The 72,089-nt window shown below is 47.0% G+C and overlaps 2 protein-coding genes and 1 pseudogene across 2 annotated transcripts; all 3 read right to left on the reverse strand.

The window, feature by feature from the left end:
- Nucleotides 1-5,362: 5,362 nt before the first annotated feature.
- LOC147990259 (uncharacterized) lies at nt 5,363-5,692 on the reverse strand. The gene has a single exon (XM_087537743.1). It carries the CDS (start codon nt 5,690-5,692, stop codon nt 5,363-5,365), a length of 330 nt encoding a protein of 109 aa, XP_087393869.1.
- Nucleotides 5,693-18,426: 12,734 nt separating this feature from the next.
- Nucleotides 18,427-35,520, reverse strand: LOC147990260 (uncharacterized; annotated as a pseudogene).
- A 24,348-nt stretch (nt 35,521-59,868) lies between these two features.
- On the reverse strand, nt 59,869-60,663 carry LOC125532743 (uncharacterized). Its single transcript, XM_087537749.1, has 2 exons — nt 60,161-60,663; nt 59,869-60,073 (listed from the first exon to the last, which is right to left on the reverse strand). Exons 1-2 carry the CDS (start codon nt 60,661-60,663, stop codon nt 59,869-59,871), a joined length of 708 nt encoding a protein of 235 aa, XP_087393875.1.
- Nucleotides 60,664-72,089: the final 11,426 nt, after the last annotated feature.

Genomic DNA, 72,089 nt, shown 5'->3' on the forward strand with positions numbered 1-72,089 from the left:
ATACATGCCGAATACTAACAGGTACATACCCTTCTTTTCGATAGAAGCAAGTGTTACCAGATGGGGCCTTCGCGGACTCCTTCATTGCGGCAACTGCGGCCCGCAGCTGGGCTTTGCACTCCTCTAGCTCTTGAGACAACTGGGTATTCTTCTCCGTAAGAGCTTGCACAAATAATGATCCTTAATTCAGTTGTGTCAACTATTTCAAGTCTCAGGGGCTACTGATATATATAATTATCAGATTTTCTTACCCATATATCCTTTACATACTGGTCCATGGATCTGGCAAGACCATTTTGAGCAGCTCGGATGTACACGTATCCTGAGTTGAAGGCATCGAACGCCTCTTCAGAGAAACCCGGGTCGCGGAGTACGGCCCAGCGGCGCCTGTGATTCATGGCACTCTCTACCTCGGAGTTCGTAGTGGACATCCTATCCGCATCCTCTGTAGGAGGAACATCCGGTGTTGTCCCCACGTTAGCATCTGCTCCTAAGTCCGGCTCTTGAGTCCGGCTGGTGGAGGCATGGCCGGCAGGCTCTCCGGGCACGGTCCGGCGAGCATTTTTTCTGCCAGGAACCATGGATGTTATTATATTTTAAAGACGACAAACCACGGAGCAGGGTTTTTTCATACCACTGCGATGGTGTCTCAGTCCTGACCGCCTTCCTTTGAAGCCTATCCGGTTTCGGTGCCCCTTGCTAGTGAGTCACTGCGGTTTCAGCGTGGCGTCCCGAGGGCCTTCCCTGTAGGACACCATATGTGTGTGATGGGCGAAGTGCAAAAAAGGGATCCTTATCGGAAGTTGGGACTCCGGTTTTACTTACATGCGATGCCGGGAGCAGGCCCAGATAATCGGCTATGATAGCCACCAAGGAACCATCGCAACTCAACTGATAGAATGTCCTGTCGATGAGTTCCACGAATATGTCCGGATCTTCTTCGATTCCGGGGTCGAGGGCCCGGTCAGGGTCCTCTGGTTGTGGAGACGGGCCATGGACCTCCCTCACAGCTTTTCGCAGTTCCTGCTATGAAATAGCAAGGTAAATACTTATAATGAAGAATGCGGGAAGATCTGGAGTAAAAGGTAGTAGCTCACCCAGTTTGGGGGGTTGTACATGGAGAATTCATCCCGTGGCTTAATACGGATGAACTCCTCTTCCTCTCCTTTGTATAAATCGGACAGTACTTTCCCTAGAGCGGCGGCGGAGTCCGGAACTTTACGGCCGCAGCGGGTGGCATCGTCTTCTCCATTGAAGTGCCACATGGGTTTCTCCCTATACTGAAGTGGCTGCACCCCCCGCATTATGCATATTGACATAACCTTGATTATTGTCAGTCCTGATTTGGCCAGCGTTTCTATCCTGCCCATTAGGTAAAGGACCTCTCTATTATCTTCCTCCTAGGGGCTCCGAGGACGCCAGCTGCGGCGTTTCTTCAAATGGGCATTATTGAACTCAGGAAGGCCCATCCGAATAGGGTCCGGAAGGGGGACGTCCTCCGTATAAAACCACTCCGAAGGCCAGTCTTCGGATGTCTTCTTTGGGGTACCAGACAGGTATCCGGTCCCGGCGATACGCCATATTTCGGCTCCGCCCACTTGATATATTGACTCCTTCTATGTACGGGGTACGAGGCAGAATAGCCTTTTCCATAGCTCGAAATGAGCTTCGCAGCCCAGAAATAGCTCGCAAAATGTAACGTAGCCGGCGATGTGTAATATGGAGGCGTGTGTAAAGTTATGCAGCTGGAGGCCGTAGAACTCCAGGATCCTACAGAGGAACAGATGGATTGGAAATCCGAGTCCCCTCAATAAGTAAGGGACAAGGCATACCCGTTCCCCCATGGAGGGGTTGGGGAAGCTCTCCGCTTGCTCCCCGCCATTATAAGTGGCTACTCCGGCTCGGACGGGGACCATATACGCAGGAGGGAGAAACCCATGGGTCTGTAACCCTACTAATTGGCTGTGAGGGATGGAACACTTCTCCCTATTGTCTGGCTTAGCGCTACAAGAGCGAGAGGAGGAGCTGCGATGGCCGGCAATGATGGGATGGGATTTTCCGGGCATGCTCCGATGGATACTCGTTGTGGGATGATGGTGTGATCTGATCTGAGGATCCCCGACTCTTTAAATAGGCGATTTACTCACAGGGTTAGGGTGGCAAATGTAAAAATGCCCCGACTTCTCACATTCGCTCGACACGTGGAAGATAGCCATTATTAAAGCGCAGAAGCCAAGGAGTGCAACATTTATGGGAAGTCGGACACTACTCGTACTCAGGATTTGGAGGAGAACCCGTCTTGCAATGCCAAAGACAATCTGCGCGTCGGACTCATCGTCATTGAAGCCTGGTTCAGGGGCTACTGAGGGAGTCCTGGATTAGGGGGTCCTCGGACAGCCGGACTATATGTTTTGGCCGGACTTTTGGACTATGAAGATACAAGATTGAAGACTTCGTCCCGTGTCCGGGTGGGACTCTCCTTTGCGTGGAAGGCAAGCTTGGCAATTCGGATATGTAGATCTCCTCCCTTGTAACCGACTCAGTGTAACCCTAGCCCCCTCCGGTGTCTATATAAACCGAAGGGTTTAGTCCGTAGGACGACGACAATCATAATCATAGGCTAGCTTCTAGGGTTTAGCCTCTACGATCTCGTGGTAGATCAACTCTTGTAATACTCATATCATCAAGATCAATCAAGTAGGACGTAGGGTATTACCTCCATCGAGAGGGCCCGAACCTGGGTAACATTGTATCCCCTGCCTCCTGTTACCATCCGCCTTAGATGCACAGTTCGGGACCCCCTACCCAAGATCCGCCGGTTTTGACACCGACACCAGTGACCGTACAAAGTCCATCCAACGGCCGTAGTGCTTCTTCAACCTCAGGTCTTCTTGCTCCAGTCGCCCAAAGCAGCGCCGGTCGTGCCGCATGCTCCTGCCTCCCGTGGCCGGCTGTGCTGCCGCGGAGGCCTAACCGCCCCCTACTATTCCCACTGATGGCCAGGCCCAGCGACGACGGCAGCCTCACACCGCAGCCGAACCAATGAACCCTCGTACTCCTCTCAGCGCGGAATTCCACTGCCGCGTCTTCCCCGGATCCGTGTCGTCCCCTTCCCAGGCCTCGGCGCTCGCCGTCGACCACCGCACTGGTGCTCTCGACGCGGTGTGGTCAACGTGGTCAAGGAACGACTTCCATCAGAAGAGTACTGTACGTGGAGAGGTTGATAGCTGGGTCCACAGCGGCCGCAAGGAAGTGCCTCCTTATTATGCGCACAATAATTATTCCTCCACCTGACAGCAGGGACCGACCGGACGGGCCACCATATTTGGCAAAAAAATGTTTCCCCCTGACAGCTGGGACCCACCAGCTACATCTTCGCACGCAAGGAAGTGCGTCCGGGCAAAAAAAAACGATTCGCCCCCTGACTGTTGGGACCCACCAGCTACATCTTCGTAGGCAAGGAAGTGCCTGACAGTCGGGACCCACCTGGTCGAAGCGTACATAGCGTTGTCATTCTGGGCACGAACGTGTATGTACATACTGGTCAATGTAGAGGCGCGCACGTGTTGTAGTAGAGGTGCGCACGTAGCATGTACACGTACATACAACGACCAGTGTGCAAGAAAGAAAATAGGGCCACGTACGTACATACGGGCAGGGTCTTGAACGCCTACTCACGCATACGTACGGCCAGGGATCGTGTAGATGGCTGGGTCAGAATGGAGAACCAGCATTGTCGTTGTGTTCATGGGGAGCCAACTGGCTGGGTCGGGACGGAATACGTCGTCGTGTTCATCAGGAGGGCTTGGATGGAACAGCCGATGGAAACGAGGCCTGGCGTACCGCAGAACGAAGGAAACGGCCTTGTGTCCAACCGGCCATGGTCGAAACGGGATCCTGTCATCAGGAGGGGTCTGGCGTACCGCAAAACGAAGGAAACGAACCTTCTATGGTCGAAACGGGGGTCCTGTTGATCGGGAGGGGTGTGGCGTACTGCAAAACGGAGGAAACGGACTTGTGTTGGAGCGCTACAGTCGAAACGGGGGTCATGTTTCATCGGGAGGGGTGTGGCGTACCGCAAAACGGGACTCCACGGGATACTGTTCATCTCCACCGTCGACCCCCTCCAGCCTCCACGGGCTACTGTTCATCCACCGTCGACCTCCTCCAGCCTCCACGTGCGACTGTTCATCCACGGGCTCCTATTCATCCAGCCTCCACCGCGCGCTACTCCACCGGCTACTGTTCAACCAGCCCTCTCCATGGGCTCCTGTTCAACCACCCCTCCATCGTCTACTGTTCATCCAGCCCTCCACGGGGTGGTCTTGTTCATCATGCCCTCCACGGGGTCCTGTTCATCCAGCCCCAACCGGCTCGATCGATCGGGGTCTTGTTCATCCAGAGGCAACACCACGGGGTCCTGTTCATCCACCCCCACCGGGAACTGTTCATCCAAAACCCCCAGCAACGCTCACTGTTCATCCAGAGGCAGCATCGATTGGCTTCAGTTAGCAGCAGTAGCGAAGGAATCGCTCAGTCGGGTTCAGTTAACAGCCATCGATCGACCGCTCGGGTTCAGTAACGCATAGCCTGCAGTGCAATCGCTCGGGTTCAGTTAGAGACCAACGCCTCGCTCAGGTTCAGTTAGAGCCCAACGCCTCGCACCCACGCGTGTGCGTGTACGAGAGAAACGCGCATCGCTCGGCCCCGACCACCCACTGTAACCGGGAACACCCCGATATTTTCCTCGCCCTCGCTTCTACCATGGTTTTTCCGTCATGGACGACCCAAAGAATGTCATGCAGCTGTGTCTCCGGCCCACCCAGGACGAAAAGCCCATTTTCTATCATGTTTTTTTGTCATAGAAGTAGGAGCCCACCATATCTATGATGATACCGGGTTTTGTCACAATTATCGTCATAGAAGTGTCATAAGTATGACAGAAAAAAATTTGTTCGGCCGAAAATGTCACAGATGTGTCTTTTTTGTAGTGCATGAAGCAGTAGGTCGGAGCAGAGTTGTCGTCATCGTTCTCTTCAGCGTTGGTGATGTCACCATTGTCTTCGGTGTTGAAGATGGACTTGGCGACGAATGCCGAAGCTAGAGACAGGCTTGCCATGCCTGAATCAGTTTCCTCCTCAGACTCCACCTCTGCCTCCTCGGAAGCAAACTCCTCCTCTAAATCCATTTTCTTCCCAATGAACGCACGTGCCTTTCTAGATGAGCTCCTCTTGTAAGATGAAGACTTTGAGGGTTTCTTCTTCTTGTCGTCAGAGTCATATTCCTTACTCTTCTTCTTTTTCTTTGCTTCCTTGTCCCATTGAGGACATTCAGATATGTAGTGGTCTGGCTTCTTGCATTTCTACCATGTTCTCTTCTTGTAGTCACGAGTGGAAGCCTCATCATTCTTGGAGCTGGATCTTGAAGACTTTCCAAAGCGATTCTTCTTGGAGAACTTTTGGAAATTTCTCACAAGCATTGCTAGCTCTTTGCCAATGTCTTCAGGATCATCAGAACTGCAGTTAGATTCTTCTTCAGGTGAGGAAATAGCTTTTGCCTTCAAAGCACGGGATCGACCATAATTGGGGTTGTAGATATCTCTCTTCTCGGATAGCTGGAACTCATGTGTGTTGAGCCTCTCAAGTATGCCAGACGGATCAAGATCTTTGAAGTCAGGGCATTCTTGGATCATCAATGCTAGAGTGTCAAATGAGTTGTGAAGTGATTTCAGTGGTGCCAAGAGCACGAAGTTCATTTGTGACGTCAGTGAGGTGGTCAAAAGTGAGATGTACATTCTCATCGTCATTCCTCTTGAATTGGTTGAAGAGGTTGAGAAGCACATCGATTCTGGAATCTCTTTGGGTTGAGACGCCTTCGTTGACCTTGGATAACTGGTCCCAGGCTAGCTTCACAAATTCCAGAGCACTCACATGGCCATACCGCCCTTTGGTCAGATGACCACAGATGTTGTTCTTGGTGATTGAGTCCAGTTGCATGAACCTCTTGACATCAGCAGCGGCGACGCCTTCACCGACTTTGGGAACAATAGTCCTGACAACATACCAGAGGCTGTTGGCAATGGCTTCAAGATGCATACGCATCTTACTCTTCAAGTAGGGGTAATCAGTGCCATCAAAGATGGGGCACACAGGGGAGACCTTGATTATCCCTGTAGTCGACATAGCTAAAACTCCAGGTGGTTAAACCGAATCATAAAGATCAAGGGAGCACCTTTCTCTGATACCAATTGAAAGTGCTACTTATCGACTAGAGGAGGGTGAATAGGCGATTTTAATGAAAGTCCTCGAAAGCTGCAAGATCCTCGAAGACACACAACTAAACAACACCTATACGATATGCAGCGAAAGATAAGCTACGGTAGACATCCATAGTCAAGTAAACAGTATAACGAAAGCATGAAGACTAATAGCAGCTAGGTAGAACAGATCGGAATTGGAAGATAGTATGAAGCCAAATACAAGAAAGAATTCACACTATGAAGTCAAACATATCAGGCAAGCAAGCAATTTCATGAAGACAAACTGAAATGTAAAGAAGGTAGGGGATAGAACCAGTTGCTTGGTGAAGACAAGGATTTGGTAGACCAGTTCCAGTTGCTGTGACAACTGTACGTCTAGTTAGGGAGGCTAAGATTGAACTTAGAAGACCACGTCTTCACCTTATTCCCCTTGATCTAAGGACACTTAGTCCTCGCCCAATCACTCAGGTATGTATTCAAGTTAGACTTCCAAACCTTCAGAGACTCTGTTCACCGACGATCCACAATGACTCTTGGATCCTCAGAACGTGACGCCTAACCGGCTGGAGGATACACAGTCCTCAAGTGTAATAAGTCTTCAGATTACGCGGACAGAAAGACTTCAGTGATGCCTAACAATCTTTGGCTCTGGGTGCCTTGGGCTTTGTCCTCTCAAGGTTTTCTCTCTCAAAGGCTTCGGAGGTGGGTTGCTCTCTGATGTCTACTACACAACCTTCTTCTTGTAGACGTTGTTGGGCCTCCAAGTGCAGAGGTTTGTAGGACAGTAGCAAATTTCCCTCAAGTGGATGACCTAAGGTTTATCAATCCGTAGGAGGCGTAGGATGAAGATGGTCTCTCTCAAGCAACCCTGCAACCAAATAACAAAGAGTCTCTTGTGTCCCCAACACACCCAATACAATGGTAAATTGTATAGGTGCACTAGTTCGGCGAAGAGATGGTGATACAAGTGCAATATGGATGGTAGATAAAGGTATTTGTAATCTGAAAATATAAAAACACCAAGGTAACTAATGATAAAAGTGAGCGTAAACGGTATTGCAATGATAGGAAATAAGGCCTAGGGTTCATACTTTCACTAGTGTAAGTCCTCTCAACAATACTAACATAATTGGATCATAAAATTATCCCTCAACATGCAACAAAGAGTCACTCCAAAGTCACTAATAGCGGAGAACGAACGAAGAGATTATGGTAGTGTACGAAACCACCTCAAAGTTCTTCTTTCCAATCAATCTGTTGGGCTATTCCTATAAGTGTCACAAACAACCCTAGAGTTCGTACTAGAATAACACCTTAAGATACAAATAAACCCAAACCCTAATGTCACCTAGATACTCCAATGTCACCTCAAGTATCCAAGGGCATGGTTATACGATATGCATCACACAATCTCAGATTCATCTGTTCAACCAACACAAAGGACCTCAAAGAGTGCCCCAAAGTTCTATCGGAGAATCACGACGAGAACGTGTGCCAACCCCTATGCATAGGTTCTTGGGGGGAACCCGCAAGTTGATCACCAAAACATACATCAAGTGAATCACGTGATATCCCATTGTCACCACAGATATCCACGGCAAGACATACATCAAGTGTTCTCAAATCTTTAAAGACTCAATCCGATAAGATTACTTCAAAGGGGAAACTCGATTCATTACAAGAGAGTAGAGGGGGAGAAAACATCATAGGATCCAACTATAATAGCAAAGCTCGCGATACATCAAGATCGTATCACCTCAAGAACACGAGAGAGAGAGAGAGAGAGAGATCAAACACATAGCTATTGGTACATACCCTCAGCCCCGAGGGAGACTACTCCCTCCTCATCATGGAGAGCACCGGGATGATGAAGAAGGCCACTAGAGAGGGATTGCCCCCTCCGGCAGGGTGCCGGAACGGGTCTAGATTGGTTTTCAGTGGGTACGGAGGCTTCTGGTGGCGGAACTCCCGATCTATTGTTGCTCCCGGATGTTTTTAGGGTATATGGAGATATATAGGCGGAAGAAGTACGTCGGTGGAGCTCCGAGGGGCCCATGAGGCAGGGGGCGCGCCACGGGGGCGCCCTCCACCCTCGTGACCTCCCCGGAAACTTCTTGGAGTAGGGTCCAAGTCTCCTGGATCACGTTCGGTGAGAAGATCACGTTCCCAAAGGTTTCATTCCATTTGGACTCCGTTTGATATTCTGTTTCCTCGAAATACTGAAATAGGCAAAAAAACAGCACTTCTGGGCTAGGCCTCCGGTTAATAGGTTAGTCCCAAAAATAATATAAAAGTGGAAAATAAAGCCCAATATAGTCCAAAACAGTAGATAAAGTAGCATGGAGCAATCAAAAATTATAGATACGTTGGAGACGTATCAGGCATCCCCAAGCTTAATTCCTGCTCGTCCTCGAGTAGGTAAATGATAAAAAGAGAATTTTTGATGCGGAGTGATACTTTGGCATAATTTCAATGTAAATCTTCTTAATCATGGTATGAATATTCAGATCCGAAAGGTTCAAGACAAAAGTTCATATTGACATAAAAAATGATAATACTTCAAGCATACTAATCAAACAATTATGTCATCTCAAAATAACATGGCCAAAGGAAGTTCATCCCTACAAAATCATATAGTTAGGCTATGCTTCATTTTCATCACACAAAGATGTTCCCAACTTCTATACCCCCGATGACAAGCCAAGCAATTGTTTCATACTCAAATAATCTCAAACTTTTTCAACCTTCACGCAATACATGAGCGCGAGCCATGGACATAGCACTATGGGTGGTATAGAATATGATGATGGGGATTGTGTGGAGAAGACAAAAAAGGAGAAAGTCTCACATCAACGAGGCTAATCAATGATCTATGGAGATGCCCATCAATTGATGTTAATGCAAGGAGTAGGGATTGCCATGCAACGGATGCACTAGAGCTAAGAATGCTCAACAAAAGAAAACTAGTGGGTGTGCATCCAACTTGCTTGCTCAAGAAGACCTAGGGAATTTTGAGGAAGCCCATCGTTGGAATATACAAGCCAAGTTCTATAATGAAAAATTCCCACTAGTATGAACAAGACAACTTATGAGACTCACTATATGAAAATCATGGTGCTACTTTGAAGCACAATATATGAGACTCACTACATGAAGAACAAGGTGCTACTTTGAAGTACAAGTGTGGAAAAAAGAGATAGTAGCATTGCCCTTTTTATTTTCTCTTTTTTTTGGGGCCCTTCTTTCTTTTTGGCCTTTCTCTTTTTTTTGATTGGGCAATGCTCTAATAATGATGATCATCACACTTCTATTGATTACAACATAATGATTACAACTCGATACTAGAACAAGATATGACTCTATATGAATGCCTCCGGCGGTGTACCGGGATGGTGCAATGAATCAAGAGTGACATGTATGAAGAATAATGCATGGTGGCTTTGCCACAAATACGATGTCAACTACAAGATCATGCAATGGCAATATGACAAAAGTAAAGCATGTCATGATGATGATGATGGAAGTTGCATGGCAATATATCTCGGAATGGCTATGGAAATGCCATGATAGGTAGGTATGGTGGCTGTTTTGAGGAAGATATGGGGAGGTTTATGTGTGAAAGAGCGTATCATATCACGGGGTTTGGATGCACCGGTGAAGTTTGCACCAACTCTCAATGTGAGAAAGGGCAATGCACGGTACCGAAGAGGCTAGCAAATTGCGGAAAGGTAAAAGTGCGTATAATCCATGGACTCAACATTAGTCAAAAGAACTCATATACTTATTGCAAAAATTTAGAAGTCATCAAAAATCAAGTACTACGCGCATGCTCCTAGGGGGATAGATTGGTAGGAAAAGACGATCGCTCGTCCCCGACCGCCACTCATAAGGATGCACAAGCCAGGTACACTTCATGCTTCAAATTTGTTACACAACTTTAACCATACGTGCATGCTACGGGACTTGCTAACTTCAACACAAGTATTTCTCAAATTCACAAGTACTCAACTAGCACGACTATGATATTATCACCTCCATATCTCAAAACAATTATCAAGCATCAAACTTATCTTAGTATTCAACCCACTAAAAAGAAAGTTTCACATATCTTGAATACCAATTATATTAACATTAAGCAAATTACCATGCTATTAACGACTCTCAAAATAATCTAAGTGAAGCATGAGAGATCAAGTTTCTTTAAAACAAACCACCACCGTGCTCTAAAAGATCTAAGTGAAGCACTAGAGCAAAAATTATCACGCTCAAAAAGATATAAGTGAAGCACATAGAGTAAACTATCAAGCTCAAAAGATATAAGTGAAGCACATAGAGTATTCTAACAAGTTTCAATTCATACATGGCTCTCTCAAAATGTGTGTACAGCAAGGATGATTGTGGTAGACTAACAAGCAAAGACACAAATAATACAAGACGCTCCAAGCAAAACACATATCATGTGGTGAATAAAAATATAGCTCCAAGTAAATTACCGATGGAAGTGGACAAAAGAGGGGATGCCTTCCGGGGCATCCCCAAGCTTTGACTTTTTGGTGTCCTTGGATTATCTTGGGGGTGCCATGGGCATCCCCAAGCTTAGGCTCTTGCCACTCCTTGTTCCATAATCCATCAAAAGAATTCACCCAAAACTTGAAAACTTCACAACACAAAAACTCAATAGAAATCTCGTGAGCTCCGTTAGAGAAAGAAAACAAAAGACTACTTTAAGGTACTGTAGTGAACTTGTTCTTTATTTGTATTGGTGTTAAACCTACTGTATTCCAACTTCTCTGTGGTTTATAAACTATTTTACTAGCCATAGATTCATCAAAATAAGCAAACAACACACGCAAAACAGAATCTGTCAAAAACAGAACAGTCTGTAGTAATCTGTTACTAACGCAAACTTCTGGAACCCAAAAAATTCTAACAAAATTAGACGACCTGGGAAATTTTTTTATTGATCAGAAGCAATTGGAATCACTATTTTATCACCTTCTGGTGATTTTTGAAAATTCGGGCACTGAGCGCAAAGATTCTGGAAATTACAGCAAGATCAAATAACTAACTTCCAAGAAGATCTAATAGGTTTAACTTGGCACAAACACTAATTAAAAGATAAAACCACATCTAAACAGAATCTAGATGGATTATTTATTCCTAAACAGAACCAAAAACAAAAAACACAAAATAAAATTGGGTTGCCTCCCAATAAGCACTATCGTTTAACACCCCTAGCTAGGCATGATGATTTCAATGATGCTCACATAAAAGATAAGAATTGTAACATAAAGAGAGCATAATGAAGAATATTACTAGCACATTTAAGTCTAACCCACTTCCTATTCATAGGTATTTTGTGAGAAAACAACTTGTGGGGACAAGAATCAACTTGCATAGGAAGGTAAAACAAGCATAACTTCAAAATTTTAAGCACATAGAGAGGAAACTTGATATTATTGCAATTCCTACAAGCATATGTTCCTCCCTCATAATAATTTTCAGTAGCATCATGAATGAATTCAACAATATAACCAGCACCTAAAGCATTCTTTTCATGATCTACAAGCATAGAAAATTTATTACTCTCCACATAGGCAAAATTCTTCTCATTCGGAATAGTGGGAGTATCATAGGAAAGTCGAATACTATAAATTGTTTCCATATTAAAAGAGTAATGTTCAGAGAAGGGGTAATCATAATCATGACAAGTTTTATAAATATAATCATCACTACTTTTTATAGCATAAGTTTCATCACAATAATCATCATAAGTAGCAACTTTGTTCTCATCATAATCACTTTGCATATCAAAACATGGAAGGCTAAAAATATCATCATTATTAAACATAGAATCCCCAAGCTTGGGACAGACATTAATTGCAGCAAATATATTCTCAAATATGTCATCCTCATCAAACATAGCTTCCCCAAGCTTGGGCCTTTTCGTATCATAAGCATAATCACTCTCATCATTAATAGCATGGATAGCACCAATAGTATAGCAATTATTATATTCTTCCAAGCATGTGCCAAAAAGATTTTCAAGATCATAAGAAGTATCATTATCTTCCCAATCATAATCATCACAACAAGAAATAGGCATAACGAGATCATCATCAAGTGTATCATCTTCATTTTCATGAGGCACAACAATAATAGGAGCAACTTTATTTGGGAGAGATACCTTTTTACCTCTCTTCCTTTTTCTTTTCTTCTTCTTTACCACATCGTGTGTGGGTTCAATCCTCCTTTTGGAGCTCCTTATTAATGAGATTGGTTGAATAGGAGGCTCCTCCTCATTGCCTGATTCATCATAAGAGATAATCAGAGGATATTGGGAAGTCTCTTCCCTTTCATTAGTATTCTCTTCATCTTCTATTTGTTTCCTTTTCTTTATGTAGTTGGCAATATAAGGATTTTCAATGCAATTCACCGCACAATACATATAAATATTCTCTAGATCAAAATCAAGAACTCTATCAAGATTAAACTTTGGAATACCCTCAGTTACATATTTCATTTCTTCATAACCCAAAAGAAGGCTAAGCTCTTTATGATGCTCAAGGGTAATCAAATTATGACAATGTTTGGACACGACTTGATCATGAAACAAATAGCATTGGAGCTTTAAATGACCATGTTCATTGCAGAGTTCACAAGGGGCACGAAAAATATTGAATCTTTCAGCACATTCATCTAGACTTTCTTGCAACAATTTAGTTTCTAAGTACTTATGCCTCTTACAATATCTATCTTCCCTATTCGGTGTGTACTTGCAAACCCAATCTACTCCACAAAAATTGACATGTTTATAGGAGGTATTTTCATCATAACTAGTGCAATCATCATTAGCATCATGGATATTCAAAGAATTCGTACTAACAACATTGCAATCATGCTCATCATTCAAAGATTTAGTGCCAAACATTTTGTAGATTTCTTCTTCTATCACTTGAGCACAATTATCCTTTCCATCATACTCACTAAAGATATTAAAAAGGTGAAGCGTATGAGACAAAATCAATTCCATTTTTTTGTAATTTTCTTTTATAAACTAAACTAGTGATAAAACAAGAAACTAAAAGACTCGATTGAAAGATCTAAAGATATACCTTCAAGCACTCACCTCCCCGGCAACGGCGCCAGAAAAGAGCTTGATGTCTACTACACAACCTTCTTCTTGTAGACATTGTTGGGCCTCAAGTGCAGAGGTTTGTAGGACAGTAGCAAATTTACCTCTAGTGGATGACCTAAGGTTTATCAATCCGTAGGAGGCGTAGGATGAAGATGGTCTCTCTCAAGCAACCCTGCAACCAAATAACAAAGAGTCTCTTGTGTCCCCAACACACCCAATACAATGGTAAATTGTATAGGTGCACTAGTTCGGCGAAGAGATGGTGATACAAGTGAAATATGGATGGTAGATAAATGTATTTGTAATCTGAAAATATAAAAACAGCAAGGTAACTAATGATAAAAGTGAGCATAAACGGTATTGCAATGATAGGAAATAAGGCCTAGGATTCATACTTTCACTAGTGTAAGTCCTCTCAACAATACTAACATAATTGGATCATAAAATTATCCCTCAACATGCAATAAAGAGTCACTCCAAAGTCACTAATAGCGGAGAACGAACGAAGAGATTATGGTAGGGTACGAAACCACCTCAAAGTTATTCTTTCCAATCAATCCGTTGGGCTATTCCTATAAGTGTCACAAACAACCCTAGAGTTCGTACTAAAATAACACCTTAAGATACAAATCAACCAAAAACCTAATGTCACCTAGATACTCCAATGTCACCTCAAGTATCCAAGGGCATGATTATACGATATGCATCACACAATCTCAGATTCATCTGTTCAACCAACACAAAGGACCTCAAAGAGTGCCCCAAAGTTCTACCGGAGAATCACGACGAGAACGTGTGCCAACCCCTATGCATAGGTTCATGGGCGGAACCCGCAAGTTGATCACCAAAACATACATCAAGTGAATCACGTGATATCCCATTGTCACCACAGATATCCACGGCAAGACATACATCAAGTGTTCTCAAATCTTTAAAGACTCAATCCGATAAGATTACTTCAAAGGGGAAACTCGATTCGTTACAAGAGAGTAGAGGGGGAGAAAACATCATAGGATCCAACTATAATAGCAAAGCTCGCGATACGTCAAGATCGTATCACCTCAAGAACACGAGAGAGAGAGAGAGATCAAACACATAGCTACTGGTACATACCCTCAGCCCCGAGGGAGACTACTCCCTCCTCATCATGGAGAGCACCGGGATGATGACGAAGGCCACCAGAGAGGGATTGCCCCCTCCGGCAGGGTGCCGGAACGGGTCTAGATTGGTTTTCGGTGGCTACGGAGGCTTCTGGTGGCGGAACTCCCGATCTATTGTTGCTCCCGGATGTTTTTAGGGTATATGGAGATATATAGGCGGAAGAAGTACGTCGGTGGAGCTCCGAGGGGCCCACGAGGTAGGGGGCCCGCCCAGGGGGGCGCCCTCCACCCTCGTGACCTCCCTGGAAACTTCTTGGAGTAGGGTCCAAGTCTCGTGGATCACGTTCGGTGAGAAGATCACGTTCCCGAAGGTTTCATTCCGTTTGGACTCCGTTTGATATTCTGTTTCCTCGAAATACTGAAATAGGCAAAAAACAGCAATTTTGGGCTGGGCCTCCGGTTAATAGGTTAGTCCCAAAAATAATATAAAAGTGGAAAATAAAGCCCAATATAGTCCAAAATAGTAGATAAAGTAGCATGGAGCAATCAAAAATTATAGATACGTTGGAGACGTATCACTCTCAAACGACAAAAGCAGTGCACTAACTCTGAGCAGCCACCAAGTTATGGTGTAGGGGTGGGCTATTTATAGTTAGGAGGCAACCTAACATGTTATGTCCAAAATGACCCTGGGTCACTAAGGAACTGACACGTGTCCAATGGTCGGATTTCAAACACACGTGGCAGCTTGACTTGGGCTACAAGCAAAGCTGACTCATCCAACTCTAGATAAGATTTACTCTCACTGTCTTCACTCGAAGACATAGGATTTCGGTTGAGCAACACGTCAGCCTTCTGACTTTGTTCACTTGGACCCCACTTAATAGTTCGGTGGTTCCTATGACTCAAGAAAGAAGAAAATGAAAATAAGAAAGAAACTATGTCTTCGCACTCCATTGTCTTAAAGTGAATGTCTTCACACGTCATTATCTTCGACGTAAATTTCTTCACAAACCACCATTGTCTTCAATGTCTTCATACATTTTTAGGGGTCATCTTTGGTAGGAAAACCGAATCAATGAGGGACTTATACCTGTGTTATCCTGCAATTCTCACAAACATATTAGTCACTCAATCACATTTGTCGTCAATACTCCAAAACCAACTTGGGGTGGCACTAGATGCACTTACAGGACGTCTCTACACTAGTAATTTGGCAGGCCCGAATTTGGATTTTGGGTCTACGTCGCTTACATGTTTGGGCTTTCATTTCCTTTTGACTTTTAGGGACCTTTGTTCCTTAGAATCAATTTCTATCAACTCGGGATGTCTTTCCATGGAATGGGCCACATGTCCAGGTGGTTGGCTTGACTTCAAATTTTTAGGATCGAGGGTCTCACGCACTTGAGTTCTGATTTCTTGAGGTTTTTCACGTCTTGTCTTTGGCTCTAGCTGGTAACATGGGTCTTGCATAGATCCATCATTCACACATTAGCAAGGAGGTGGGGATGACCCGGGGTCCAGCTATAGAAATTTCTATCTTTTGTTGTCTCACATGGTTAGTCAAATGATTTGATAAGGAGCATTCCATAAATAAACTTCAGCCAATTAAGGATAGGGTTGGACCCCCTTATACCACAGTTTAATTGCAAAAACACATAGAAACAGAACGTGTATTTGAAGACACCTCTCGGTCATTGTGGAGATATAACATGACCATGTTTGCACATACCATTCTGAGCAGAGCCTTACAGGTTGCAATCACCATTGTCACTTGCCATACATCAAATCCAACATTGACATTGGTCATCACTAGATTTATGATGCTACGTCGTCCTCATGGTGAACTACGGTATAGTGATTATGTAAGTGTAAGACAATTGATGCACTATTAGTAAAAAATACATCAGAGGCACGGTCAGTGGCACAAATACAAAGCTGTTGCAGAGAGAGATGATAGGAATGGCTTATTTCCCTACATAAGAGAGAGAGAGAGAGATAGAGAGAGAGAGCATATGTTATGATGCATGGTTTTATCGACCACTCAAGTTTGGAGAAGATGAAGAGAACATGAAAATCCATCAATGCATATCGATCCCTTGAGTGAGTGGAACTAGAAAAAATGAAGAGGAAGGGAAACCGTGGAGGAGATAAAGGATATTGTCGACAAGATGCCGCTCTTTGCAAAAAAGTGAAAAATAATAATGACATGGCTTCACCAAATTTGTGAAACAAGCACACTATAAGTGTATGCACAAGCAAAATGCTAACTCATAAATGTTTAGTTGGTAAGAAACTAGCATACACTTTATGTAGTTGATTCAACTGCATTTTAAAAACTTCATCATCTATTTCAACTATATTTTTCATGTGTTTCAACTACATATATCGTCCATTGAACAACAATGTTTCAACTACATCGCGTTTTTCAATTGCACTTTTTAAACTGCATCATCTATTCTAGCTACACAATATGAACTCCAATGTTTGGGACACAACAATATTTATTCAACCACACTTATTCAACTATGTCATCTCAACTTCAAGTGTGTCTCAACTAGTACAACAAAGTAAGGACCGCTTAATTAACCATGCCCGTATTTTTATTTTAGTTGATTTGTTGGCCATCCTTCTTCCTCCCCTAGTGGGTTCCTCTTCCAACTAACCCATTTGTCTCTTCACTACTAGAAAAATAGCTATAGCCAATATGGACACTAATGGTGCACTATACATGTGCTGCGCCATTACTAAATAGTAATGGCGCACCATGTGTAGGTGCGCCATTAGTAACCAAAACAGTAATGGTGCACCAGGTGAAAAGTGCGCAATTACTAAGTTTGACCAAGGTTTGACCCAGTCATACACATAGTAATGGCGCACTTTTTATAGGTGCGTCATTACTAAGTTCACATAGTAATGGTGCACCTTTACAAAGTGCGCCATAACTATGTGTATGACTGGGTCAAACCTTGGTCAAACTTAGTAATGGCGCAATTTGCATAGGTGCGCCATTACTATGTCAAACTTAGTAATGGCGCACCTATACAAAGTGCGCCATTACTAACTTTGACCAAGGTTTGACCAAGCCATTGCGCCATTACTATATGCACCCCCCCGGTGGACCGCCTTTTCAGTTTAAAAAAATAAAATAAAATGATGAAAATGTCAAAAAAAAATAAGTTTCCCATGTGATATGTGGTCTAGTTGTTGGGAAAATTGTTAGTAATGGCGCACTTCTATGTGGTGCGCCATTACTAAGTCAGATAGTAATGGCCCACTTCTAGGCATAGTAATGGCGCACTATGTGGTGCGCCACTATTATCTGGGATATTAGTGGAGCACCAGAGGTGCACCATTACTATTTGTTACTAGTGGCGTGTTAATAGTGACGCACCTATTGTGCGCCATTAATAGCAAAAACTGTTGCACCACTAACAGCCTTTTTCTAGTAGTGCTTCGGTAGCACCGCCACCTCTACCCTAACTAACAACGCTATCACACGTTGCCTCACTACCCTTTCTTGTATGATATGCCGATGCTCATGCCTTCCCTCTAATTCGCACCCACCCTACCATATATTATATCGTAGGTGACCACACTCCTCTCAATCTGAACCTATCGACCCTCTGTTAGTCGTCCATGGAGATGTTGTGGCCAGCAGCACCATTTATGTCTCGGGTAGATTAGAGATGTCATGGCTGGCCATCTCACCTTTGCCTTTGCCTCATTTTTCTATCTCTTCTCTACCGAAATTAACTAAAACAATTTCCCAAGGATTAGGAAACGCGAACAAATTAATGTACTTCCCCAAATGGACCACATAAAGTACCTTTACAAAATACTAAAAATCAAACAAAGTACACCAACCCAACACACATACAATCTCATTGTTCTCCTTCGACATGAAATCCTCTCAGGACATGTACATCTCACTTGAATCTAGCCAGCCGATTGAGGGTGACCAACTCCTCGTCCTATGTGGAAAACTCTCTTGAGGCCATCTACACCATATCGATGCCATCAGGGTCATTACCGCTACCACTACCTCCTGCGGGGCTACTCGGACCAGCTGCGTCCATGCCATAGTAGTAGGACTAGCTGCCAGCTCCACCACGCATGTTGCCAAGTTGGTTGTTGGTGGAGGACTCGTGGTGCGTCTCTGCCGCCGCCTTCAGGTTGTTCGCTGGGAGGGTATGTTGTCCGGTGAACGCATACATGTTCATGCTCGCATTGCCGCCTGCTGGATGTCTTGCTCGCCAACTATCTGTGTCGGTGACAAACCGTACGACTAGAGGTGGTTTAGGTGTGCGTTGGGAGGAACGTAGTATCAGTACCCCACTTTTTTTCCCATCGGTGACATTCAAGTCCGACACCCAATACTGCATGTTAGCCAAGTTTGGGTGGTAGTACATACCAGTCATGGCTGGATTAGGGTAACTCGAGTGCGCCTGCGCGGAAGGGGCAATGACGACGATAGAGTCTGTATCAGCCATCCCCGTTTTCCCACTTTGTTGTTGGTCATGATACAATGGTGGGGACACCGGAGGTGTCTCTGTGGGTGATTCGGTGTGCGGGTGAAGGCTGCGGATGTACTCCATAAGAAGGGAGAGTTGGCCGGGAGGTGGCTGCTCGCTGTTCCTCTTCTTGAGATGGCGCTTCACGTTCAGACTACGCTTGGTGCCATTCCAGTGGTTCTTGACAGTGTTGTCTGACCAACCGGGGAGTAGTCGGGCGATCACCGACCAGGAGTTCCCTCAAGTCTGATGCATCTTGATCAGCTTCATGTCTTCCGCTTCAGTCCAGTTTTTCCTCTGCAAGGGAAATATTTGTGAGTTAAATAATTATGACATAACGTTCCATTGAATTACAATTGAACACATCACTACACACGAAAAGTAGTATTTACTAACTTGACTTTTGTTAAAGCAAGACAACACCCATGTCATTGAAAGCGTTGTCTATTTAGAAGCCAACCACCATGTGCCATTGCTTTGAGAATTATATTAACTTTTCTTGTTGTTGGCAAAATTTGTGTTTTTTTAGAGTACCAAATTTTTTCTAAGTTTTTTCTTGTTTCAAAGTGTATTATAATGTTTCATTGTGTAGCAATAAATAAAAATGACCTTTTTCGGATTAGATTTACTGGTACATAATGAAACATTATGTTAGACTTTGAAACAATAAAAAAACTAATGCAATAGTCTTAAACAAGATAAAATTTGCGAAGATTAGAAAACATAGCACGCATCACAAAGTATATAAGGAATCTTAAAGTATCTTAGGAATCTATTGGTTTGAAAATTTCCAGACAACCAAGCGTCATATACTCTCACAAACTAACCTATGACTGACATAAATTACTAAAATGGTGGAATGAGCTTCATAGAAAATGGAAAGGAAAAAAGTTAGTATGGGAATAATTATTTGGAGCGGATGGACCCATAAAAAAATTATGTGATTTCTTTATTTTGGAGAGATCCTGTTAAAAATTATTTATTTTGCACAAATCCTGTTAAAATTACACATATTTTGCATGTGCTGCAATGTTGCGGATCAATGTTGTGCAATTTGAGGTGTCTAAGATTTAGAAAACTTCTAGAAAAATTTCAGTTAGCAATATCAATTATATCGCAAGTGCAAGTGTCATTTTTTATTTATAGTTTTGGACTCCCTTTTTTGGATCAAGTGAAAAGATTTGCCATTTTTATTTATTAACAAGAGTAGGTTGTAAGATACCACAAAAGCGACACAAAGATATAAATTACTCTCACGAAAGTACATTACTCAAATTGTTAGCCCCCACAATAGCCCACAGCGATGCATCATCTTGTATGATGCGAACAATGATCACCACCGGTGTTGCTTTGTTTTGAAAGACACACGGGTTCCTTTCCTTCCAAATCTCGCATCTAACAAAAAGGAGTAAAGAAAATAGAGCTTTCCTCGGCTTCGAATTGTTGTGGACTCCTTCCCACCAAGTCTTCACAATCTCAAAATGTTGCCAAAGATCCGCACTAACATGAAGACCAAGCCAAGAAATCACATCGTTCCAAACTCAAAGAGAGAATCAAAACTTGAAGAGGAGGTGTGCTGCTGATTCTTACAGTTGGTTGCAAAGAGGGAATCCGTCGCAATTTTGCCACTCTCAACATTGTAGCCTATTTGTCGTCCAAATCCCATTTTGGGTGACTAGCCAAGTAAAGAACCTACTTATTGGGAGATGCCCAAACCTTTCAGGACATGGATAGAAAGTTGGATCAGATGTGGTCAGCCAATCGGGCCTTGTAGGTCGACAAGGTGATATAGTTCCTATTGTTAGTCAGCTTCCGCATGATTATATCTTGGACATCTAGTTACATGATGACATTGGCAGGTTTATCCCACAAAATGATGAATTGTTGATGTGCTCTAGTGTTAGGCCTCCTTGACTGTCAATCTATAGAACCCAAAAATTATCTCTCCAAGCCTTGTTATGCTGCCACCATTCTTGCAAGATATCCCCCAAAAAATTGGCGCATTGTGTTTAGGCTTCAGCCCCACTAGCCATGATGACTCCCAAAATTTGCATTTATTTCCATCGCCAGTCATAACCTTAGTGCCCATCGGGAAGGGATCATGATCATCATTGTTGCTTGACATCCCCATAATGCACCATGCCCTATGCGGGTCATGCTGGTCAAGCCATAACCATCATAAGCAGAGCGCGATTGTGAACTTCCAAGATTAAGAATTCCTGGGCTACCAAACTCCTTCAGCCTATAAACTTGCTCCCAATTAATTTCGCACTTACCAGTGGTCAATTTATCTATCCCTGCCCAAATATAGGCACACCTCATTCCATCAGTATTCCTAAGAACCTCCACTGGGAGGTCAAGTGGTGAAAGATGGTATATGGACACCTCCGTGAGCACCATGTGAATGCCTGCAGTAGCAACATGTTTTCCTCCCCAAGGTTCTAATTTCTTGGCGTTTTTATATTCTAAGTGTTGCAAGTGGAAACTATATACTCTTTAACCGTGAGGGGTAAGCCAAGGTAACATATGAGAAGGGATGAATGGCCTGCTAGGAAGGACTGAAGGATGTCATCAAGGTTGATGTTATCGCCCCAAATAGGTGCAACAATGCTCCTTCTACAATTTGTGACAAGGATGTTAGTATCTCTGAAATAGGCAAGCGTAGTGGCAAGGAATTGGACTTGTTCCTTAATAGGGGCACATAAAACTGCCACATCGTTGGTGTAAAAGGAAGGATGAATGCCCGTGTGACATCAACTAAGAGGATGAAGCTTTCCTTAGGTTGTAGCCTTGTTCAATATATGCTTCAGCTGGTTAATGGCAAGCTCGAAAAGCAAAGGGGAAAGGGGCCCCCTCACAAAGCCCATGACCATGCTTGATCAGGCCCTCAACAATTGCACTGAGCAAAACTCGAGAAGAAGATCAGGAGGGGAGAGTGGAGATCTTTCCCCGGCAGTGGCCTTGGAAGACATGGTGACTCAACATGTCTATAAAATAATACCACCTAATGGAATCTATGGCCTTCTTTATATGGATCTTGATGAGGAGTGTAGGTGTCTTGATGTGGTAAAATCTTCTAGCCACATCGCACACATACATGAAATTATAATGGACACTTATCCTCTTGATGAAATCACTTTGCGCAATGGAAACAATACCATTCATGTGCGGAGCCAACCTCATAGAGCAAGGATTTTGACAATGAGCTTGGCCATGACATAGATAAGGCTAATAGTACTAAAATCTGAAATGTCCTTGGTGCAATCTTTCTTTGGGATGAGTGTAATATTTGATGAGTTTAGCCAATGGAAGTTTTCCACGTGGAGGTCTAAGAAGTTATTGATCATGAGCATGTTGTCATCCTATATAATATCCCAACAGTCCTTGAAGAATTTTTTGTTAAGCCATCCGGACCGCGTGCTTTGTCACTAGGTAGGGCAAAGATCACATCCTGGGCCTCCTTCTTTGTGATGGCATCTCCAAGAGAAGAGAGGTCATGGCCAGCAATGGGAATCATTGCCCAATTGATGTTCTTTGCACACTAGGCACTCTTTTATTTATAATAGAGAACTATGAGTGAATAATGCTTTTCTGTAGTCATGATCCATCACCCAGTCACTCCCATGTTTGAGATGATGTATACGATTTTTCCTCCCTTGCCCATTCACCCTCAAGTGACAGTAACAAGTGTTATCATCTCCGACTTTAATATTTTTGATCCTCAAGATTTGTCTCTTCCTTGTTCTCTCCATGACCATGAACCCAACCACACTTATTTTAAGTCTCTTTCAAAGAACCTTCTCATCATTACTTAGCTCCCTATTATCCTAGGCCTCATCCAACCGAAGAATGATCTCTAAGGTCAAGTGAAATTGGACTTTGGCGTTGAAGGAAATATTTTTACTCCAAGTAAGCCTTTGACTAATTCTTTTAAACTGTGTGAAAAGAGCCTTTGATAAGGCTTAGTTTGCTTAGAGAGCTCATCCACGCATCTTAGAAAAAATGGTGAAATCCGGGCATGTTGGTCCAAAAATGCAAAGCGTTAGGTCTCATTGACCTAGAGTAGAAGACAATGATCCGAAAGTGATGGGGAGAGGGCATGTCGGGGGTTGGGTGCGACATATGCCAAAGGATGGCTTATCATGGTGGGGGCGAGTAGAACATCGCCGGTGCCTGGAAATGGGATGAGGTGAAGACATGCACGTCGGCGAATCTTACCCAGCTTCAGGGCTCTCCGGGGAGATAATACCCCTACTGCTGCTCTGCGGGGTCTCCGCATGATCACTATGGCAAAGTGTTTACACGATTGCTCCTTGAGCTGTTTCCTAGAGGTAGGAGAAGGCAAGGCTAGCTCTCTCCTTCCTATATGATCTGGTCTAGTGCCTATGGATTCCAACCCTCTGCATGGGTGCCCTGGGGGGTTTATATAGGCCTACCCCCAGGGGTACAATGGTAATCTGGCTAGACACGGGCCCAGCCGCCAGTCTCTCTGGTCGCCGTCTTATCCGCCGACTCCTGGGGCCCACCGTCTGGTGGGCCCCGCCGACTGGCTCGGTACGGAGCCGACAGGCCGCGTCCGCCACGAGCGGGTCTTGCCGACTGCAGATTACTGTAGCCGTGCTTCTAATGACGCGGGTTTGGTCATGGAGTCGTGGCAACAGCCCTACCGCCTGGCGGGCGATCACTATTACCACTCTCCCTCACATCTGGTTAATGGCGCATGGGCCCTGGGGGAGGAGCTGGCCGACTCTCGGGGGCCGACTCCCAACGGGTCCGACTGGTGGCGCAATTGCCGTCTTCTGGGATCCCGCTGGCCGGTGGGACCCGCCGCCCAAAGGTCGTACAGACAAGCCGTCATGGGCACCGGATTCGGTCCACCGGTGCTGATGTCAGGGCCAGCATGGCAACAGTGCCACGCCGCGCGGAGATCTCCGCGGGTACGGCGTACTGTGGCCATGCCTGCCTTTGGAAAGGGGTGGGAGCAGTCTTCACTGTAGCCACTCCCCTGTCCTGTCCCTCTTGATGAGGGCATAGGGTTTTGCTGGAGTCGCGGGCCGACTCCCCAAGGCCGGCTTCTCGGGAAGTCGTCGGTCAGGAGTCGGCTTATCCTGAAGTCGTTCCTGGGACTCGGCCACGAGTGGCCAGTCGGTTGCCTCGCCGCCGACTTCTCAGAAGGCGACTCTTTGTCCTGGGGTCTTGAGGGGCGCAGCCTGCCCCGATATCTTGAAAGGTTCTGGGACTCGGGTTAGCCTACCCGTGGCCCATTACTCCGACAGTAGTCCCCGAAGCTGATGAGGCGCCGTAGACGATCGGCCGAGGAGCCTCAGCAGTTTCTCTTTTCTAGGTGCCCGAGACATGGATCTTGCTTGACTTCTGCCGGGCCAGCTAGAAGGAGTCGGACTCGCCCAACTCTGACTCACACAATATTTCGAACGTCGTGGCGGGATCCAAGTAGCGTGCTGGCTAAGCTTCCAGGCCGCCGCCCGTTCCGGGCCTGTCACCTGATAACACGCGGTCGGGCCAGTCTGCCAGCCTACGCGCGTGACGGGACAGGCCCGTAGGCGAGGCCCGCCATTACCGCGCCTTGGCGCTCGAGCGGATCCTCTGTGGCCCGAGCGGACGGTTGGGATTCCCGTGAAGTTACTGCGCGCAGTAACTTTAGTCGTGAAAACGTGGGGGTCGTGGGGGCGTAGGCGTAGCAAATCCCACGACCGCCCCCTCGGCTTCGCAGCCCATGAGGCTATAAGTAGGGGGAGGAGGGGGCGTGGTGGAGCACGCGCGCCCCTTCTCCATGCTACTCCTTGCTCTTCTTCTTCTTCTTCCTCGCACCGCCACACGCCCAAGCTTTGCCGAATGCCGCAGCGATCCAATCACGATGAGTTCTTCTTCTGCCGCCACGCCTCCCTCGGTGCATTCCGGCACCTGGGATGGCTCAGAAGTCCACGACGACCACATCGAGTTCCTCCGCAAGACTCGTCGGCTTCCCGGCGAAGATTACGTGTGGGTACGCCTTGCGCCGAGGGGGAGATCTCTCCGGCACCGGAAGAGGGCGAGCGGGTTATCTTCCGCTCGCACTGCCTGCGCGGATTGGGACTGCCGGCGAGCAGCTTCTTCCGCTCCTTTCTGGAGTTCTACGGCCTCCAGCCGCACCACCTCACGCCCAACACGGTGGTGCTGCTGTCCGCCTTCGTGGCCTTGTGCGAAGGCTTCCTCGGAGTCCTCCCCACCCTCGAGCTCTAGGGGGGAGTTCTTCTACTCCAAGCTTGGCACCCAGGCTGCAGGCGTGCCGGCTCAGTGTGGCGCATTCATCGCCGTGCGGAGGTCGCGGGCCGACAACCCCTTCCCCACCATCAAGCTGATAAAGTCGGTGAAGATGTGGCAGTGATCGTACTTCTACGTGAAGAGCGTCTTCGCGGGGGGCGATTGGGTCAACCTGCCGGCTTTCGAAGCTGGCCCGCCGGCTAGGAGACTGCCCAACTGGTCATTCCGGGCCAAGTCGCTGATGCTTGCGGGAGCCGGCGCCGTCGCACGACTCCGAGTGCTGACGCAGTCGGAGGGCCTGACTGGTCCGGACCTGCTGGCCGCCTTCGTGGTGCGCCGAGTTCTCCCGCTCCAAGGCTGCTCCCACATGATATGCCAAATGAGCGGGCGCCGTGACCCGAGTCGGATGTGCACCAAGGACATGCCTCACGAGGAGGTGGCCTACATGGTGAACTACCTCTCAGACAGCAAGCTCCTGGAGGACTAGCGGTTCGGCAAGGAGCCGTACTCCCGCGCCAACCCCCCACCCACAGTGAGCTGCCCTTTCTTTCTTTCTTTCTTTCTTTGAATTGTCTTCTTTCTTGCCGAGTTTTTTTGTGCGACCTGACCGGTCGGCTTTGGTCAGAATCCCCTCCTCCATCCACCAGCCGGCACCACGGGGTCGGCCCGCGAGTTCCTTGCCGACCGGGCGGAGAGCGACGTCGACGACCCCGATCTGGGGGCGGCGGCTTTGGAAGACGACGCCGAGGGAGGAGGCGGCCCGTGGCTCGGGGCCAGTCCAGAGGACTGGCCTGATGATGAGGAGGAGGTCACCCCCCGCCACCGGCCAGGAGCCAGCCATCCCGGCGCAGGCTCTTCTGCCGCGTCGGGTGCTCCAGGCGGCGGGAAGAAGTGTAGGGCCGTGCCGACCTTGTTCGGCAGTCGGCCGAAGAAGCCCAAGAGTTCGGCTGCGGCGACCAAGTGGGACGAGGCGGCCGCGAAGGCCATCCGCTTCTGCAAGGAAGTAAAGAAGCCGCCACTGGTCTCCGCGTGAGTATTCCGTCTTAACGCTTTATTCTTTCTTTGTAGCTTTTGTCTGAGTCTTTTACTTGCTTCCCTCGCCTCAGGGCTCCCCTCACTCTTGAGAGGGTTGTCGCCGCCTCCGTCATGAGGTCAGTGGAGACGTCCGCCACCACTCGGCGGATTGACCCCGCTGCCGACCTCTGGGAGGCGACGGAGCGGAACGCGCGGGAGTAGCGCAACGAGGAAGAGGCCGCCCGCCTGGAGAAGGTGGAGGCCGATAAGGCGGAGGCCTCCGCCAAGAAGAAACTGGCGGAGGCCGAAACCGCCATCGCGATGAAGCAGCAGGCTGAGGAGGCCACGCACCGCCAATCGGCGGTGTTCGTCACCCCGCTGAATTCTGCGCCGCCGCCTCCGGAGTTCACGGGGCAGACTGGGGAAGCCGGCGGTGAGAACCCCGTCATGGAGAGGGAAGGCGGCGACTCCTCCACACCGGACGTGATCGTTCCGCCGCCGCCTCCGCCACCGTCTGGGAGCGCGCAAGGCAAACAGCCAGCGGACCCTCCGGTGCCGCCGACCGAAGACGAGGCCGTGGCGAGGCTACTCCTTCAAGTTGGCTCGCCAACGCGCCGCCGTCTTGAGAAGGCGACCTCGGCGCCACGCCCCCTGGAGACCGGCACCGCCAGCTCGGCGATCCCGGATGCCGAAGCGACGAGCGCCGCGCCCATTGGGTGGGTGCGAGGAGGCGGCACAGGGCCGCTGAACCAGGCGCTTATGGACGTCCAAACGAAGCTTCAAGCTGAGGGCGACGCCATCCAGAACTGCTCCAAGGCATACCTGGCATCGCGGGCAGCCGTCCGGGTATGTTTTCTCTTTGGTCCTTGTTTTCTTGTTCCTCTCTGTGGGGGCGCGCCAGTGCACCCACTGGGTGTAGTCCCCGAGTTTCGGGCCGGCTGCTGAGCAGGCGGCCCGGAACTCCAATTGGTGAGTTCCGAGTACTAACTTTTGTCTGAAATACTTGTCGCGGGACTACCACAACCTCCGCGTTATTGCCTTCAACCGTAACGTTGAAGAGCTGGGCAAGCGGACCGCCGACTTGTCGGAGAGCCAGAGTGAGTCCTTTTTCTTCTTTGCGGGGGCGCGCTGGCGCACCCGCGGGCTGTAGTCCCCGAGATTCGGGCCGACTGCTGAGCAGTCGGGCCGGATCTCCCCGGCGACCTTCTTTATTGATGACTTAACGCCTTCTTTCTTGCTTCTCTTCAGAAGCCAACGCTATTCTTCAACAGCAGCTGAGCGAAGCCAACTCCGCGTTGCGCGCCAAGGGGGAGGAATGCAACAAGCTTGCCACGGAGCGCGATCTGCTGGCCACACAATTGGAAGAGCAGAGGGAGCTGCTCACGAAGACACAGAAGGAGGCGGAAGCTGCCCTCCTGGCCGAGTTCACGAGTGAGCACTCCTCCTGGACTGACAAAGAGGCAATGCTGGCCTCCGGCTTCCATGAGATTGAAGACATTGTTGATGGTGAGTTTCTTTACTTTCTTTCTTCGAGCTACCGATTATAAGTCGTGTCGACTCCTGGTTTTTGACTTGCTTCTGCGTTTCTTCCGTCTTGGCAGACTTCTTTCGCGGGCATTCGCAGGCTGCCATCCAAGCCATCAAGGCTGACCGTGAAGGTCAGAGGGCGGAAGGCGCAGAGATCGCCGCCGACGCTCCCCGAACCCTTGATGAGCATATCCTGAGCATCGAGGCTCGCCTTCGGCCGACTCGCCGGACGCTGCGCCGGCTTCAACGTGTCGGCGCCCAGGCGATTGCCGCCCTGTGGCCAGACATGTAGGCTCCGCGCACCCCCAGTCGGACTGCCGACTGGCTGGAGGTCGCGGCTGGTCATCTTGAGGCCTGGAAAGGTTCCTCGGCCCGAGCTAGAGCGCGCCGGGCCTTGGAGTTCGTCAAGGCGCGGTATCCGGGGCTGGACCTTAACCGGCTGGCCACACTCCGGTCAAAGGCCCAGCCGGAGCTGGCAGCCGCGGAAGGCGCCCTCGTCAAGCATGCCGCAGCGATCGCCGAGTACACCGACACCAGCATTTTCGTCCCCGAGCGGTCTGAAGACGGCGAGGAGGTACCGCCGGAGTGGTTTGGGATGAACCCAGACTACGGCGAGGACTCGGCGGAGGTGATCGGCTCCAGCGTCGAGGAGGAAGGCGAGGCAGAGGACGGAGGCGAGACGGAAGCACCAGAAGACGGAGCAGACGGCCAACCTCAGCTCGACCGCACCTCCAGCAACAAGCCGCGTGCGACCGAGACGACTGCCGCCAGAGGCGATCAAGCCGAGACTGCCCAGCCGGCCGCCCCAACGCCTGACGCTGCCGCCGCCTCCGACCCTCCGAATCCGTCTGCCACTTCCTAAGCTGCCGCCTTATCTTTATTTTATCTGCTTTAGTAGTCTTTGAAGAACTTGTTAATTCGCACAATTTGACCCGCGGGGTGTATTTTGAACTTCTACTCGAAGATTCGGCCAAGGGCCTATGTTATGTAAATATTTATCCGAATTCTATCTTTTCTTGCTCATTGCTCTTTTGGCCCTTTCCTTTGCCGCTTTCCCATAGTTGCCTGTCTTGCCAATCGGACAGCCGCTCTGCGGACTGCCGTTGGATCAAATACTTGGCTACTTTGGGAAGGCAAGTACTTAGCCGTTTTAGAGTTTTTTAGCAAGTTGGATAGAAGGCGGTGAGCGGACTGCTTAATAGTCGGTTTGCGAAAAGAAAAGAAAAAAGGAAGGCTGGAAGCGGTCTTAAGCTATGTTTTATGCTTTTGAGTCCTTAGCCAGTTTTCATGTGAACGCCCATTCTACCTTACTCCTGCCCACCGTACAGTCGCTCTGCGAGCTGCGGCTTCTGATAGGAGATGGCTTAGGCGCCACACACTACTTGGCTGGCTGCAGGAAGCATTTCATAGTGCAAGGCGGCAAGTCCCCGGGCCGACCTGTCGAGCCCGGTGCCAAGCGGCATAACAAAGAGTAATATACTCGTAGGCATAATTTTTATCATATAGACAAAAGAGGGCAGTCCCCGAGCTCGTCTCGGGGGGGGGGGGGCCGAAGTCTTGGTACTTCAATACAAAAGGTAGCGTGGTACATACTGTATCAACTGTAAAATCTTCGGAGGAGATTTGCATTCCATGGCCGCTTCGTCTCTTTGCCGGAGTCGTCCCTCTTGCGTGCTCGGGGCTTCTGAGCGTCAATCAGGTAGTAGGAGTCGTTGCCGAGTACTTTGCTGATGATGAAAGGGCCTTCCCAAGGCGCCGACAACTTGTGATGGCCGGCTATTCGCTGGATCAGTCGGAGCACAAGGTCGCCCTCTTGGAAAGATCTTGTCTCGACCTTCCTATTGTAGTATCGGCGCAGGCTCTGCTGGTAGATGCTGGACCGGCTGAGTGCCAACTGTCGGCCCTCTTCCAGCAGATCGACGCCTTCTTGGCGTGCTTCTTCTGCTTCCTCCTCGGTGTACATGGTGACTCACGGGGGTCGAACTCTATGTCCGTTGGGATGACGGCTTCAGCACCATAGACGAGGAAGAAAGGCGTGAAGCCGGTTGACTTGTTTGGAGTCGTGCGCAGACTCAGATGACGGCTGACAACTCATCGAGCCAGCAGCCAGCCGAACGCTCCAGAGGCTCGACCAGTCGGGGCTTGATGCCGGACAGGATGAGGCCATTTGCTCGCTCCACCTGGCCGTTTGACTGTGGATGGGCGACGGACGCTAGGTCCAGTCGGATGCCCTGTGTTGCACAGAAACGGGCCAAAGCGCCTTTGGCAAAATTTGTGCCATTGTCGGTGATGATGTTGTGTGGTATGCCGTACCGAATTGTGATATCGGAGACGAAAGTCACGGCAGTCGGACCGTTCAGTTTCTTGATTGGCTTCGCTTCTATCCACTTGGTGAACTTGTCCACTGTGACAAGTAAGTGAGTTAAGCCACCTCATGCCGTCTTGAATGGTCCCACCATGTCTAGATCCCAAACTGCGAAAGGCCAGGCAATGGGGATGGTCTTGAGTGCAGAAGCCGGCTGATGTGGCTTGGAGCGGAACTTCTGGCACCCTTTGCATTTTTGGACCAATTCCTTGGCCTCTTCTAAGGCCATTGGCCAAAAGAAGCCGTGTCGGAAAGCTTTGGCGACGAGTGCTCTTGAAGCCGCATGGTGGCCGCACTCGCCTTGGTGGATGTCTTTGAGAATTGCTTGGCCTTGCTCTGGCTCTACGCAGTACTGGTAGACACCAGTGACGCTGTGCCTGACCAGCTCTCTGTTGACTATGGTGTAGGCTACCGCTCGACGTTGTACCTGCCGAGCTAAGGTCTCATCAGTTGGCAGCTCTTTGCTCACCAGAAATTTGAGGATGGGCTGGGCCCATGAGGATGCTGCTATTTCTTCGACTGCCAGAACTGTGACTTGGACGAGGGCGGCTGGGCTGGGAGGCGGCGGGGTGGAGTCAACAACCGCTTGCTGGGTTAAATAAGTCCCCGGGCCGGGTTCTGCAGTCCCTGGGCCGGCCTCAACTGTGGCGGCTTTGGAACCATCTGCCGAAATCCCCGTACCGTCTGCCGGGACTGGAGTCGGATCCGACTTCTTCGAGAGGAGCCGGCACGAAGATGGAGTCTGATTCTGGTGAAGGCTTGACAGACGGCATGAGGAGGTGTTGAAGGGCGACGCCGGATGGTATTGCTTGGCGGGTAGAGCCGATTTGTGCCAAGGCGTCTGCTTGGTCGTTGTCGTTTCTTGGCACATGGAGGAATTCGCACCCCTCGAAATACCCACTGAGTTGCTGCACGAGGAAACAGTAACTCACCATGTTCGCATATTTGGCGTCCCAGTTGCCAGACGACTGCTGGACCACTAAGTTCGAGTCGCCATAACACAGGATCCGGCGAATGCCGAGTTCTTTGGCAAGCCGGAGCCCGTGAATGAGCACCTCGTACTCGGCGACGTTGTTGGAGGCGGCAAAATGGATTTGCAGTGCGTATTTGAGCTTGTCGCCTTTAGGAGAAGTGAGGACAACGCCGGCTCCCAAGCCGGTGCGCATCTTGGAGCCGTCGAAATGCATCCGCCAATGGGTGGAGTCGGGCGCTGGAGGTAGGTACTGGGTCTCGGCCCAGTCGACGAGAAAGTTGGCCAGCGCTTGTGACTTGATGGCGGTGCAGGGCTGGTAGTGGATGGTGTAGGGAGCTAGCTCTATGGCCCACTTGGCCACTCGGCCAGAAGCATCTCGGCTTCCGATGATCTCGGCAAGTGGGGCCGTGCAGACCATAGTGATTGGGTGCTCTTGAAAGTAGGGCTTCAATTTCTTGGCGGTCAAGTGCACGCCATAGCACATCTTCTGGTAGTGGGGGTAGTTCTGCTTGGAGGCCGACAGTACTTCGCTCAGGTAATATACCGGTCTCTGGACAGGTAGTGCCTTGCCTTCCTCCTTGCGTTCTACTACAATGACCGTGCTGACTACCCGGCTGGTGGCGGCGATATACAGGAGCATAGGTTCCTTAGGAGTCGGAGCTGCCAGAACGGGTGGAGTAGTCAGCATCTTTTTTAACTGGAGAAAAGCTTTGTCCGCCTTGTGGTTCCACTCGAAAAAAGTGGTCTTCTTCATGAGTTGGTATAAGGGGAGAGCTTTCTCGCCCAGCCGACTGATGAATCGGCTGATGGACGCCAAGCAGCCGGTGAACTTTTGCACGTCCAGCAGTCGGCTGGGTACCTCCATCCTCTCAATGGCCTTGATCTTTACAGGGTTGCATTCTATGCCGCGTTCAGAGACCAGGAAGCCAAGGAGTTGGCCGGCTGGTACTCCGAAGACGCACTTCTCAGGGTTGAGATTGATCTGGAATCGGCGCAGGTTCTCAAAGGTCTCCTTGAGGTCTTCCAGCAGTGTTCCACGCTTTTCTGTCTTCACCACCACATCGTCCACGTAGACGTGGGCGTTCCTGCCGAGTTGCTTGAGGAGGCACTTCTGCATGCAACGCTGAAAGGTGGCGCCGGCATTCCTCAAGCCGAACGTCATGGTGAGGTAGCAGAAGGCTCCAAATGGCGTGATGAAGGTGGTCTTCAGTCTGTCTGCTGGGTTCAGCTTGATCTGGTGATATCCTGAATACGCATCCAAAAAGCTCAATGGCTCGCATCCGGCGGTGGAGTCTATCACCTGATCAATTCTTGGCAGAGCAAACGGGTCCTTGGGGCAGGCCTTGTTGAGGCTCGTGTAGTCAATACACATTCGCCACTGCTTGTTCTTCTTCAGTACCAAGACCAGGTTGGCTAGCCACTCTGGAAAGAATACTTCCATAATGAAGCCGGCTGCTAGGAGTCGGGCTATCTCTTCTCCAACAACTCTTCTCTTCTCTTCTGATAGGCGGCGCAGGGGCTGCCTGATCGGCTTTGCATCAGATCGGACATGTAATTTGTGCTCGGCGAATTCCGTCGGTACACCTAGCATGTCTTTGGGGGACCATGCGAAGGTGTCCCGATTCTCACGGAGGAAATCGACGAGCTCGCCTTCCTATTTGCTGTCGAGGTTTGCGCCTACAACAGCGTACCTCTCTGGGTACTCCGGATCCAAGGGTATATTCTTTGTCTCCTTGGCTGGTTTGAACGAACCCTCACCCTCTGACTCCTTTGGGTTAGGTGACACCTCTGGCTACTTGTCGGCCATCGCCACAACCCGTTCAAGGAGCCGCTTCTCGGCTGCAATCACCAGGGACTCGGCCAGCTGACTGCTCTCAGCCGCACAAGCAGATGACTTCCGGTAGTCGTCGGCTACGGTCAGAATTCCCCTGGAACTGGGCATCTTCATTTTGAGGTAGGCGTAGTGGGGGACCGCCATGAACTTGGCCAGGGCGGGTCGGCCAAGTAGTGCATGGTATGGGCTCTCGAGGTCCACCACCTCAAACCAAACTGGCTCTCGACGGAAGTGATCTTTGTCTCCAAAGAGGACGTCCATCAGGATCTTGCCGATTGGTGAGCAGGAAAACCCAGGAACAATGCCGTGGAACACAGTCCGGCTGTTTTGAAGCTGTCTTTGCTTGATTCCTAATTTCTCCATGGTGTCCTTGTACAGGCTGTTGATGATGCTGCCTCCGTCTATCAGAAATCACGAGAAACGAGCGGCTCGTCTATCCGTGGCAAAGGTGGCATCCAAGACCAAGGCATAGGAGCCCGGACTCGGCATCACCTCTGGGTGATCAGCCCTGCTCCAGCTGATAGGCTTCTCGGACCAGTGCATGAATTCGGGCGTCTCTGATTCTACTGCATTCACCTCTTGTCGCTGCAGCCGCCTGCTGCATCGATCATGAGCCATGCTGGTAAATACCACGTAGGCTCTGTGCTCTTCGGGGTATTCATCTTGTACTGCGCCGACCGGCCTGACAGCCGGCTGCTGGGGCGGAGGCGGTTGCAGCTGCCCAGCAGGCGGGGGAGGTAGGAGGCCGTCTCCCTTGGCAATCCTGGTGAGCCAGTGGCACTTCCGGGTGGTGTGATTTGACGGCTTCGCTCCGCTATGGAATTTGCAATGACCATCCAGAGTCTGCTCATAGGAGAAGGCTGGCAACTAGTTGGGCTTGCCACCTTTTTGTCGCTTGGGTGGAGGCTGCCCATCCGGCTGCTGGGCATCAACTGTCGCGACCTGCCGGCTGCTGGAAGCCAGCTGCGGGGCCTTGCGCTTGTGGTCGCTCTGCTGTTGCCGCCGACTAGCGTCTCCCGCCGGAGTTCTTGGAGCCTGAGGGGCCACTTTGCCAGTTGCGCTAACTTGAATCTCCGCCTTCATGGAGGAGTCGGCTGTGGCGTACTTGTCTGCTATGATCAGCAGCTCGTCGAGGGTTTCTGGCTCGTCGCAGAGGAGCTTGTGCTTGAGGAGGGTGCCTTCTCTGCACCCGGCTGTGAAGTACTTGATAGCCTGCACCTCGTGCATGCCCTCGCAGGAGTTCCGAAGCTCGGCCCAACGCGTGAGGTAATCGCGAGTCGACTCGTCGGGGCCTTGCATGCACAAGGAAAGCTGACGAGGCTTGGGAGGACGCTTGTACGTGCTAGTGAAGTTGCGGACGAATGCTTCGGTGAAGTCAACCCAACTGTTGATGTTGCGGGGCTTCAGGCTGTTCAGCCATGTCCGGGCCGTTCCCTGGAGCATGAGCGGAACGTACTTTACGGCGACACGCTTGTTGCCGTTCGCTATGCTGACAGCCGTGGAATAGTCGACCAGCCAGTCTTCCGGCTTCACGGAGCCGGTGTACTTGGGCGTGTCTCTTGGGAGCGTGAACCCTTTGGGAAAGGGCTCATCTCGAATGCGGGGCCCGAAACAAGGCGGACCCAACTCATCTTCTTCTTCGAGCGCCAGGGATCGGTGAAGTCGGTCGATCCGGTGGCGGGCATCGTTTTCCCCGACTCCCTCTCGACGGCCAAGGCGGTCGCCGAGAGTCGGATGGTCAACGGGCGGCGGGGAGACTCGCCTTTCCTTGCGAGGAGGAGGAGGCGGACAGTCGTCCCGTCGTTCTACTGCTCTCGGGCGGCCGTCTCGGTCGCGCTCTATGGTAATGTGAGTCCGACTATGGCTGACAGTTGGATCCTTGTCTTTTCTTCCTCGGGCGCCGCCAGTCGGCGTTCGAGACGTCGCACCTTGATCTCGGCGAAGGTCGTCGTTTTGCCGCTGCAGCGCCTCCATGCGGCAGCCGGCCTCGTTCTGCGCGGCAACCGCGTCGAGGAGCCGCTAGACTCGCTCCATCATCAGGCGGCGCTCTTCGCCCTCGAAATTGTCCAGCTCGTCCACCGCCGCCTGGGCGGCTCGAATGTTCTCCGCTGGTGTAGCATACACAGGGCGACCTGCCCCGAACAGGTTGGCGATGGCTACGCCGCGCTGCTGGACCGCGCCAAGGCGGCTGGGCCCAGCTAGGGCTGGCGAGCCACCAACAGCGCGATCCATCTCTCGCTGGTAGGCTTCCGACAAGCGTATCATGCTAGCCAGCTTCTTCGCGCCTTCGACGAGCTGAAGGCGGCGCGCCTCCAACGTCTCCGCGTCAGCGTCTTCCAGAATGGGCACCGTCAGGTCTTGTAGCGCCACGCCAAGTGGGTCATGCGCTCCTCCGTCGGGAGGCTCATCATGACTGATGACGAGCACCTCGGTGACGGTGCTTCCGCCGCTCTTCACACAAGGGAGAGACTCGTCGTAGACCACCACATTAGTGGGGAACGCATCGAGCGACACGGTGTCAGAGTCGACCAGCATCGGGTCAGTGGAACCTACAGACTCCAACTCCACGGCAGGCTCGCCGGAGACGTGGAGTTGATCGAGGAGGCCCGCGAGGAGGCTCTCGGAGCCGCCCGCGCCTGCGTTGGATGCAGGCTCATCGGAGAGGCGAACCTCGCCGACAAGTTCGGCGAGGCAGCTGGCTGCGCAGGCGATCTCAACGCCGTGTAGCGCGTCAGCGCTGACTCCGTCTGGCGTGCCTGGCTAGCTGCGCTCGCCAGGGAGGAAAAGGGTTCCCATCCAGAGCAGGTCTCCGGACGGCGGTGCATCAGGCCCCACGGTGGGCGCCAAATGTCGGGGGTTGGGTGCGACATATGCCAAAGGATGGCTTATCATCGTGGGGGCGAGTAGAACGTCGCCGGTGCCTGGAAACGGGATGAGGCGAAGACATGCACGCCAGCGAATCTTACCCAGCTTCAGGGCTCTCCGGGGAGATAATACCCCTACTGCTGCTCTGCGGGGTCTCCGAATGATCACTATGGCAAAGTGTTTACACGATTGCTCCTTGAGTTGTTTCCTAGAGGTAGGAGAAGGCAAGGTTAGCTCTCTCCTTCCTATATGATCTGGTCTAGTGCCTATGGATTCCAACCCTCTGCATGGGTGCCCTAGGGGGTTTATATAGGCCTACCCCCAGGGGTACAATGGTAATATGGCTGGACGCGGGCCCAGCCACCAGTCTCTCTGGCCGCCGTCTTATCCGCCGACTCCTGGGGCCCGCCGTCTGGTGGGCCCCGCCGACTGGCTCAGTACGGAGCCGACAGGCCGCGTACGCCGCGGGCGGGTCTTGCCGGCTGCTGATTACTGTAGTCATGCTTCGAATGACGCGGGCTTGGTCATGGAGTCGTGGCAACAGCCCCGCCGCCTGGTGGGTGATCACTATTGCCACTCTCCTTCACATCTGGTTAATGGCACATGGGCCCCGGGGGAGGAGCTGGCCAACTCTCGGGGCGCGACTCCCAACGGGTCCGACTGGTGGCGCACTTGCCGTCTTCTGGGATCCCGCTGGCCGGTGGGACCCACCGCCCAAAGGTCATATAGACAAGCCGTCGTGGGCGCAGGATTTGGTCCACCGGTGCTGATGTCAGGGCCAGCATGGCAACAGTGCCACACCGCATGGAGATCTCCGCGGGTACGGCGTACTGTGGCCATGCCTGCCTTTGGAAAGGGGTGGGAGCAGTCTTCACTATAGCCACTCCCCTGTCCTGTCCCTCTTGATGAGGGCATGGGGTTTTGCCGGAGTCGCGGGCCGACTCCCCAAGGCCGGCTTCTCGTGAAGTCGTCAGTCAGGAGTCGGCTTATCCTGAAGTCGTTCCTGGGACTCGGCCGCGAGTGGCCAGTCTGTTGCCTCGCCGCCGACTTCTCAGAAGGCGGCTCTTTGTCCTGGGGTCTTGAGGGGCGCAGCCTGCCCCGATGTCTTGAAAGGTTCTGGGACTCGGGTTAGCCTACCCGTGGCCCATTACTCCGACAGGGCATTCATAATGTTCTTGTCAAAAGTGATATCCCAATCTTCATTGCAAAAGAAGCCATCAAGCTTGGACATGGTTCGGTTGCTTTGCTTATTTCTCCCAAGTGTACATATTTGTACTAGAATAACACCTTAAGACACAAATCAACCAAAACCCTAATGTCACCTAGATACTCCAATGTCACCTCAAGTATCCGTGGGTATGATTATACGATATGCATCACACAATCTCAGATTCATCTATTCAACCAACACATAGAACCTCAAAGAGTGCCCCAAAGTTCTACCGGAGAATCATGACGAAAACGTGTGCCAACCCCTATGCATAGGTTCATGGGCGGAACCCGCAAGTTGATCACCAAAACATACATTAAGTGAATCACGTGATATCCCATTGTCACCACAGATACGCACGACAAGACATACATCAAGTGTTCTCAAATCTATAAAGACTCAATCCGATAAGATAACTTCAAAGGGGAAACTCAATCCATGACAAGAGAGTAGAGGGGGGAGAAAACATCATAGGATCCAACTATAATAGCAAAGCTCGCGATACATCAAGATCGTATCACCTCAAGAACACGAGAGAGAGAGAGAGAGAGAGATCAAACACATAGCTACGGGTACATACCCTCAGCCCCGAGGGAGAACTACTCCCTCCTCATCATGGAGAGCGCCGGGATGATGAAGATGGCCACCGGAGAGGGATTGCCACCTCCGGAAGGGTGCCAGAACGGGTCTAGATTGGTTTTCAATGGCTACGGAGGCTTCTGGCGGCGGAACTCTCGATCTATTGTATGTTCTGGAAGGTTTTGGGGTACGTGAGTATATATGGGTGCAGGAAGTACGTCGGTGGAGCTTCGGAGGCCCCACGAGGCAGGGGGCTCGCCCTAGGGGGAGCGCCCCCCACCCTCGTGAGCACCTCCCTTGGCTCCTGACGTGGGGTCCAAGTCCATCCAGTAGCTTTCCTTCCAAAAATAACTTCTCCAGTTGATTTCCTTCCGTTTCGACTCCGTTTGATATTCCTTTTCTTCGAAACACTGAAATAGGCAAAAAAACAACAATTCTGGGTTGGGCCTCCGATTAATAGGTTAGTCCCAAAAATAATATAAAAGTGGATAATAAAGCCCAATATTGCCCAAAATAGTAGATAACATAGCATGGAGCAATCAAAAGTTATAGATACGTTGGAGACGTATCAAGCATCCCCAAGCTTAATTCCTGCTCGTCCCCGAGTAGGTAAATGATAAAAGAAAGAATTTTTGATGTGGAATGCTAGTTGGCATAATTTCAATGTAATTCTTCTTAATTGTGGTATGAATATTCAGATCCGAAAGATTCAAGACAAAAGTTCATATTGACATAAAAATGATAATACTTCAAGCATACTAACTAAGAAATTATGTCTTCTCAAAATAACATGGCCAAAGAAAGTTCATCCCTACAAAATCATATAGTTTAGTCATGTTTCATTTTCGTCACACAAGAATGCTCTCATCATGCACAACCCCAATGACAAGCCGAACAATTGTTTCATAATTTAGTAATCTCAAACTCATAAACTTTCACGCAATACATGAGCGCGAGCCATGGACATAGCACTATGGGTGGAATAGAATATAATGAGGGGGTTATGTGGAGAAGACAAAAAAGGAGAAAGTCTCACATCAACGAGGCTAATCAATGGGCTATGGAGATGCACACCGATTGATGTTAATGCAAGGAGTAGGGATTGCCATGCAACGGATGCACTAGAGCTATAAATGTATGAAAGATCAACAAAAGAAACTAGTGGGTGTGCATCCAACTTGCTTGCTCACGAAGATCCTAGGGTGCTTGAGGAGGCCCATTGTTGGAATATACAAGCCAAGTTCCATAATGAAAAATTCCCACTAGTATATGAAAGTGAAAAAACAAGAGACTCTCTATCATGAAGATTATGGTGCTACTTTGAAGCACAAGTGTGGCAAAAGGATAGTAGCATTGTCCCTTCTCTCTTTTTCTCTCATTTTCATTTTTTTGGGCCTTCTCTTTTTTATGGCCTTTCTCTATTTTTGGTCCTTCTCTTTTTTATGGCCTTTCTCTTTTTTTTATTCCTCACTTGGGACAATGCTCTAATAATGATGATCATCACACTTCTATTTATTTACAACTCAATGATTACAACTCGATACTAGAACAAAGATGACTCTGTATGAATGCCTCCGGCGGTGTACCGGGATATGCAATGAATCAAGAGTGACATGTATGAAAGAATTATGAATGGTGGCTTTGCCACAAATACTATGTCAACTACATGATCATGCTAAGCAATATGACAATGATGAATGTGTCATGATAAACGGAATGGTGGAAAGTTGCATGGTAATATATCTCGGAATGGCTATGGAAATACCATAATAGGTAGGTATGGTGGCTGTTTTGAGGAAGATATAAGGAGGTTTATGTGTGATAGAGCATATCATATCACGGGGTTTGGATGCACCGGCGAAGTTTGCACCAACTCTCAATGTGAGAAAGGGCAATGCACGGTACCGAAGAGGCTAGCAAGGATGGAAGGGTGAGAGTGCGTATAATCCATGGACTCAACATTAGTCATAAAGAACTCACATACTTATTGCAAAAATCTACAAGTCATCAAAAACCTCGGCACTACGCGCATGCTCCTAGGGGGATAGATTGGTAGGAAAAGACCATCGCTCGTCCCCGACCGCCACTCATAAGGAGGACAATCAAATAACACCTCATGTTTCAAATTTGTTACACAACATTTACCATACGTGCATGCTACGTGACTTGCAAACTTCAACACAAGCACTTCTCAAATTCACAACTACTCAACTAGCACGACTTTTATATTATTACCTCCATATCTCAAAACAATCATCAAGAATCAAACTTCTCTTAGTATTCAAAACACTCATAAGAAAATTTTGCTAATCTTGAATACCTAGCATATTAGGATTTTAAGCAAATTACCATGCTATTTAAGACTCTCAAAATAATATAAGTGAATCATGAGAGTTCATCTATTTCTTCAAAATAAAACTACCACCATGCTCTAAAAGATATAAGTGAAGCACTAGAGCAAAATGACAAACTACTCCGAAAGATATAAGTGAATATCAATGAGTAGTTGAATAATTATGCAACTATGTGAAGAGTCTCTAACATTTAATAATTTCAGATCTTGATAATTTATTCAAATAGCAAGCAAAGCAAAATAAAATGACATCTAAGAATAGCAAACATCATGTGAAGAAGCAAAAACTTAGGATCAACCGATACTAACCGATAGTTGTTGAAGAAGAAAGGTGGGATGCCAACCGGGGCATCCCCAAGCTTAGACGCTTGAGACTTCATGAGATATTATCTTGGGGTGCCTTGGGCATCCCCAAGCTTGAGCTTTTGTGTCTCCTTAATTCCGTTGGGCTATTCCTATAAGTGTCACAAACAGCCCTAGAGTTCGTACTAGAATAACACCTTAAGACACAAATCAACCAAAACCATAATGTCACCTAGATACTCCAATGTCACCTCAAGTATCCGTGGGTATGATTATACGATATGCATCACACAATCTCAGATTCATCTATTCAACCAACACATAGAACCTTAAAGAGTGCCCCAAAGTTCTACTGGAGAATCACGGCGAAAACGTGTGCCAACCCCTATGCATAGGTTCGTGGGCGGAACCCGCAAGTTGATCACCAAAACATACATCAAGTGAATCACGTGATATCCCATTGTCACCACAGATACGCACCGCAAGACATACATCAAGTGTTCTCAAATCTATAAAGACTCAATCCGATAAGATAACTTCAAAGGGGAAACTCAATCCATTACAAGAGAGTAGAGGGGGGAGAAAACATCATAGGATCCAACTATAATAGCAAAGCTCGCGACACATCAAGATCGTATCACCTCAAGAACACGAGAGAGAGAGATCAAACACATAGCTACTGGTACATACCCTCAGCCCTGAGGGAGAACTACTCCCTCCTCGTCATGGAGAGCGCCGGGATTATGAAGATGGCCACTGGAGAGGCATTGCCCCCTCCGGCAGGGTGCCGGAACAGGTCTAGATTGGTTTTCGGTGGCTACGGAGGCTTCTGGCGGCGGAACTCCTGATCTATTGTATGTTTTGGAAGTTTTAGGGTACGTGAGTATATATGGGTGCATGAAGTACGTCGGTGGAGCTTCGGGGGCCCCACGAGGCAGGGGGCGCGCCCTGGGGGGGCGCCCCCCACCCTCGTGAGCACCTCCCTTGGCTCCCGACATGGGGTCCAAGTCCATCCGGTAGCTTTCCTTCCAAAAATAACTTCTCCAGTTGATTTCGTTCCATTTTGACTCTGTTTGATATTCCTTTTCTTCGAAACACTGAAATAGGCAAAAAAACAGCAATTCTGGGCTAGGCCTCCGGTTAATAGGTTAGTCCCAAAAATAATATAAAAGTGGATAATAAAGCCCAATATTGCCCAAAACAGTAGATAACATAGCATGGAGCAATCAAAAATTATAGATACGTTGGATACGTATCAAAAGGCAGCAATGGTTTCATTGATAGTGGCTCTCCTATTTTGGAAATTGAGCCTGCACAACCCAATTCAAAAAACTGAGGTTGACATTGAGCAAAGTCGAACAGTCAAGGACACAACTCTGGTAGAAGTCCACAGTGCCTCTCCAGGGCGACAATAAGTAGCTGCACACAACAACAACTATAATCAGGCGCCCCGAATGATTGATGTCTAACATAGGAACTAAACTACATCATCAAATGAACCAAGGCAATCAGCGTGTCTCGATGACATACTCACTTATCGACGATGGCATCTCTCGACCACCATCACCACCATGCTCCATCAAAACAACCTCCATGTTTGTCGCCAAATCGCATCAAGTTGCAAAAGCACCCGAAGTGCCATGGTCACTATGTCTAGCGGTCTCGTCTGGAACAACGCCACAAAGCGGCATTCACTTCCTGATTGACCTATTCACCCTCACCAATGACTCACATTTATTGGCAAAGAAGCCTTTCCATGAGCTAGGCGATGTGCATGACCATTTTATTGGCACTCGCATGCGGACTGGGTTGGTTGATGTCAAAGTCAGTGACCCTAGCGAGTGTTTCCCTCCTTGTTGTGGGCGACCTGGTTGGGTTATTGCTCGGACTCTTTGGGTTTCTTTGCAGGACTATCGGGTTGGGAAGCGTGGCATGAAGATGGGCATGTGGGTTCCATCAGGCCCAAAATAGAGGACTTGGGGGTGGTGCATGGGTTAATGGCGTACGCAGCTCATCATCGAGCCCAGGGCAGCAAGCAAAGGGCTCGGTGCATGGGCTGGTGGCGTGCACATCTCCATCGACAAAGCACCTACCTTGCATAGCTAGTCCAATCTGGAGGGAGTGGAGTGGAGCTCCATTAGGTCGCAAACACATATCTCAAATGATAATATGGGGGCAGCAACATCCACTCCTATTTACCAAATTCAGCAAAACCGTAACAAAAAAGTAGCAATTTCACAAATAAACATCATCAAATTTTTGGAACATGATTATGCTAGGAGCATTATATATGGAAGCATGTGACTTATTTTCTAGATATGATTCAACTAATGAAAGTACCACATCTCAAATTCTACTTTGTGGGCTAGAACATCAACTCTTACTTTAGGGATATCAAATTGTGGCAACTCACAAATAGGTAGTAATTTGACAAATAATCAAGACAGTTTTTTATTGGGTGATCGCTTAGTGACCAAGAATCTCTTCTCTACTACTTAAAAAGAACCTAAGGTTCTCATTTCATCCTCTCCTCCGTAAAACCTCTCTCGAGAGAGAGAGGGGTTTACGCATATATATATATAGTGTTTATTCTGATCCCGTGATCAGAATAGTGTTTATGTATATGTAAACCCCCCCCCCTCTCTCTCTATATATATAGGACAACACTATTATGAGTATGGCATTAAAATAACTATTTAGATCACGGAGTGGCCTATATATACACGTGAGGCGGATGCTCCCGAACCAGTCCGTAGGAAAAAAAGCCTGGCCCACCCTATCCTCGGATCTCTCCCACCCTATCGCCTCCCTCCCCGCACCGCAACCACTCAGCCCGCCGCCAGCCGCCATCCCCACCGCTGCTTGGCGCGCCACCGTCCGCCTTCCCAAGTGCGCCGCACCTGCTTCCCTGCACCTCCTCACGAATACCCTCCCTATTACCCCCGTGCGAACCTCCACCAGGCGCCGCCGTCGAGGTCCATCGGCCCGTGCTCCTTGTTTCCCACCGCCGCCGAGGTCCGCAGGATGTCGTCGCCATGCCCATCCATGGAAAGAAGATCCCGCCATCGCCTCGAGTAGCTGTGTCGTCGTCGTTGTTCCAGGCGGGCGGCGGTGTTATCCCCACCTCCGAGCAGCCTCAACTGAGCAGAGGAGCTCCCGCCCGATCTACTTGCTTGACAGCAGAGTGGAGCCGCGCGCGCGTCTGGGTGGAGGCGGAAGAGTGGAGCTACGCGCGCAGGTCCAACCTGATCTGGTCGGTGCGCCACCCACCACCGCTGGTGGCACGACCCACAGGCCACCAGTAGCCAGTCTCCTTCTCTCGTGTTTTCTCCCCCAGCACGGCGCATCCACAATGAGCTCCTCCCTCCCATTCGTCCTTTAGGTGGATTCCTGGCGAGAGTTCATTTCTATCTCACTATCGGACATTGGTCCATTCGGGCATCTGAACCTGAACTGCACCTCGTATTACCATGGGAATGTGGATTAGCAGGAAAAAATGACATGGTGTCTGTTGTATGAAAAGTATGGATTTAGAGTAGGCCACCGTCGAGCTCCTCTGCAAACGACCTGGCTCCATGGTGTCCCACGACCATGGTGGGCTCTGTAGACGACTTGGTTCCAGCGCTCGAGGCCGCCGCCGCCCACGAGGTCGCCTACGGCTGCTATGCAGCTAGGCTGAGGGAGCAGTGCCAAGCTGTGCTGCGGTACGCGCAGCCTGTAATTCTCCTAACGGCCAGGTGCTCCATCACGGGTAGTTCGAATATACTAATACTAGTTGGCCGTATAGATTCAGTAGTGGTATAGTGTTGTAGGTTTCTGAATTTTGGTCTTGATGTTTGGCCGTACTTGACTTTCAGTTTTGTACAGTATACGGGAGCATTTTGGATTTGGTCTTTTCTGTAGTCTGGCACCTTGTTATATGTATTTTTAAAGTGCACAAAAATAGCACTTACGGTCAAAATTAGTTGTGCAAAGTGCGGATGCTCCATAGGTGCTTGTTGTAATCCGAAATCCATTGAAAACACAGTAAATTTCGTACGTTTAAAAAGCCTTGGAAACCAAAACGAAATTCAACAAACAAAATGCTGGCGAGTTCATCGGAAAACCACACGAAGTTCAATAAGTATAATTTTAGAGGTTCAAGTAATATGAGAAGACTGGAAGTTTGCAGAAGAAAAATACCGGCGGTGCAGTTGCTGTCAGCTACATCGGCCGGAGCCTCTTGCTCCTCCACGAATCTGACCAACCGTGCGCCGCCGACGCGGATCCGCACCATCCCAATACCCGAACTTCCAGGGATGCCTACCTGACCTTCAAGGGGTGCCAGCGGTGTCTTTCATCATTATGCGTCGCTGATACGGGCCATCTGCCGACGAGCTATCGTGTAAAACCCGAGCAACGGCTGGGCCTCACGTGCCAGCGATGGGCCCTGAACCTTCGCGCGACAGCTCCCCTTGCTTTCCCTTGCCGTCAAACGTGAGAGTTGAGCAAGGGCTCTTTATCCTGATCTGGGTTTCATCACGGTTGGACAAGCACACAGAAAATTTGTTAAAAGAAATGACATATGTTTGCAACACAATTTTGTTCTCGAATGCATGCAAGATGTAAAAGCGAGCGAAAATGTACGAGTTGTGCATGGCCAATCTCGGCAATGTGGCATTCAATCTGGTAGCGCCTCACACACACACACTGCTCCCTACGCACGCGTGATTTTTTTTCCTCTCTAGTAACTAACATGTTTGGTGAATTTGTGAAGTCCCGCTACTACCAACACAGAAGGAAAATCACCACTGAACATCATTTTGAGATAATGGTACCAACTTAGCAAACTAGGAAAGCCGACAGTGTGTCACCAACCAATTCTTTATATAAGATGGGCGTGTGTGCGTTCATGTGGTTTGTGTGTGTGGTGCGTTCGGTGTGCTCGTGCTATGTGTATGCTTTTCCTTTATTTTTTTAAATAAATCAGAAGTTTATACATACAAAAAACATAAGTTAAAAACCTAGATTTTCCTCGTTACTAAATAATAAACCAAGAAGTTCAATTGAAAAAAGGGAGCAGTTTAATATTTATTACAAAAACTCTAATTTTTCCCGTTACTAATGAATAAACCAAGAAATTAAGTTCAAAATAACCAAGAACTCTTACGATGTTTATTACAAATTAGTATTTCTTCCATTACAAATGAATAACACCAAGGAGTCCAAATTGAAAAAACCAAGAAGCTTAATTTAAAAAAATGGAATAGTTCAATGTATATGAAAAACCTAAATTTTCCTCGTTACTAAATAATAAACCAAGAAGTTCAATTTCAAAAAATGAGGCAGTTCGATATTTATTACAAAAACTTGAATTTTTTCCGTTACTAACGAATAAACCAAGAAGTTTATTTAGAAATAACAAAGAAGTTCGACATTTACTAAAAAAAACTCCGCGTTTATGGATGAAAACTCACTTATTCCCTTTGTATGAAAAAATACACACACAATTTCGAATTTTAAAAGTAGAGCAATTTGATGTCTATAAAAAATTCTGATTTTTCATGTTACAAAAAGGATGATGTCGTTTTGGCATTTTATAAAAAGGGCTTAAAAATGACGATGAATTTGAAAAAAAAATGACTGTACAAAAACAATTTGCAAGGAATTTTCCTGTTACACTATTTTTGTATGTTGGTACCTAGCTTGATGATGTATTGGTGTGCTACACTTGATGATGTATAGGTTGTGCACGTAGCACACAAAGTGTATGTGTATTTTTGTGTGTAATTTTCTTGAATTTCAATAGCATGCGAAGTTCATGTTTCAAAAATTCCTAAGTTCACGTGTACCCACATACTGAAAAAAACCATCAATTTTAAAAAAGGAACGCATAGGCCATTTCACCAATAGCAAAAAATGCCTAAAAATGTCACGAGACAAAAAACAAATCGTAGAAAGTGGAAAAAACTATAATTTTGCTTTGTAAGTTTAACCATTTCTATAAAATATATTGAAGTTCAAATTTAAATAACAGGGTGGTTCAATGTTTATTACAAACCTGTGATTTTGCCTATTATTATGGAATAAATCAATAAGTTCAAAAATAAAAAATGGAGCAGTTTGAAAATTTTATAAAAAATGGTGTTTCTACATTTAAAAAAAATGGAGAAGTTCAAATTTATATTGCGGGATGTCCAACCTCCAATTACATGTTTTAAAATGGCAAAACATGACGTCCGACCTTCAATTGCGTGTAATTTGAAATATACAAAAAAATGTGACAGAAGTTCATAGTGAAAACAACGAGAAGTTCAAGTACTGCAAAGAATACATTTTCAGGTGAGAAATAAAAGTGTAGAAAAATAAAAGCTTAAAAGATTTGTTGAAAGAAATTCAAGTGCTCTGTCCGGAGAAGTTAAAAAATTCTTGCGGGAGAGATTCACCTTGTATTTCTATGTTCGATTTTTTCCGTATAAAAATCGAATACAATTCTTTACTCAAAAATATAAAAAGGTGAAGTTCATATTAAAATAATAGAGAAGTTCGGAGTTTATTAAAACCTAGGATTTACTTGTTCAAAAAATAAAAAACACAACACCATTTTTTGCACTTTTAAAAACAACTCATAAACGAAAAAAAATGGTTGCTAGAAGTTCAAGTGCTCGGTGAGGAAAAGTTCAAAAAGTTCTTGTGAGAGAGGTTCACCGTGTATTTAGATGTCCAAAATACGTAAAAAAAAATATGTTGTTTTTTGGGTTTTAAAATAATTCTCTCAAACCAAAGAGAAGTTCAAAGTGATAATAACTAGAAGTTCACGTACTACATGGTGTGTATTTCATACAAGAAAAAAACAATAAGAGTGAAACATAGTGAAGTTCAAACAGACATGCCCCAGAAGTTCAACTACTTCACGCAGTGCAAAAAACAGCACGTCAAAAACAAAGTGAGGTTCAAACAGACATACCCGAGAAGTTCAACTACTTCACGTAGTGCGTTTCCATTCGCAATGAAGGCAGAAATCATGACCTCGTCATTTCTCTAATTTACTTCAAAACGACAGGAATATCATTTGTGTAAGGTCAAGTCCTCGATCGGAGAAAGTTAAGAAAATATTGTGAGAGAAGTTTGTATAAAAAGAATATCATTTGTGTAACACTGACGAAATGGATGAGAAAATTACAAAGGAAAAATACATCATAGAAGTTCAATGTGAAAACAGCAGGAAGTTCAACTACTATAGTGAATGAATTTGAGATGAAAAACTTTTAAAATTGTCACGAGTATGAAAAAACGATCAACACGGGAAAGTTGCGTGTTTACATCAGCTTTCCAACGGTATGTCATTTGCTCCGGTGAGTGGATGGAGAACTACGAGCAGTGGATGGAGAGCTACGAGCAAAAAAATCACGTGAAAAACAGAGTGAAGTTCAGGTACATTTGCCGAGAAGTTTAGGTTCTTCACGCGGTGCATTTTCGAAGAATCTGTTTCGCGATAAAGGCAGAACGAATGATCTCGCCATTTTCAAAATTACTTGGAAACGTCTAGGAATCAGAGAAAACCATCAACATGAAAAAGTTTCGCATTTTCCTTAGCTTTTCAGCAGTATATTATTTGCCCCATTCAGATAAAGTTTGTAAAAATTACGACGAAAATACATTTATAGCCATTTTCAAAACTGACATAAAACTGTAATGAATTAGGAGAAACAATATATATCGAAAAGTTTCGCATTTGTTCAAGCTTTCCAACGCCATATCATTTGCTGCATTCGGACGCATGGTTAAAAAATTAGCTCGAAAATACGAACTCTGTAGGACTTGGACCATTTTCTAAATTACTCTTAAACCATTCAAAATTAGAAAAAAACTTTCAAGATGAAAAAGTAGTGCATTTTCATCAGCTTTCCAACGCCATATCATATGCCTCCATTGGATTAGCCATTTAGAAATGACATCGAAAAAACAAACTCAGCTGTTCGGTTTACAAAATTTTACGTTTTTTCAAATTACTCTTTAACCATTGGGAATTAGAGAAAACTTTCAACATGTGGAAGGAGCGGTTTTGCAGCAGCTTTCCAACGCCATATTATATGCATCATTCCGATAAACGGTTTAGAAATGCGATTGAAAATACGATTCATGTTTTTTGTGCGAAGAAAAAACGGTTTTCAAAACTGCTCTTAAACCGCTTATATTTTGCCAAAAATGTAAGTTGGGTCATGATATTGGGGTCCATAGCTTTCCAACGGTATATCACAAGCCCCATTTGGGCAATGTTGGTGGAAGTTCAACCTAGTTCACAAGGAAGTTCAACGTACTACTAGCGGGGCAGGTCAGGTTGTGATCAGAATAGTGTGATCAGAATACACACACACACACATACACGGGATCAGAATAATATTCTGATCACAAACTGAACTGCCTGAGTAACGCGCGTGAACTTCCCTCTGTACGAACCCGATCTTTGGGCTATCTTCGCAACCGTGGCTCCCCCCGCGAATTATTCTGCTTAGTCGTGTTCTATATGATGTTAGTGTAATCTAGAAATGTTTTTAGCAACTAAATACCGGTTTTAAATAGGAAACTCGCTCATTGGAGGATTTTGCACTCGGGTCGTGATGAACTCGCGTTTTTTGCAATTTTACTGCCTGAGTTGTTCGACCTGAACTTCCCTTTGTGCTAGGTTGAACTTCTGCCAACTTTGCCCAAATGGGGCTTGCTATATGCCATTGGAAAGATATGGACATGAGTATCATGACCCAAGATAAATTTTTAGCAAAATGTAAGTGGTTTAAGAGCAGTTTTGAAAACCGTTTTTTCCTCATACAAAAAACGTGAATAGTATTTTCGATCGCATTTCTAAACCGTTTATCGGAATGAGGCAAATAATATGGCGTTGGAAAGCTACTGTAAAACCGCTCCTTCCACCTTAGTTCGTATTTTTGATGCCATTTCTAAACAGCTAATCCAATTGTGGCAAATAATATGGAGTTGGAAAGCTTATGAAAATGCGCTACTTTTTCATGTTAATTTTTTTTCTAATTTTGAACGGTTTAAAAGTAATTTAGAAAACGATACAAGTTCCACCGAGTTCGTATTTTCGAGCTAATTTTTAACCCTACGTCTGAATGCAGCAAATGATATGGCGTTGGAAAGCTTGAACAAATGTGAAACTCTTTTGTATATATTGTTTCTCCCAATTCCTTACGGTTTTAAGTCAATTTTGAAAATGGCTAAAACCGTATTTTCCTCATAATTTCTACAAACTTTATTAGAATGAGGCAAACAATATACCGCTAAAAAGCTACGGAAAATGCCAAACTTTTCCATGTTGATGGTTTTCTCTGATTCTTAGCCATTTTCATGTAATTTCGAAAACGGTAAGATCATTCGTTCTGCCTTTATCGCGAAACAGATTATTCGAAAATGCACCGCGTGAAGAACTTGAACTTCTCGGCGCATGTACCTAAGCGTCACTCTATTTTTCACGTGATTTTTTTGCTCGTAGCTCTCCATACACTCACGGAATTGAGCAAGTAATATACCGGTGGATAGCTGCTGTAAGCACACAACTTTCACGTGTTGATCGTTTTTTCATACTCGCGATGATTTTAAAAGTTTTTCATCTAAAATTCATTCAGTGTAGTAGTTGAACTTCGTGCTATTTTCACGTTGAACTTCTGTGACGTACTTTTGTCTGTAATTATCTCATTCATTGGTCAGTGTTACACAAATGATATTCCTTTTGTACAAACCTCTCTCACAATTTTTTTAACTTTATCCGACCGAGGACTTGAACTTATAACAACAACAAATTTGGACCTTGCCTTTTTATTCATTTTTCTCATATTAAATACACCATGTAGTACAAGAACTTTTTCCATTTTTATAATTTGAATTTTTTATTTTCTTTTTGAAATCAAATTGCTCCCAAATAATAACTGAACTTCTTTGTGGATTGAGAGAATTATTTTAAAAGGCAAAAAACAATTTCTTTTTTGTGTTTTACGAACATGGAAATACAAGGTGAACCTCTCTCACAAGAATTTTAGAACTTCCCCGGACAGAGCACTTGAACTTCTTTCAACAAACCTTTTAAGCTTTTATTTTTCTATACTTTTTATTCTCACCTGAAATCCATTCATTGTAGTACTTGAACTTCTCGTTGTTTTCACCTTGAACTTCTGTCACGTCTTTTTGTTCAACCTATCTCACAAGAATTTTTAAAATTTCTCGGGCTGAGCACTTGAACTTCTAGCAACAAATTTTTTGGACTTTGCCTTATTATTATTTTTTTCTCATACGAAAGGCACACCATGCAGTACATGAACTTCTGGCTATTATCAATTTGAACTTCTCTCTATTTTCGCTTTAGTAACGGAAAAAGTCTGAGTTTTTTATAGACATCGAACCTCTCTAACTTTTTTATTTGAACTTATATGTGTATTTTTTTAGTTATGTGAAAATTGGAGTTTTGTTAGAAACATCGAACTTCTTTGTTATTTTCAATTGAACTTGTTGGTTTTATTCTTTAGTAATCAGAAAAATCCGAGTTTTTAAGTAAATATCAAACTGCTATGCTTTTTCTAATTGAACTTCTTCGTTATTTTGAATTGAACTTATTGGTTTTTTCTTTAGTAACTAGAAAAATCTGAGTTTTAAAATATAATATCAAACTGCTCCATTTTTAAAATTTGAACTTCTTCATTTTATTTCTTTTAGTAATGAGAAAATTCCTAGGTTTGTAATAAACATCGAACCGCTCATTTATTTTAATTTGAACTTCTAGTTTTCTTTATATATCAGAAAGATCCATCGAAATCCATGGAAATTGTTTGAACTTTTTTGTTTTTCATTTTCTTTGACCTCTCCATTTTATTAATTTTAAACTTTCAGAGTTAACAAGTCCATTTATACATGAACTTCTCGATAATATGTCCCTGACCGACTCAAGTTTTATGCATTTTATATATACAAAAAAGAAAAGGAAAATAGAAAAAATGTTGCGTTCTTATGGACACAACTAATACTTTTTGAGAGTAGAATTTTACTTGAGATATTGCGTACAATAACTGGTTTGAGAGTACAACAAACAAAAATGGAATTCTAAGTTATGAACTTCCAACTTTGACAACAAGATCAATGTAAATTGCAGATACAATACAAACAAACAAGATCATAACAACATGGTGATATTGGCTACCTCTTCAGGTGCCCGAGGGGACGTTTACATGTATATAGCTGATCATACACAAGTAGCAAGCTTTAGTTTAGCTTATAGGATATGTGTATTTATCATCTATGGTCACATGTACTACTCACTTTGTTCACACAAGCATGCAAGCAAATATGCAAGACAAGCACAATTTAAATTTTTGTGCCACGAAGAGAGGTGTGCAAATGTGCCATACATCACAGAAATGAACATGTTTTGAGGTATGGAGGAAATACACTCCCAAGGACAGTAGCAGAAATGACCATACTTCTTCTGTCTAAATCTGAACGTATACTATGACAATATACTACTACTAATATTGTTTCAGCGTAGTCTAGTAAAAGGAAGCAGCAAGGAAAAGTAACAACATTTTCATAGAGCATTTCAAAGAACATTTTCAGAGAGCTCCAAGCAAAAGTAATATATCTCTGCAATTTCATTCCTCAAAGGGAGATAGAACAAAGTAAATCTGGGTCACAACTAGCACACGATCAGTACATACGTATCTACTATTGTTAAATGTAGGCCACGGCTACACTACTACACCAGAAAACGTCACCCATGGCCATGAATATACATCTGAACTTCAGACACTAGCCACCTGTAATGTCGTCCTAGTGGGAGAGAGGAGGGAGGTCTGGTGCTCGGTCGTTGCACCGACGGAGCAGGGTGTAGGCGCGCTAGAGGAGGGCGGGCCGTACCAGAGAGCAGGTCGCACCAGAGGGGAGGGCAGGCCGCGCCAGAGCGCAGGGAAGGTCGCACCCGGGCGGAGGGGAGGGGAGGCCACGAATGGGGCCTGTCCTCTACTACGGCGGGCAGAGGTAGTTTCGGTCGCCGGAGGGTGGACAGGGAGGCGTCCGTGTCCGGGGCAGAACATCGAGGAGGCGTGCGTCACAGGGGGCGTCGCGTGAGGAGGAGCTGGGCGATGTCAGGGGCACCCTAGGTGGCAGCGGAGGCGTACCAGAGGTAGGTGACGGGGTCGGGCACCGGCGCTTCATGGAGGGAGGCGGCGTCGAGGTCGCACGCCGGTTCTTGGTGGCGGCAGGCGGCGGTGGGATCAATCCCGGCCGAATCCGGGGGAAGGAGGCGGTCCGGTGGCCGGATCCGGGGGAGGTGGTGTCGCGACGGCCGGAATCCGGGTAGGGAGCGGCGCGGCGGCCGGATTTAGGACCGGTGGCGGACTGGTGGCTGGTTCTTGGGGAAGGGCAAGGGGAGGGGGCGGGAGGTGCGGGACTGGGTGGGTTTTCTTTTTTTTCTCCGTGGCTTCGGGAGTTCGTGAACGCCTCTTCGGGCCCTATATAGAGCCGTGATCCAAATAACTATTCTAATCCCAGGATTTGAATAGTGTATATATATACATACACACACACACACTGCCGGTCTATTCTTCTAATATTAGCAGAATAACTATTCTGATAACACTTCCACACTGCATGCTTAACGCAAATGCACTGCACTTTCAGTAGCAGGGGTGCTGCAATACAGACACTAGCGAACTTCATGTTAGAAAAAACTGCACGCGGTGTTTTTTCGATACCTCTTTTACTCTAGTTTTTTAATCGTTTATCGGAACGAGACGTGTAATATACCGTTGAGAAGCTATGGATTAGGCGTAACTTTGCCATGTTGAACACTTTTCAAGAATCTTCACGGTTTAAGAGAAGTTTTGAAAATGGTGTGGCGCACGACGAGTGACAACGAGCGTTTTTCCCGTTTTTTTCTAAACTGCTCGTCGGAATGAAGCAAATGATACACCGTTGGAAAGATATATCATCGAGGCGGATCTTTTTTATATCTATTATTTTCTCTAATTCGTTACGGTTTAAGAGCAATTTTAAATTTAGTAAATCGCGAAATTCTATTTTTTTGACTTCTTAGCAATTTTCGTACTGTTTTCGCTCCAGTTTTTGAACTGTTTGCTGAAACAAGGCATGTGATACGCCATTGGAAAGCTATGAACAGGGCACAACTTTCATATGTTGAAATGTTCTCGAGATTCCTTATGGTTTTTACTTAATTTAGAAAATCATGCGGCTGACAACGAGAGGTAGCGGCCGTTTTTCATGAATTTTTCACAAACCTCTACTCGAAATGATTCAAATGATACGCCGTTGGAAAGATATCGACGTGGCACAACTTTTTCATGTAGAACACTCTCTCTAATTCCTTACGGTTTAAGGGCAGTTTCGATTTTACTGAAATGCGGACACCCTGTTTTTTGCGACACCCAAATTGTCGTGTGCACTGCATCAGACAGTTGAGTACACTGCTTCATACTGAAACCGCACTGCATCTGACAGACTGAAAATTGTCATGTGTACGCGACGAATGAAGTGCACTGCATCAGACAAATGAGTGCACTGCTTTAGACCAAAAGTGCACTGCATCAAACGGACTGAAAATTGTCATGTGTACGTGACGAATGAAGTGCACTGCTTCAGACCGAAACTACACTGCATCAAACGGACTGAAAAATCATCGTGTGTACGCGACAACGAAGTGCACTGCAACTCCCAATGCAATTTTACTTTCCTGTGCACTGCAATAAGGGAACCACAAAGTTTTTAAATGCATTTTTGTTTGAAATGAACTATACCGAAGAGTCCTTCGTAGTGGGCTTCTTTTTTTACCCAAATGCACTGCATTTCCTTCATGTTTTTTACTGCACTACGACAACAGAGTGAATTGTATGAAAAAACTTCAACGTTTTTGCTGCTTTTTTGGAAACAAGGGAACTGCATTTTTCTCATGTTCCAAATCTGCAGATAACTCGAATCTAGGTTGCATCTCTTTCCCCATTTTTACATACTCAATCAAAGTGATAGACTGCATGACCACGATCATAGAACTTCAAAAGTATCTTGAGTGGTCAGCTAGGAGCCCTGTCGACTGGTCGGGACGAGCAAAAGTGGGCTGCAAAACAGACTAGCAAAAGTGAGCTGCAAACGATGATTCGGCGAACCACAAGGCACACACCATCGTCCTCCATTGTCGTCTTCCCTGTGCCACCACACTGCACGTCTACGTGCCGCCGAACTGCACAGAGAAAACGAAATGGGGTCAGGAGGATGCGGCGCTCCGGTGGGTGAGCACGAGGGAGGAGGATCCAGGGTTGGTGTCGGGTGGCCGCGCCAGCGAGTCCAGGGAGGTAGGGGCACGATGTCGGCTGGATCCGGTGATGATAGGCGGCGACCGCTCATCTGCACTTTGGATCTGGTCCCTCTAGGTGTCCTGCTCCCCGTTCTCGTCTCCATCTGGAGGAGCTGGTCGTTGGGGCAACGGCCGCCGCTCATCTCAGTCCCGGCGACGGCAACGCGGCCTGCGAGTGGACCGAATCAAGGGTAAGGGGAGGGCAGGGCGGAGGAGCTGTTGACGGGGAGGCGACGCGATTGGGATGGGGCGAAGGGGAGGGGCGGGCGGCAGGACGGGGGGTGGGGCTGGCGACGGCCAGCGCGTCGACGGCCTAGGCTAGGGGCGGGCGGTGCGAGGGCTAGGAGGCGGCGCGGTAGCCGTTGTCGGCCGACGAAGGAGTTGGGGGGCCGCGGCGGCTACAGGAAGTCGTCGGGGCGGGGCTACAGGAAGAAGGTGGGATGGATTGGGGAGTGTTAGTGGGGGACAAGGGGGTACGGTAGTTGGGGAAGAGAGGTGGTTCGATGGTGTGGGAGGGAGGGTCACAGGAGGGAGGTGGTGGGTGGGTCGGGGGCTGTTGAGTACGGTGTTATCAGAATAAGCATTTTGAGGTGCAGAATAAGGTCTTAAGGGTGTTATCATAATAGACCCACCCTATCTAGGTTTAAAAACTAAGACACCATGTCATTTACTCTCTCCACTCACAAATATAATATGTTCTAATATATTTTTCTGAATTGTAGGTTGTAACACCCCGAGAATCATGCTACAATAACTCCACGCTAATGATGCCAAGTCACCCTACTTACTAAGCTAATTGCCCATTGATTGAAAACGAATTCAAAATCAAAATTAAATTGCAAGTCAAATTTACACTTTTTCAAAAATGCAAACAAAATAGTTAGTGTTTTGGAAAATAATCCCTAAGTATTTATCATGTAGAAACCAACCTCTTTTAACTTCCCATTTCCCCCCTAGAAAATCAAACAGTGGACCAACAACGCTTAAGTGGTCCATTTAAATTCAAACTGAAATTAAGGCCTTTCGAAAATAATCTAAAACCCTGTGGATAGTTCCACAATATTACAAAGTATTTATGAGACAAGTTTCTTATGTAACAAATTTTATTCGGATCTAAAACAAATCAAAACAGAAAGTTTCAAAGAAAAAAATGAAGAAAATGCTAGACACTTAGGCCTACTACTACAAGAGGAGGCCCAACCCACCTCCACGTCTCTTGCTACCTCCCGCTACAGTGGGAGCGGGGGGATTGGGCGGCATCCACGCCTCCCTGGCAGCCTTGTCGAGCATCCATCACCTCCACAAGGAGGATAAGGTCACCCCGACCCAGTAGACGAATACCCTAGCCCCAAATCCCACGGTCTCTCTCTCTCTTTCGATTCGGAAGTTTGTCCGAGAGCTACTAGTCATGGACGTCGTCGTCGTCGCGGCCACCGACTTCCCCGGCGCCTGAAAAGTTGTCCAGGAGGTGCGCCATGGACGTCTCCTTCGGCTACTTCTACCAGTTCGAGCAGGGAAGCACTGCATCGCCGGGATCGACGTGTCTTCCTCGCCTACAGGCGCCGCTGCCCCGCGCCCGATCTACCTCACCGGAGCTCCTCCGCCCTGCCAGACGCGCCTCCGTCTCCCTCTGGGAGCGCCACCCCGATTCCCCTCTTCCCCCTTCCGTCTTCCCCGCTGTAGTCCGACGTTCGCAGCCACTCGGTCTCCGGCCAGTGGCCGCAGTCACCGCGAACGCCCAGCCCTGCGCCACTTCCCGCCAACGCATCGCCCGTCCCTTCGCCCGCCGCGACCCCGCCAACGCCGCATCCGTCGCTTGCCCGTTGCGACCGCGCTGCCGCCGCTGCACCAGCGCCTCGTGCTTGTTGCTGCGCGCCCTTGCTACGTCGTTGCTGCAACCCCGCGAGCGCTCGCTGTTGCCCGCCGCGCGTGCCTTCCCTTGCCGCCGGCGCCCCTCTATGTCGGCCGGGTCCGCCGCTGCCCCGGCGAGCCACCCTGTGCACACCGCTGCCCCGGCCATGGCTCCTGTTGTGTGCCCGCCGGCGCCCCTGTGCCCGTGCGAGGCCAGCCAGAGAGGTCGGCCGTGTCCCTGACTAGTGGGGCCGGCCCTGCTTAATTAGGGGGCCTAATCCCCTGATTTGTGCTAATCATCCTAATTAAATTAGTTTAATTATTTTAAGCCCCCATGTAACAATGACATGTGGTCCCCCTAGTTTAAAGATAATTCAGGCTAAGTAATCTAAACCTAGAGTCAATGACATGTGGGCCCTTTGACTCTGTTGACTGGTCAACGTTGACCTAGTCAACGCTGACTGTACCTGCCGACTGGGACCCCTAGGCCCCACTGTCATCCTCTGTGTACAATCTGTGTACATAGGGCTGGGTACCCATAGCATTATAGCTATTTAATTTCGAATTAATAACAAATTCAGAATATTGTTTAAATCTTTGAAAAATCGTAGAAAATAATCCGTAGCTCGGATGAAAATACTTTGTACATGAAAGTTGCTTAGAACGACGAGATGAATCCGAACACGAGGTCCGTTACCTGTCAGATGCCTCTAACTATCTGAACATGGAACTTTCCCCCTCCGGTCATCTGTCTGACACAGGTCTGGAACCAGGAAAACATTCCCGGTTGAACCCCCCCTTCACCAATATCGTGCAGTACTACATTAGGTCGACCCTAGTTCTGCTTTTCGTCATGTCATGCTTAATGGTACCTCTGTTTGCTCTGTATTTACTGCTTCTTCCCCCTCTTCTCTCCGGTAGACCCCGAGACCGATGCTGCCCTTGTGATCGACTACGTCGACGACGATACTTCTTCCTTTTCAGCAGAGCTTCCAGGCAAGCAAGCCCTCCTTGAGCGTTCCGATATTGACCATTTCTTTCCCTCTCATGCTTTGCGTTAGAACTGCTACTGCTTTTTGTATGATCCTACTCTGATGCATAGCCTGTTTTTATTACCTACTTATTGTTACCTTACATGCTTATCCTAAACTTCTTAGTATAGGTTGGTTAGTGATCCATCAGTGACCCCCACCTTGTCCCAGTTGCCCGCTTTACATTCGATGACTCGATCAACATGATCGACGTCCAGGCCCCGACACCGCAAATCACCCCCCTAGTTGTACGACTCTACAGAAGTTACCATCGAGTGCCGAGGGTGGAACCTCTTACATCACTCCTGGTGAGACCTCTGTAGCGTAGCTATTCGGTCGTGGTCATCGAGGGTGATTTCCTCCTTAACCACTTCCGAAACGGCTCTGTTGTGAAACCCCTCAAGTGTGAACCTCGAGGGTGGATCCTCTTACGTTCACCTTGATGATTACATCGAGTGGAATTCACCGGGGGTGATTCCTCGGGTTTTCCCCTTGATGTTTGGACACACGGATACTTGGAATTTACAACTGTTACTTGAAAAGGCGGGTCGATCCTGAGGGCTACCCGCGAGTGATGTGGAGACGGGTTGACCTGGAGGGTGCCCGCGAGATAATTACGAGGCATGGCCGGGCATTCCTAGCCCTTGCCACAAGTCCTCGAGACGGGGCAACGGGGTCACATCTTTCATGAGTCTCTGCTTGTAACCGCGTGTTCCTAATCCACTACAATTTGGATATTTGATCTGAGGGGCCTCTGGCCTGATAGCACTAGCCATCACGTGGGCATTGTATGGGCGTTCTACGTCGTATACATCAACCGAAGCTTATTAGACGTCAGCGACTGAGCGGCGCGCGCCAGGTTGGACTGGTAAGCTCCTTCCTTTTTAAGGAGGTAGCTAGGTCTGCTCACCGGCCACCCACGCAATGTGCAGGAGTTCCCAGGGCGATGGCCCAAGACCCCTGGGGGCATAGGCTTAGTCTGGTGTGCTAACCTCTCTATTAAGCCTAGGTCGGGTTGCGGCGTATTGTTTGGCCAAGGCCGGGCATGACAAAGGAAAGTGTGTCCGGCCGGAGTTAATCAAGCGTGGTGGGTAAGTTGGTGCACCCCTGCACGGAAGAAAACATCTATCGATAGCCTGTCCTATGGTAACGGACACTTGGAGTTGTATCCCGATCGATACAACTAGAATTGGATACTTGAGATGAGAAATGGATAGTATGGCTCTGGGATTGCTTTCTCGCAGGGAGTCGAGAAAGGATCTCTGGCCGAGGTTGATAACACTACTACTACTACTTTACATTATGTTGATCTGCACTCTTCTATATGTGGCAAGATGCTTGAAGATGCTAGTCTTCGATAGGCTAGGCTTTCCCCTTCTTTTCTGCCATTCTGCAGTTTAGTCCACAGATACAACCCATTTCCTTTGATACAGATGCATACTTAGTTTAGATCTGATGTAAGTCTTACGAGTACTTTGGATGAGTACTCACGGTTGCTTTGCTACCTCCTTTTCCCATATACCCGATTGTTGCGACCAGATGACGGATCCCAGGAGCCAGAAGACACCAGTGATGACTACTACTACCCCGAGGGTGCCTACTACTACGTGATGGCCGCTGACGACCTGGAGTAGTTAGGAGGCTCCTAGGCAGGAGGCCTTGCCTTTTCGATCAATGTTGCTTTTGTGCTAGCCTTCTTAAGGAAAAACTTGTCTAACTTATGTATGTACTCAGATATTGTTGCTTCCACTGACTCTTGTGTTTTCGAGCTTATGTATTCGAGCCCTCGAGGCCCCTGGCTTGTAATATAAAGCTTGTATTATTTTAATTTGTGTCTAGAGTTGTGTTGTGATATCTTCCCGTGAGTCCTTGATCTTGATCGTACACATTTGCCTTTATGATTAGTGTACGATTGAATCGAGGGTGTCACATAGGTATATAGATTTTTTAGCGTGTTTGTTCACTTATTTCAGTCCATGTAGTCCATATTGAAATATCCAAAACATCTTCTCTTTGTGCACGGAGGGAGTAGTAAATTTCCATATTTGTAAGTGCAAGTGAGATTTTTTTTATTTATGGATTGAACACAACATGTTTCAAATGCTAATGTGTGGGCAGGAACATCAATCCCTATTAATTTTAGAAAATTACTTCCCCGCAAAAAAAATCTTCAGAAATCACTTAGGTGATCATTTAGTGGCCTAAATGAAGAAATTAATCGCCACATATACTGAATAGACAAAAGACATGCAAGACTACTAAATATTTATCCGGGAGTTAATACCCACTTCCGAATGGTAACGAATCAGATAACGCAATGATGAATTTCTTTCCGTAAGCACACTCAATATAGATAATTGAAATTCTGCAGAATCAAGCTGCTAGTAGAGGGAGTTAAGAAATTTAAATCTTGCGAAATCACCTCAATGTTGGGGTCAAGTTGGTTAGTCCATCTCTCCCGACACTGCTTCCCGCTCCGGCCGGGGAGGTACAACGCGACCTCCGCCCAACTCCCTTGGACAAATTCCCGCACCTTCTCCCTGAGCAGCCTGCACAATCACAAAGAAACTGACGAAGCTGCAACTGATGAAGGACAAAGAAAAAGGTTTGCAATTTAGGGTTGGATATTTACGTACATGTCTTCCTCCACTCTCCAGGACCCTTTGAACCGTGTCAGCCCCTGGCCACTAGATTGGCACGTGGCAGCGCTCGAGTAGCCGCTGTGATTTCCGTAGGGCGTCACTGCTCCTGTAGCCGGGGAAGCCAGGGGATCCATCTTGCTGATCCCACCAGAAGCCCTTGATCCAGCACCCGGGACGACAACCACCCCGGCTGGAGCACCACCATCAATATGGACGAAGTGTTGTGCAACTCCGCCATGGCCGGAGCTCGTGTAGTGGTTCCCAGCCACCGAGGCCGCCATGTCCCAATCCAAACAAGGACTCCCTTCAGCCATCAGCGCAGCCTCCAAGGTTGGATCAGAACAATGGCAGCAGGAATGCTTGCAGTAGAGATGGGGCAAGGAAAGCAAGAAGCAGGGGAGTAGTCTCTGGCTCTTCTGCGGGAGAAATGCCTGTATCAGAGACGGATCGAGGGGCCTGCGCCTGATATAGAAGGGGACGGAGCCCCATGCCCCCATCGGCCCGTCCATTCTCTTGCCCCCAACTCCTCATCAGGCAGCCAAGAGGTGTCCCACATGGCAATAGCGTTCCGACTATAGGTTTTCAAGTTCGATGTGGACCCTGTGCACCGGGAGTACGCAGTCTCAGGAGAGGTTTGCGTGGTCCAGGTTGGGTAAGACGTGTCGGTACACATATGCTGAAGCACAACACTCGTGCCCGTATGGAGGTATGCGCGCAAATTCAGGGGAAACGGAACGCTTGTTGGCGTCCTTCGTGATCATTTGCAGTTAAGTACAGGGTGTATTTGGATATAGCATGATAAATGTTCTAGATGTACACTACTCCGCATTTCCATTTTTTTGTTATTACACATGCGGTTTCTATAGAGTGCAAAGGCTATGCAGGACTGCTGGGGACTCGAACAGCCTCGTAGTTCGAGGCTCATGGATGTTAACTAGATGCTGATGCACGCTTCATTGCGCTAATTTTCACTATCACGCCTACTTGTGTAATTTTTTTAGTTGGATTACGTGTGTTGCGCTATTTGATTTTGTGTCCTTCGATTGAAGATCCGATGAGTGCAGAAGTTGTGGACGCTTGTGGTTGTTCCATTTTACATGTATGATATTTGATTCGATGTTAATCGTGGCACACGTGTGAGCCGCGAGTGGCCTTCTAGGTGACATATGATCCAGGAAAATCTACACGCATGCCACACACAGTCACACACTATGGATTCAAGTGGCTGAAACAACATACATCCTCTTACAAACAGGACCAAGTCATCCAATCCACCTTTGATGCACGAAATAGCACACTTTGCAGGTAGCTTAGTATCATTAGAGAGGAGTTTGATAGTTTATATCAACAAAAAATTATTTACAGTAGAACACCCTGGATGCATTTATGGGCAACCATCAATGGCCGAATCGCTAATATCGACTACAAGTGGCTTGTTCAGTTGGCGACCATCGGTCCATGCACATGGCACCTTAATTGTTTTATGGACAATAGTCTACTGGTGTTTGGTGGCCTGGATGATCAACCTGCCCTAGAAACATACTTTGCTCGACTGATTAATTTCAGCAAGTTGCAAAATAAAAAGACCCGCTCTGCCAGTTCCAACAGGAAACAAAAACCCACAAAGCAAAAAAGGAAGTACTTTTAGCAGGAGAGTTATCATAACTAGATGCACACGTAGCTCTCATCAATTAAATATGAAAAGAACATTTAATGTGAATAAGTTGGTGTGGTATATGAGGATATGTTCACTGTTCATATCTATTTATATTTGAAAGTAAGTTCCGTGGATAGCATGGTACACTTTTTAGATCCAAATAAAATAGCTATCAAGTTTTTGCCAAATGCAGAAACCATTCCCTGAAAACACCGTCTCATGTAGGAAATAAAAATAGGGATTAGTTGAGTACTGGTTTGTAACAAATTGTGCAATATGAAATAAATAAATACTTAGACAAAGTGGTGGTCCATCTGGAAAAGATACGTCAACTATAAACTAAGAAGTAAGCAAATATTTTTTGACTTTAGGGAGCGTGAAGGTATAAGAGTGACAGAAAAAGTTAGGAAATACCACTGGTAAATTCGGATAAACTATCAGATGCCACCAAATTTTTGAATCTTAATTGTAGAACATGTGAAGAAATACAGCTGAAGCACCAATTTATGTATGACTTTTTTTAGAAATGTAGGAGAACTCCGTCCTCTGCATCTGGATGATGCATGCAACCACTTTATTAATTATTCAAACAAGATCTTACAAAGTCATACAACAGTAAGACTAAAGTCACATCTAGGCAAACATCTGTCGCTACTCCAATCCAGTTGATGAAGGGGTTCCTGATAGTCCGGGCCTAATACCAAACAGACCTTGCAGCCAAACCTAACATCTAAGACCCGAGGTCCCAACCAGGACGCCTGCCGGGTATGGAGCACCCACCAGTCCGGCGCACTCTTCAACCAGGACGCCTGCCGGGTATGAGGCCGCCGCAGCCACCTGCCGCCAATCCATCTTCAGTGTTGTACTGTTGCATCTACCTTGCCCGGTCTAGCTGCCGTCGACGCCACCACGACGCCAGACAACGCCACCATCCCGCGCTCGTCCATCATCACACGCCCACCGGCGAGACCCCGCTGCTCCATGCCGCTGAGACCCGCTGTTGTCGATATGCGAGATGCCACGCCGCTCCTTCTCTTGTCCCCTCCAGCCAGCACTTGCTCCAAAACGATGCCCCCACGAGGGAGAACGACATCGAAAACGTCGTCATCGTCCGATCCGGTAGACCCAAATCTAGGGTTTTCCCCGGAACCTCCTGATCGGGTTGACGTGACCTGCAACGACAATGCCTCGAGAAGGGAACGATGTCCGAGACACCGCCATCGTCCGCCATGACCGCAGTCAAGCGCGATTTTCACCGGAAGCCATGTCGTCCCGATCTCACGGCTGGCTGGAACCGAGCGGAGCGTCGCCACGAAGACGTATGCCGCCGTCGGTAATCCGGCGGAGATCCATCATCTCCTCACCAGTCCCTCCACGCACTACTGGTCGGCGGAAGGCCACCCCACGGCGGATCCAATCGGGGCGTTGGATCCGCAGCCACCGCCATCACCATCTCCGCACAGATCAACCAACCCCGCGCGGAAGGGGCGTTGCCACCGCCGCCGTCCATCTCAGGGCCGCTGCTCCACCGGCTATGGTGCTTCGGCCACCGCCGCACGGCATGAGGTCGCCGCCCTAGCCGCCGCCTTCAGACTCCCACGAGAGGTGCCGCCCCTGCCGCCTCAGATGGGATCCCGCAGCATCCACCCGCCAAGGTGCCTTCGGCGCCGGGCCCGCCGCCAGCGTGGCCCCCACCGACGGCAGCGGGGACGGAAGGAGGCGCAAGGGGCGGCCTACGGCGCTAGGGTTCAGGGGCCCCTGGCGTCGCCTAGGGGGACGCGACGCGAGGGGACTTGGACGAGCGGCCAGAAGATCCCGTATAGTACGCCTCCACAAAGTAGTACAAAAATAAATACCTGACAATTACAAATAAATACTACTCTTATATTACTGATTTATTCTCAATCTAATTACTAGTTCGTTCATGTTTTCCCTTTTACTCATGTTCATCGTGGCACGCAATTAACATCCTATATAGTTTGTACACGAATCATTAATGCAGTATATAGAAGTTTCCTAACACTAAACCTCACATAAGTGAGGGCTACTTTTAATTATTTCCATTATAATTGTATGTATCATGACTAAAGAATATAACAAACCAACTTCAAATCAGATCAACGGCGGGTATAGACGGACAAAGATGACATGTTGGTACCTGTTGGCAGATGTCTAATGTCTTAACTTTCCAGATTCAGTCTCATTTATAATGTATTGTTGCAGGTGTAAGTTGCAATACCAACAGATAAAGTGTCCTGGAATTTCAAATAAATTCCAGGTAAAATAGGATTTCAATAGATAAAAAAGGTGAGGATACCAACACAAACTGTTTGTTTAATTTATTTTAAAGAATAAAATTGCATATAGCAGAAGACACATTCTATACATAACTTTCCAGAAGAAAAACCGGAGGAAATGTGCCTACCTTATAGAACTATCATAGGCATATCATATCTATCACTTTCTCTGGTTGTATCATGTCTTGTTGTTTACTCTAAATTCAACACAACATTCATACATTGCCCATGAGGCCATGATAAGGCTGGAGCATGAAGATAAAATCTGTAAAGAATCTGGTGTAGAGAGGGATCTGACGGAAGAGGCGGGCGGAAACTCGTAGAGCTTCCAAGTGAGAGGGTGGAGATTTGAAGGCGAAATCTCCGAAGTGGAAAAGGTAGGAATCCTTTCGAGAGCAAAATCCAAGACAACCGAATGATAAGGGCAATAATAAGGTACTAGGAAAAAGATAGTGATGAGATCTGGCGACTCCGAGGGCGATGCGCCCACGCCAGCCACGTCGTCGGGGCTTCGCCTCCGTCCCCGCCGACGAGCCCCCTGATTTCGACCACCAACGCCGCCCCCTCCGCCACCTGCTCACCGACCCCTCCGGCAGCCTCGCCGACGCCCTTGAGGGTTCTCTAGGCCGACCTTGCTGAGGCAGCGGACCGGGAGGTGGACCTCCCCATCTAGCGCCGCGACCGCACCCGCTCCACCCTGTAGCCTCCTGGTGCAGACCATCGAGGATGGCGGCTCCGCCGCCATCTCGCGGTCCCGTCGGAGTGTTTGGCTGCCAGCGGGACAAGGATCAGCCTTGCACGGGGGTAGGGGCTGCCGTCGCCGCTCATGTGGAGTGGCCGGCCGATGCAACCTGGGTCCTGCCTAGTCCCCTTGGCGAATCAACAGGGCATGCCCCACCGTCCGAGCTCCGGCTTCTGCGCTGACTACCGGATCCCTGATGCCGCTCCAGGTGACCTCCAGCCATCGATCCCCCTCTCACCCGTTCATAGTTGCACTTGGATCCTCTCCCCTCCAAGTCTGCGTCGCCTCGGCCTTGAGACATCCCAGGTTGTCCCTGCATCAACCTCCGACGGTGACCGGTGGTGCCCCCACCCCTGGGCCTCGCGGTGATGGGCTGGCCTCGCTCGGGCCCTTCGGTTGGGCAAACCATATTTGGCGCTGCATTAAAGGACATTTTGCTAACGGGCGCCTGTAGCGCACGCACCCGCTGCTGCAATTGGGCCAGCCCAGTTGCCTTCCTTCCCTGCTTCTGGAAAAACAGAAAACTGAAAACAAAGGGTGGGAAACACTGTTCTTACACGAACACGTCACCGTGTACCTTCAATGCCGAGGGTGATGCACCACAGCTCACGTCGAAGGAGACCCGTCCGCAAGCACGGAACACAAGCAATCCGGCGGGTGCTTTTGAGGACCCAAAACCCCATATGCCTGGGAGGGAAGCTGTCAGGGCGCGCGGCGGCTATGGGCTGCTGTAGGTCGACCTGATCGCCCCTAGGGCCTCGAGGTTCGCCGCCCTGCAATGAAGAAGAACGAGGAAGAAGAAGAACATGGGAGAAGATAAAAGTAAAGGTAAAAGATGATAGATTGATTTGTCGATTATCTGTTGTTCAATCGGTCGTCGCCTCTCATCTATTAATGAGGCGGCTGGACTTCCTGTACAACAAAAGGACTCCAAATCACGTACAAATCTTTCCAAAATTAACCGAACTCGGACTTAGGTAAGTCTGAGACAGCAGTTCGGTTTTTAGGTACCACAGGCCACAAACGATATCGGATGAAGATGATCCGAAAAGCAAATTTGACCGTTTCGATGAGACGAACAACTCTCATGTTGAACATTTTTTCATCAGAGGCCATCTTGAGGGGGTTTTCGGCTGTTTTCCGAAGTCTGCGGTAGAAAATTCCAAAACCCGGACAAACATCTCCGGAGTGTCCAGCCATCCTCGGAGAAATCCAATACCTAGATGATCATTCCCGGAGTGTCCGGCCATCCTGATGTAGCCGCACATTTTCGGCTCTAACTTTTGCATACGAACTCCAATTGAGACGTTTTTTATATCAAAATCAACCGCTTTGACGAGACGCACTAGTTTCATGTTGAAACTTTTTCTATTTAAGGCCATCTTAATTAGGTTTCAAGCCATTTTTTAATCTGGTGTCAACATGAGCATATCTGAACTTGTCATAACTTTTGCATCCGAGCTCCATTTTAGACCATCTTCATATCCATTTTGATCTTCTCGAAGAGAGCCATCCCATGCTGACTTTCAATAATAAGTTTGAATTAATCTTGACATAGCTTCAAGCTACTCTTTATGATTGTGTCACTTTTGAGCGTCAACACATGCCCCTCTGTTTTTCGGCAAAGCTAGCGTGCCAAAAAATAACTTGTACCGTGTTGGTTCTAAGGAAGATGTCAACACTCCATCAGCCATTTATATGCTTAGGGCGATAATTATATATCGGCCATCATTTTTTTGAATCCTTGATGCAAACTTGAGCGAAACCTTCGCAACTTCATTAACAATCCGATGATAAAGTTCCATAGATATGTATTTCAAGGTCATCCTTCGAACCATATTGTTCACCCTTTTGCTAGGATTTTGTAGATAAACAATAAACTTTCGCCAATCCTTACTTTTGCCTACATAAAAATTTCATTACTGGCCGAAGCTGTGGACTTCGGTTCGACCTTACCTATGTTGACGAGACTAAGGATCGGCTATTGAGAGAAATGCAATACACCATGATTAACATAGTAGCTAGATGCTTGTTGTGCCAACTCCTTGGAATTGTCATGTCTAAATATATGAACAATTATAAAGCAACCCAAGGTAAATTTTTCACCTAGACATACCCCAAGATAAACTATAAGTGAAAGTACTTGTGAGTCATGAGATGCATAGAAGTAACAATCTAGATTTGGAAGTGAAGAAACAACTTTCCGAATATATAGAAATTTTAGCGGATCAAAATGTAGTAAAAATAGACTTTTAATTACCGCTCAAGACAGATGAGACTGCTAGACGAGTTGTGGATGGAGGCTGAGCAGTCCAATCTTCCACGGCCTAACTTGGTGGCGGAAGACACCTACGGCGGCGGCGGGAGGAAGATGTCCGCGGCCGGCGTGACGACGACGATGGAGAAGTCGTGGTAGCAAAGCGCTCATCTCCGGTGATGACGGAAGCTAGCGATGGCGCTAGGGTTTGAGCAAGATGGCGAGGGGAGTAGGAAATAATGACCGTAGGGGGGTTGAGTATTTTAAGGAGGGGAGCAGCACAATGTAATTCCTCAGCTTCCCCTGGTGGTTCACATCAGAGGGACACATTGAGGGAGTCCTGGATTAGGGGGTCCTCGGACAGCCGGACTATATCCCTTGGCCGGACTGTTGGACTATGAAGATACAAGATTGAAGACTTCGTCCCGTGTCTGGGTGGGACTCTCCTTTGCGTGGAAGGCAAGCTTGGCCGTTCGGATATGTAGATCTCCTCCCTTGTAACCAACTTTGTGTAACCCTAGCCCCTCCGGTGTCTATATAAACCAGAGGGTTTTAGTCCGTAGGACAACAACAATCATATCATAGGCTTGCTTCTAGGGTTTAGCCTCTTCGATCTCGTGGTAGATCAACTCTTGTAATACTCATATCATCAAGATCAATCAAGCAGGAAGTAGGGTATTACCTCCATCGAGAGGGCCCGAACATGGGTAAACATTGTGTCCCCCGCCTCCTGTTACCATCCGCCTTAGACGCATAGTTCGGGACCCCCTACCCGAGATCCGCCGGTTTTGAGACCGACATTGGTGCTTTCATTGAGAGTTCCACGCTCAAGTCCCTCAGTTTTTGAGAACCAAGGTATCAATCCAGTAGGAGGCCACGCTCAAGTCCCTCGTACTTGCACAAAACGATAGCTACTCGCAACCAACGCGATTAGGGGTTGTCAATCCCTTCACGGTCACTTACGAGAGTGAGATCTGATAGATATAATATTTTTGGTATTTTTGGTATAAAGATGCAAAGTAAAAAGTAAATGCAAAGTAAAAAAGCAAAGCAAGATTAAAGTAATGGAGATTGATATGATGAGAATAGACCCGGGGGCCATAGGTTTCACTAGTGGCTTCTCTCAAGAGCATAAGTATTCTACGGTGGGTGAACAAATTACTATTGAGCAATTGACAGAATTGAGCATAGTTATGAGAATATCTAGGCATGACCATGTATATAGGCATCACGTCCGTGACAAGTAGACCTAAAAGATTTTGCATCTACTACTATTACTCCACTCATCGACCGCTATCCAGCATGCATCTAGAGTATTAAGTTAAAAACAGAGTAACGCCTTAAGCAAGATGACATGATATAGAGAGATAAATTCATGCAATATGAAATAAACCCCATCTTGTTATCCTCGATGGAAACGATGCAATACGTGCCTTGCTGCCCCTTCTGTCACTGGGTAAGGACACCGCAAGATCGAACCCAAAGCTAAGCACTTCTCCCATGGCAAGAACTACCAATCTAGTTGGTCAAACCAAACGGATAATTCGAAGAGACTTGCAAAGATAACCAATCATACATAAAATAATTCAGAGAAGATTCAAATATTATTCATAGATAGACTTGATCATAAACCCACAATTCATCGGTCTCAACAAACACACGGCAAAAAGAAGATTACATCGAATAGATCTCCACAAGAGAGGGGGAGAACTTTGTATTGAGATTCAAAGAGAGAGAAGAAGCCATCTAGCTACTAACTATGGACCTGAAGGTGTGAGGTAAACTACTCACACTTCATCGGAGGGGCTAGGATGATGTAGAAGCCCTCCGTGATGACGGCCCTCTTCCGGCGGAGCTCCAGAACAGGCCCCAAGATGGGATCTCGTGGATATAGAAAGTTGCGGCGGTGGAATTAGGTTTTTGGCTCCAGTTCTGATCGTTTGGGGGTATGTAGGTATATATAGGAGGAAGAAGTACATCGGTGGAGCACCAAGGGGCCCACGAGGCAGGGGGGCGCGCCCTAGGGGGGGCGCCCCCCACCCTCGTGACCTCCTCTTTGACTCCCTGGAGTAGGGTCCAAGTCTCCTGGATCACGTTCGGTGAGAAAATCACGTTTCCGAAGATTTTATTCCGTTTGGACTCCGTTTGATATTCTGTTTCTCCGAAACACTGAAATAGGCAAAAAAACAACAATTCTGGGCTGGGCCTCCAGTTAATAGGTTAGTCCCAAAAATAATATAAATGTGGAAATAAAGCCCAATATAGTCCAAAACAGTAGATAATATAGCATGGAGCAATAAAAAATTATAGATACGTTGGAGACGTATCAGGCATCCCCAAGCTTAATTCCTGCTCGTCCTCGAGTAGGTAAATGATAAAAAGAGAATTTTTGATGCGGAGTGCTACTTGGCATAATTTCAATGCAAATCTTCTTAATTGTGGTATGAATATTCAGATTAGAAAGATTCAAGACAAAAGTTTATATTGACATAAAAATAATAATACTTCAATCATACTAACAAAGCAATTATGTCTTCTCAAAATAACATGGCCAAAGAAAGTTATCCCTACAAAATCATATAGTCTGGCTATGCTCCATCTTCACCACACAAAGTATTTAAATCATGCACAACCCCGATGACAAGCCAAGCAATTGTTTCATACTCTAACATTTTCAAAACTTTTTCAATCTTCACGCAATACATGAGCGTGAGCCATGGATATAGCACTATAGGTGGAATAGAATGGTGGTTGTGGAGAAGACAAAAAGGAGAAGATAGTCTCACATCAACTAGGCGTATCAACGGGCTATGGAGATGCCCATCAATAGATATCAATGTGAGTGAGTAGGGATTGCCATGCAACGAATGCACTAGAGCTATAAATGTATGAAAGCTCAACAAAAGAAACTAGTGGGTGTGCATCCAACTTGCTTGCTCACGAAGACCTAGGACACTTGAGGAGGCCCATCATTGGAATATACAAGCCAAGTTCTATAATGTAAAATTCCCACTAGTATATGAAAGTGATAACATATGAGACTCTCTATATGAAGAACATGGTGCTACTTTGAAGCACAAGTGTGGAAAAAGGCATAGTAGCATTGCCCCTTTTTATTTTTTTATTTTTTGGGCCTTCTTTTTTTTTCTTTGGCCTTTCTCCCTTTTTTGGGACAATGCTCTATTGAATGATGATCATCACACTTTTATTTATTTACAACTCAATGATTACAACTCGATTCTAAAACAAAGTATGACTCTATATGGATGCCTCCGGCGGTGTACCGGGATATGCAATGAATCAAGAGTGACAAGTATGAAAAAATTATGAACGGTGGCTTTGCCACAAATACTATGTCAACTACATGATCATGCTAAGCAATATGACAATGATGAATGTGTCATGATGAACTAGATGGTGGAAAGTTGCATGGCAATATATCTCGGAATGGCTATGAAAATGCCATAATAGGTAGGTATGGTGGCTGTTTTGAGGAAGGTATATGGTATGTGTATGATACCGGCGAAATGTGCGCGGTATTAGAGAGGCTAGCAAAGGTGGAAAGGTGAGAGTGCGTATAATCCATGGACTCAACATTAGTCATAAAGAACTCATATACTTATTGCAAAAATCTAGAAGTTATCAAAGCAAAGTATTACGCGCATGCTCCTAGGGTGATAGATTGGTAGGAAAAGACCATCGCTCATCCCCGAGTGCCACTCATAAGGAAGACAATCAATAAATAAATCATGCTCCGACTTCATCACATAACGGTTCACCATACGTGCATGCTACGGGAATCACAAACTTTAACACAAGTATTCTTTAAATTCACAACTACTCAACTAGCATGACTTTAATATTATCACCTCCATATCTCAAAACAATTATCATGTTTCAATCTTTTCTTAGTATTCAACACACTCAAAAGAAAGTTTCACAAATCTTGAATACCAAGCATATTATTATTAAGCAAATTACCATGCTATTAGGAGACTCTCAAAATAATTTAGGTGAAGCATGAGAGATCAATAGTTTCTTTAAAACAAATCCACCACCGTGCTCTAAAAGATATAAGTGAAGCACATAGAGCAAAATTATAACGCTCAAAAGATATAAGTGAAGCACATAGAGCAAAATTATAACGCTCAAAAGATATAAGTGAAGCACATAGAGCAAAACTACTTAGCTCAAAAGATATAAGTGAAGCATATAGAGCATTCTATCAAATTTTAATTCATGTATGGCTCTCTCAAAAGGTGTGTACAGCAAGGATAATTGTGGCATACTAAGACACAAAGACAGAAATAATACAAGACGCTCCAAGCAAAACACATATCATGTTGGTGAATAAAAATATAGCTCCAAGTAAATTAGCGATGGAAGTGGACGAAAGAGGGGATGCCTTCCGGGGCATCCCCAAGCTTTGACTTTTTGGTGTCCTTGGATTATCTTGGGGGTGTCATGGGAATCCCCAAGCTTAGGCTCTTGCCACTCCTTGTTCCATGATCCAAAAGAATTCACCCAAAACTTGAAAACTTCACAACACAAAACTCAAAATAGAAAACTCGTGAGCTCCGTTAGAGAAAGAAAACAAAAGACCACTTCAAGGTACTGTAATGAACTCATTCTTTATTTATATTGGTGTTAAACCTACTGTATTCCAACTTCTCTATGGATTATAAACTATTTTATTAGCCATAGATTCATCAAAATAAGCAAACAACACACGAAAAACAGAATCTATCAAAAACAGAACAGTCTGTAGTAATCTGTAGCTAGAGCAAGATCTGGAACACCAAAAATTCTAAAATAAATTGCTGGACGTGAGGAATTTATCTATTAATCATCTGCAAAAATAATTAACTAAATATCACTTTTCAAATAAAAATTACAGCAGTTCTCGTGAGTGCTAAAGTTTCTGTTTTTTACAGCAAGTTCAACACGACTTTCCCCAAGTCTTCCCAACG

This window comes from Triticum urartu, chromosome 1A, assembly GCF_056163025.1.
Source record: "Triticum urartu cultivar PI428250 chromosome 1A, HENAU_Tu73, whole genome shotgun sequence".
Lineage (NCBI taxonomy): Eukaryota > Viridiplantae > Streptophyta > Magnoliopsida > Poales > Poaceae > Triticum > Triticum urartu.

Bases quoted from the DNA above. Each gene is read 5' to 3' on its own strand.
- LOC147990259 (XM_087537743.1), bottom strand. From the start codon at position 5,692: ATGATCCAAGAATGCCCTGACTTCAAAGATCTTGATCCGTCTGGCATA.
- LOC125532743 (XM_087537749.1), bottom strand. From the start codon at position 60,663: ATGGGGGCATGGGGCTCCGTCCCCTTCTATATCAGGCGCAGGCCCCTC. The intron at 60,074-60,160 runs GTACGTAAATAT...GTGATTGTGCAG, and splicing joins TGGAGAGTGGAGGAAGACAT to GCTGCTCAGGGAGAAGGTGC.